The sequence below is a fragment of the Ylistrum balloti genome, unplaced genomic scaffold (genome assembly GCF_031769215.1).
Source record: "Ylistrum balloti isolate Yb309-2 unplaced genomic scaffold, AGI_CSIRO_Ybal_v1 Utg369636, whole genome shotgun sequence".
Taxonomy (NCBI): domain Eukaryota; kingdom Metazoa; phylum Mollusca; class Bivalvia; order Pectinida; family Pectinidae; genus Ylistrum; species Ylistrum balloti.
Window position 1 is genome coordinate 493,917 of NW_026781899.1, and position 64,609 is coordinate 558,525.

Here is a 64,609-nt window from a genome sequence, read left to right on the forward strand (position 1 = left end):
CTAACTCCATGGCAATGTAATTTATAAAGCTATTGTATGTAGTGAAGGACTGTATACCTGTGTCATGTGACCAGCTAGGATTAGAGCACAGGTATATACATACAGAACGACTCAACACTGATGACGGTCTCGGGTACGCGGATGCCTTTATATCCGTGTTATTGTGTTGCGTGACGGGGAGTAATATTTTTGTCAGTGACCCCAAAACAAGATGAAATTAGGGAGTCTCTAATTCACCTGATTCCTGCTTGAAGGAGGCATGCTACTGAGGTACCACGGAGACTGTGTAGACGTTCATTAGATCCTTGGGTATGGCCACGGAAGAAATGAGGTCCGAATCAGAACTAGAAATGTAAGTAATTATCCTTATTTCATAAATTTGTTTCAAATCAATTTCCTCAGATACTGAATGAATTTAAAATCTGATCTGTTGTTCAGTTGCATTTGCCTGTATCAGCTTGAAGATTTATTTTGGACATGATTTGTGATATATGAACACTGCACGATGTCTGTAGCAACACTTTGTGTATTTTACTTAAATTCATACAGAATAATGAGAGTGTCTTGTAACCAACTTGTGACAACTAAAAATAGTTTTTTAAATTTTTAAATATTTTGGTGAACCAATTCATAATTGCTGACATTTATTAAATCTTTTAAAATAATCTCTTAATTTTATGTTATTGTGTTTTACCACAAATAATTACCCTTGCACATTTTTTTTGTTATTAGGGGTGGGGTGTGCTTGGTTAGGGTAGAGTGTGTGTACTTAAAATCAAGACACCCACCCCCACCCCCACCCCCACCCCCACCCCCCCCCCCTGTGAACAGTAGGGGTCATTTTAAGGCAAAATTTAATCTCCTTGTAGTAGTTGGTGGCCTCCTCACTGAACAACATAGGAAAGGCCCATCATATCATGTATTCTTCTTTCATGTAAATAGTCATATAAGAAAATAAGAAGTGCAAGACAAATTGAATATTAAGGTACTGTATTAATATATATATATATATATATATATATCAAAGTCAAAGTAATATTCTAGTGTCTTACGGAGTGGTTGTATATTTATCGCAATTCAAAAGTAAAAAGCGATTTTAGAAGTAGTCAAATTTAACATGTAGACAAGAAGATATTTCTACTGCGCACAATCTTATTGTCATTTGAGAACTTCCTCTACGCATTGTTGCGTTAGAAAGTGTATACAATGTTTGTCAATTTTATGCATGGCTGATTTAAAAATTCACAGCTGTTTTTACATCAGTGCATAATGGCTAGCATAGCGTATACATGTATTATGGTAATTATATGTATTCAGCTATCTCCAAATGAGATATTATGATGTTTGTTTGTATAAGAAGACATACATTTGCTTTTAAAACTATTGTTCAGAATTTTGATAAGTGGGCTCCACAGACCTGTAATTATCACATTAAGATTCTGCACCTGTAGCAGTCAAACAAAACCGTTTTTAGATTGTACACAGTTACTTGATTTTATCATTTAGTTCCCTAACACATGTTATTTTCCCATGGCCAGGAAGTTACATTCTCTCAATCTTGAAAATGTATTGAAATTAGAATCTTCCTGTACAATAATGGAAACCTCCCTCATTTCTCACAAAGTTCATCACTATGTAGTATATTACTTATGTTGTATTATTGTTAGTTATCATAACTTTCATCCTTTGATGAGTCAGGGGGACCAACACATTGGCGAGGGTGGGCTTAATGCAAGAAAATGAAAAGAATGAAATATTTGCCTATAATGTTACATATTGTACAGTTTTTGGTTTATTTCCATTATAAACAGAAATATTTAAATGTGGGCTTATTACTAGGCATAGGCTTATAAATGGATAATTAAGAGATGTTGTATTATCCAAGTTTTGTCTTAAGTGTCTGTAGTATTTATCATAATTTAGATTGTAATAAGCCCAGGAAGCCAATACATAATGCCTTAATCAGGAGGTAAACCTGTTTGTGAAAGAATATGATTTGTTGGTATTTTGATTCATACTTCTGAACTGTGAAAAGATATGTGTGGGCTTATTACCAGACATGAGCTTATTACTGGGCATGGGCCTGTTACGGGGCTTGAGCTTGTTATCGGGCATGGGCTTATTACCAGACATGAACTTTATACCCAGTATGGACTTATTACCAGACATGGCTTATTAACTGGCATGGGCTTATTAACAGACATGGACTTATTACCAGACATGAACTTAATACCCAGTATGGACTTATTACCAAGTATGAGCTTATTACTTTGCACGGGCCTGTTACTGAACATGAGCTTATTAAAGAGTATGGGCTTATCACCAGGCATGAGCTTTTTACTGGACATGGGCTTATTGCCAGGCAGGGGCTTATTAGCGGATGTAGTGTTATATCTTAGGTTATACAGTAGGGCTATGTTAATGAGCTGAAGTGTTAACTAGTTCGTGGGATCTTGCCAGTGTAGGAGACATAACTCCATTATTATCCATCATATATCTACCTTACAATGGACCTCTGATATGTATCAAATTTTCTCACACAACTTCAAACCCGCTTTATAATGACAGGATATGGAAATCTTGTTGAAGTTGACCGTCCTTGATGTTGGTTTAGTGTATTCATTATTGTTTTCTTAAAAACACCTGCACGGCAAAATCTTTAAAGACTTTGGGACGAGGAAATGTTTGGTACAGTGTAATGCACCAGTTATATCTACATGACCTTCTCTAGTAAGATAACCATCGAACAGTCAAGAAATGTAAATTTTATCTTTTTACTTTGGTCCTGAATTTTACAGAAATATTTGTCATGTAATATGCTGTGAAATTAAATGAAGCTGCAAATACAAAAACCGTATACATTTAAAATTATCAGAAGATATTTGAATGTAAAAGTTAAGTGTTGGTAGATATCATCAATATGTAAAATTTACCTGTCTGTAGAGGTTTACTGTATGATGAAGTTACCTGTCTGTAGTGGTTAACTGCATGATGAAGTTACCTGTATGTGCAGGTTAACTGTATGATGAAGTTACCTGTCTGTAGAGGTTTACTGTATGATGAAGTTACCTGTCTGTAGTGGTTAACTGTATGATGAAGTTACCTGTCTGTGCAGGTTAACTGTATGATGAAGTTACCTGTCTGTAGAGGTTTACTGTATGATGAAGTTACCTGTCTGTAGTGGTTAACTGTATGATGAAGTTACCTGTCTGTAGTGGTTAACTGTATGATGAAGTTACCTGTCTGTAGTGGTTAACTGTATGATGAAGTAACCTGTCTTTAGGGGTTAACTGTATGATGAAGTTACCTGTCTGTAGAGGTTAACTGTATGATGAAGTTACCTGTCTGTAGGGGTTAACTGTATGGTGAAGTTACCTGTCTGTAGTGGTTAACTGTATGATGAAGTTACCTGTCTGTAGTGGTTAACTGTATGATGAAGTAACCTGTCTTTAGGGGTTAACTGTATGATGAAGTTACCTGTCTGTAGAGGTTAACTGTATGATGAAGTAACCTGTCTTTAGGGGTTAACTGTATGACTGTTTGTTAACTGTAGGGGCAGTTGGGGTGAATGGGTGTGGATTCTGAAATTAGTATGTCTGGCATGGTAAACATGTTTCCTTGAACTGTTTTCAAATTTTGAATGAAGCTTTAAATTAACATAAAATGTGCTAAAATAAATTGCGAAAAAAAACCTCTTGGACAAAGTAAGATTTATGTGAAAACTGGAGATAAGGAGTAAGATATCTTTCACTTGGAAATTATTGAGAAATGGGAGGGGGGTGTTGAAAAAGAATAAATAAAGATTCTGACATCCATTGCATAATGGAGAGTACTTGACACCTAATTAATGTTCGTACTTGAATATTTACTTGTTTGACAGAATAATGAAAAATTAGATTTCCAAAGTGGTATTAAAGAAGTAGACTTTAATTTACCTACCTGATGTTTGGTTAGGAATTTCACGTTATTACACCTACATAATACATACAGTGAGGAATTTTCTACTTTTGTTTTGAGTTGATCTCGGGTCATGGTTGTAATTTTACTGATAAGATTCAAGTCTTTGGTGGCCGCCCGGTATAGTCTGTGGTATTGGTCGCGACAGAAAGCCTGTTATGATTTGACACAGTAGATGTGATAATTGGTGTTGAAGATTACACCGGTTTGCGTGATTAACATCTTGGTATTTAGTAAAAGTTTGCCATGGACTTACCTGTCAAGAGCAGGTGTGATCTTTATGCGTATGTTATGGATAGTCCGATGTTTATCTTACACAGTAGTTTTAGTAATTGTACACGATTGAAGGTTGTGCAAAAACAAACAAGTAAACAACACCCTTCAATACAAATTTAGAGTTAAGAATGAAAAGGGAGATCCAACATTCCTGATGTCAAAATGTGGTAGTTTTCAAATGACAGCACCAGAGCAGATTCACTTGAGATCATTTAAGGAGAAACCTACAGAAAAATAAAAGGTAACTTCTCTTCCAATGGAACAGCTTTGTTTTTACTTGATAATACAACGCCATTTTAAAAGTATCAAGTGTCTTTCATTTTTGTTTAAATTTAGAAACAGCAGAATCAAATAATGAATTAAACTGCATCATACAGCTGTTTCATCCTTCTAGGACTTGTAAGTAATGCTTAGGACCTCATTTTTGAGAGCCAAGAGCAAATAAAGCAATTATGCAGCTGTGTCTAGCCAGCTCAGATTTAACACCATATTTATCTGGTAATGTCTGGTAATAAGCCCGCCCATATTTATTGAGATTTCAGTAGAAAATGCCAACAAATATGAAGTTACAACATGCTGTCCTGAATCCAGTTTGTTTACTTTGTGTCCTTACACTCTGAGCTTATTTAAAAATAAATATTCTGACGATGATGCTTTTTAAAGCTGCTATGAGTAATGCAAAGTTCCATAGGAATATGTTGTAATGCTCTTTCATGTTCCAGAATGGTTTAATAATGTACAAACACTGACTGAGATCTGTTTATATGTGAACTTGTGTCCTCACACAAGTAGCCAAGGTCTCATTAAGATGGTGTCTAAGGATAAAAGGGACATTCGAGAGCCACTTTAAAGTGTCATTCTGGTGAAATGTCATTGTGTTTTGGACACAGTATAAACTGACAACAGACATAAACACAAGTTCTTCAATGCTGATCCATTAAATGTATTAAGTGCCAGGTCACAGAATTAAAACCCTCTATTTCCCAGTGCTTTAAGAAATGCTCAGCACATAAATATTGTTTGTTTGCAGAGTTTGTCACCTTATGAACAGCATGGATAATTTTAAATTTGGGTACTTCAAGCTTGAAGAAGATGGTTCTTACCTTAATGAACAACATATGGGAGGCCTACTGTATGTTTAATCAAGAAAAATTGGAGGTAAAATGTCTTGTCCAAGGAACCAACTAATGCAGGACAGACTGATCTGCCTCTCAGCTCCCGGAGAAAATATAAACTGCCCGGTGTAGCTATCGTTGTACCATAGCCTTAACAGCACATCTCTGATCTTAGTTCATGACAGAACAGAGGTAGTTAAGTTAATTGGCAAGACACTGGAATACCCCAGTTCCTTTGAATGACATGTGATGGGCCTTCCATATGTTGTTCAATGAGGTAGTCACCAGCTAATTTTGAACACTCTCTGCCTCAAAAAGACCAGGCAAAATTCCAGCAATAGTGAAAAAATCATAAGATTAGAGTTTGAACTCAGAACTTCTAACATTGAGATTGAATCTCTTATAAGCTGCTGTCCTATCATTAGTGGTGTTGTATGGGTCCAGGTGTTTGCAAACACTTTAAAAGTAGATTACATTTATCATGAACTTTGTAAAAATGTTGTCAAATAGGGGTGTCATGCCCCTTTTCATGTGAAAAAAGGGTGACATGACATATGGTATTTTTTATCAACGTAAATACGTCACAATCACTATAGAGATGGAGAAAATTCAATAAATTTTAGGAAATTTTGATTCGTCATTTTAAGGTTAAAAACTGCGGTTTGATTGAAATGTTATGTTCCTAAATCAGTACGAAATGCATTTATAGGTCAATGAATACACCCGGAGATTGAATTAAACACTTTTAACGGTATGATTTATAGGCAAGATCAAACACTAAAGCTTTCACTTGATAGTAGATAGTCACAGTTGGATTTAGAAGTTTGCCTAGAAATTGATTTTCGGTAAAATTAAGATAGGAAATCACAAAATGAAGTCCTGCTGGGCCATTAGTGGTATTTATATATGACGCAGGCATCACATGATCCAGTGATATTTTTTATTTATCGTAAATAAATTATTTGACATTTAATTTCAGTTACTGAAATGTAATTTCACATCGATGTGATTGATGCATCATGTCAGATAGAAACACATGCATCCCCTAGGACATGTCACCTCTATGTTTGTGTAAAGTAACACCATGTTACATATTGTAGGCATAGAATCCCTTAGGGCTTGACCAAAGTACAACAAAAACAGACATAGAATGTATAGGCAGAGAGCTTGAAAGATTCAAATTCCTGGCCCACTGTGAAATCTTTTGCTCGTTGAAGCATATAATTTAATTTTTGTCTTCAATTGTTAGAAAGATCAACAGGGCAGTTGTTAATAAGATCAAGGGAGATTACTCAACAAGCCCCGAAAACTCCCAGAGGGTCTAAAAGTGTATCAGTAAACAATGGTGATAGGTCAATCTCTTCATCTGTAAGGTTGTATTGGTGTGTGGGTACAGTTTTAGCTCCATTGTAACTGTAGAAGGTTTACAAACTTGGTGAAACAAGATGAGAAACAGGTGGTAAGTTCATTTGTCAATTTCAAGATCAAATTTCACTTTATGAAACTGATTTAGCTAAACATTTGAATTATTTTTGTGAGAAAAAGTCCCCAGATGTACTTATAGAACTTTGTAATTTGTGGGTATTATTTGATGGTAAAAGGTGTGAATCGTTTAGGACGGCTCTTCACACTTGAAAATGTCAATATTAAAACACATGTATTATAGATTAATTTCTACCCTTTTATGAACATTTTTTAAAAACTCTACTTGCTGGTTCAGCATAAATTTACTCTTTTTTTTGTTATTCCTAGAACTTTGCTCAACTTGGGTTTAAATTGAAATAAAAAAAAAATGTTGGTCATTTTGAGGTAGGCTTCGTTATGATTTGAAATATTATATTGTAAGGAAATTTGTGTTTTTCTGGTTTTTTTTTAATTTACCACCTTTGTTCTAGGTTCTGTGAGGACAAAATGGTCGAAATTCTGTATATGGTGTAGTTTTAAATCATTTTAGTATGATAGCTGTATCTGTCAATAAGTAATTAGATAAATTATTGTAGAAATAAAATACCTGGCAATGTCCATTAAATGTCAGATGTTAACATTTTACATATTTATTTACCTGACAGGTCTATAATGGATCACAGTTCATGTATTCAACAAGGTTAATTAAGCAATTAAATGATACTGAAAAAATATTCCCCCTCAAAGAAAATTTCATTAGCAACTGTCAGCAGAGATTTGCCATCTCAATATGTTTTGTATGGAAGTTGAGATGCTTAAATTGACTTAAAATCACTTTGATTAACCATAACATGTGCTTTTATTAGTAGAATGTATCAATTTTCATCATCTGATTAAAAGTATCACTTAAGAATGTATATTACCTCCAGCACATTTTTTGTATACATTAAAAAAAAAAATCTAGAGGCAGCCACTGTTTGGGCTTATGGAAGGAGAGAAGCTAGATTGATTGCTGTGGTATGTAAAAGAGAGGTGAAGTTTGCTATAAGAGTTTATCAAATTTAATGATGAGAAATACTGGAATGTTTGTTCTTTAAAAGTTTGTTGTTCAAATATGTAAGAAAAATATAAGCAGAGTGTGATTATGTTTGCTGAGAATATTTGCTTATTTGCTTATGAATCATTTTTATAAAAAAAATCCATTTCTGTTTGACAGCTTTTGAATAAATCGCCATCAATCAAAAATGTTTATTGAACCAACTGGTAACACATTTCATATATATATATATATATATATATATATATATATGTATTTATCATCAGAATTGATTGAAATGCAATTTGCTAATTGTTCTTTGAAAAAATCCTTACTATACACAAATGCTATAGAAGTTTAATAACATAATTTTTTTTTGTAGACTTTTAAATCTTTTTTTTTTAAAGTTTTTAATTTGATGTCAATCTGATAAATGTAAATTGTATACAAATCACACAATATACATACATGTGAATATTGTCAACGATACATGTTTGTAACCAACAAGTATATGTAGAGGTTGTTTATAGATATGTATGATAAAACTCACACAAAGTGTCAGCTTAAAGGTTCAGATAACCTGTTACAACGGAAACAATGAAACCGTGGTAGGGTGTACACTGACAGCTATAGACGCTGGTTTGACATGGCGTGAATATCGGCCATTTCATGTATCAGAGATTTTGTCAGGAGTACATTAATTCTTCATTTGATTCCGTGAAGAGACGTTTATTTGTTATGAAGCATGCTTGAGATCCAGTATTTGTATTTAAAGTCTCGTGAACTTTAGGGTGATATCGTTTTAACCTGTTTAAAAAAATATCATTACAGTATTAAAGGGACAAAGACAGATTTTTACATTTTGTTTGGAACATTGAATGGTGATGATACTTAATAAATTATGGTATTGCTAAAAAAATTGATTTTGAAATTGATTATAAGACGAAAGAAACGAGTACAACAAATCACATGTATGGTTCAATTCGCACTTCATGATCAATTTTGTTTAAATCGTTTCAAAAACTCTTTAATAAGACGCTGTCAGTATATAATTTTCCTTCTTTTATCAAAATTCTCTTGATCTTGTTGCAATGTTTTCAATACCACTAAAAGTATATATGATATGTATTTGGTTTTGAAAGGTATATTAAGTTTTAATTTGGGTCACATCCAAAATCTGTAGAATAGATTTATTGTTAAACTTGCTATATTGTAACCTAAAAATCATTGTGGTGTTTCAAGACTCTAAAACACATTGTATTTTCTGAAGATTATGTAGACATTTTTCACAACATCCCTATGAAAATAAAATATATTAGTTTTTATGATAAATTAGTCTTTCTTTTGGGAGATTTTCGGGTACAAAAAGTTAAGCCAGGTCTTTTATCCATACGTCTTAAAAATTACCCTGGGAAAAATGCATCCTACCCTTTTAGTTATACAAAGAATGTAAGAATATACTGATAGTTTCTGTATAATTGTGTACAGGATTTTTATATGACTTACGACCTATCATTTTATATCCCGCAAATTCAACATGTAGGTATGTGTTTATATTTATGTTTTGATGACAAGACAGAGATAACATTCTCGTCATCGAAGGATTGCCTTGAGTAAATAAATAAATTCTGTCTTTTGGAGTGATATCAGAACATCTCTGAAATGGACCCATTGTTCTGTGGCTTAACAGCTTCAAAATATTTTTCTAAATCCTATGACATCTCTTTGAAAGAAAAACATTGATCGATTTGCAGATTATATTTTAAAGATATTGTAACTATTTTTAAGACTAATTTACAAATCAGTTGAAATTTTTCAATGAAAAAAATAGAAGAAAAAAAATGTAAAGAAAATATTCCAGTGTTGTATAGCTTAAGCTGACAATGCTTTGCAAAGTTGAGGAGGTCGTAGTTGATTTAGTCAGATAAAAATCTCTTCTCTCAGACAAATGTTTGTCATCTTTACATTTCATTGCATGTATGTATTGTAGACCTGATTGTTATCTATGTGATGTAACCTCTCACTTCTGTAAGTACACCCCTACATACATGTATAGGTACCAGGTATAGGCCGGAGGAATGTAATGGAATTTGTTTCCTGTCAGTATAAGTAAACCCATTTCAACCTTGACATAATTTGGAACAGAACTTTTGAGGTCTGTATATATGAAAGTCTCATTTTGATATGAAAACATCTAGCGATATGCCCATGCTTTCTAATAAGCCCATGTTTTTTTCTAATAAGCCCATGCTTTCTAATAAGCCCATGCTTCCCAATATCCATGTTTATTAACATTAATTTATTAATACACAAATTTATGAAATACTATTTCTGTAAGTCCTCTTTCTAAATTTGATGTAATGCCTTGTAGCTCATTGGAAACAACTTCATATGAATGATTTATGAAAATTCATAAATCAATAAAAAAAATTCAAGAATAAATTTCACGAATGTTCTTGACTTGTTAATGAATGTTTTGTCAGAACATCTAAGACTTTAAAACTTCAGGAATAATCCTGAGTAAGATATTTCAAGAACTTTCATGAACTCCATTCGTAAAAAAATCAATATTGCAGGAGAGCTACAGTACACATATAGATTTCTATATTAGAATAACTTCATAGAATGTTGAAAGTCTCAGATTTTGGAAGGTTTGTTGGAAAACTTGGAATTGTTGCATCAACATTTTCTCAGTTTGGCTGTGAGAGATGTCATTTCCTGTTGAGATATAAAATTAAGTATTCATCTTTTTTCATTCTTTTTTTTTTCACTGGAAAAAACAACAACGTAAATTATTTAACATATTTATAAATGAACTGGGATTTCAGACCAGTAGTTCCTGAAATATATGAGCCTAAATTTGGCTTTAACTGACCAGTATACTAGGTTTAAAAGGAGTGTGTCATTGCTGCTTGTACATAATGTGGTTAGTTGGTATACAGTCGACTGTCGTACTGGGGATCTGGGTTTGATTCCAGTCAAGATGCCAACAACAAAAATGTGATTTTCCTTGTTCTTTCCCAATGAAGGGTACTGTATCAATCTATATACGTTTTGTTTATATATTTCAAGTCAAGATGTGTACATTGAAATGCCATATAGATATAATAGAAGGTGGCAAACATTCTGTTAGTTTTAAACTGTATTTTCTGTATGAAGCTTTTGTAGGGTTTCATTTCATCATCAGAACAATATACATAATTATTTTTAAGCCGAATTCCTACAAATTTTCTTACCAATTCTACAGTTTTCCTTTCAATGGTTTGAATGTACAAGCTGACGAGTATGCTACTTTGGCTCAGTTTTGTAGAGCAGGTCGATTATTACACCAAAGACCTGGGTTCGATTCCTAGCCAGGGCACTTCACAGGAATGTGTATTTTTCTGGTTCCTTCACATGTTTTTGCGACAAGAGAAGCATCACTGAAAGATGAAATTCTCATAAGTCATTATTGACGAGACGATATTAGTTGGGGTATAACTTGTTGGAGAAATTTTGATGGCTAGCTGACAAATGAGGTTATTATTCACTTCAACGGTACATTAAGATATTACAAAGTAAAAATCACATAAGTGTAAGTGAAGACATTATTCTGAAAGGCTGTTAAATGATCCATGGTACTGTGTAGACATGGAGGATGAGTCAGACACTACATGTAGGATGATACAGGGAAATTTGTGTGGGTTGCAGAGACATGCTGGGATGTCTGTGTGTTAGAGGGGTGTTACAGACAGTTATAAGTATTACTATCAGGGTGGAATGACAAGACGCTATTATGTTACATATGGGTATACAATAAGTGTAATGAATATCTATTTATAGCTTATGGTGATTCAACATTGTGTAATTTTCACATCATTGGAGGTCTTATGACACTTTGTACTATATTTGAGGTCAAAAGTCAAAGGTCAAAGTTTTCACAATATTTCCAGGTTACTTGGGCAATTGTGCAATTGACCAAAAAAAGTCACGTTTTGCTCAGATATCATTATGTCATTGCATGTTTTTATTTTTCAAACGTAAAATTTTGTTTATCTCTCATAATTCACCAAGAGTTGGAATCTCCAGTTCTACATGACATATGAGAATAGTAATTTATGATAAATCACACATCAATATATTGTATTACAGTGTAATTCATACATTGTAATACAATGTATTTCCTTGGATTGCTACCTTTAAGAGTAGAAAAACTTCTGATACTTTATTCTAGTCTGATTGTGAGATTTGAGAGACCATTAAAATCATCTTTGTTAAAAAGCTTTGAAGTATGATATGGTAAATTTTCTGAATTTTAAACTTGAAATTAAGTTAGAAAATGTTAAATAAAAGGTAAAGATAATGTTATCAAAATTATGAACTGTGCTTAAGATACATTAGATGTTGACACCTACTTAATGGAAAGGTTATGAGTTGTCTCCCTTCGTTAGAAGAATTCGTCCATAATGTTGTAAAGTGATATTTAAAAAATAAAATACAGTAAAATTGTTTTTTGTTTTTTTTTTTCAAGTTGTTACTTGTTTACAAACTAACTGCCTGGTCTGTTTTATCAGAGTTGTCTGGCTATTTATTGGATAATAGCAAGATTATATAGGACTTCAAAAATAAACAGGTTTAACCAGGTAACTTTTAGTAAGAAAAATGAAAAAAATACTGAAATTTTAAGATACTGCAGTACACAAACATTGTGAAATAGGATAGCTTCCAATAAATAAATCAAACATCATCAAAAAAGAAAATATTCTAACTTTTTCTATGTATATGTATACTTTGAAATATATTTTTTAATTAGTATATTTTCCTTAGTGATTAATGCATTTCTGGAATTTGAATTCAGCGTCAACATCATTTCACCTTTACATTGGGATGAACATGTAAGTCTGTACTGATTTCCTAAGGTAAATAGATATTGAGGAATGGGGGGCACTGTTTGATCCCTTCCGACTCTGTGATAAAGAAATAGGGTAACCATATAGACTTTAAAGATTCTTCTCCGCCCAGGCTGTGAGTTATATACTGTTGGATGAAAGGATGATGGTAAACAAATTTACAGAGAACAGAGATTTGTTACAAAAGATTTTGATTCAGTTTTAAGTGTGTTTGATTTCTTTTTAGTTTTTCTAAGTAACAGTAAAATTATTGAACTTTTCAAGATTAAAATTACACATTAAATTTTTTAAATTGCTGGTACAAAACAACAATTTGCATGATTTTGAAAAAAAAAATTTTTTTCACACTAGTCGCTAAAATACCACACTCTGTAATTATAATTGGACATTTTTACTTGTTTTAAACTATAGCATATTGCTTTCCTACTTTTAATTTTTACAAATAGAACTATGATAAATCAAATTTATTTAAATGTACAGTTCTTATAATCTGATGGCTAAGAAAAGAGTATATTATGAATGAAACTACTAATTGAAGGAAGCACTTCAGTGACAATCCTTTGTAATGCCAATTAAAATTTTGGCTTCGTTTTTCACCTTATATTTTTTCAGAAAATTAATTTACATACTATTCTGTGTGGTCAAATTAGTTTGTCAATTGAAATTTTGAGTTGTATAGTTTACCTACCTACTGACCTGGAAATAGAGGCAGCTTTTGGCTTTAAGGAATGTATTTTAAATATAATTAAGCTAGTGACAGCTCATTTTACGCTGAAAATGAAATCCTGGATCTTATCTCTGTGTGTCATTGGATCATTGAATCTTGGTACCATCGGAGGAGCTGGAAGAAGAGCTCACTTAATCACGGTACTATAAAAAAGCTAAATATATTTTTTTGAAAAAGGGCATAAAAGATTTATTTTTTTCATTATCTACACGTATATATACGTCAGTTTCCTGAAGATATTTTCATTCTTTTTGTGAACTGTAACATGAATCATACCTTAGTAGAATGCTATTAAAAAAAACCACAAGTCATGATGTCACACATTTCACTAATGGAAACAGCTGTTCTGTACAATATAGACTTCGATTAAATATCTAATGCTGCGAAATAGAGTGAATTTATTTATATTGACAAATCGAGGGATATTGACATTTTTATACCTCAGTAGATTTGTGACATAAATGATGTGTGATAAACGAGGTTCTTAAGTATATTTCTTTGAAGGTGCTGAATCACATAATTTTCATCCAACGATATTTTCAGTTGTTAAATGTATTGAGAAATGACATGAGGTGTGGGATGGCACTTCTGCCAACTTAAAAAAAAATTTATGAAGGATACTGTTCGGTGAGTCTCAGACATGTGCATGGATCTTCTTTTGACAAGCTTGTATAAATATCAGTTTTTTTTACTACTCTTTATTTGTGGATAAGAAGAAACAGATAATTTGTTTCTACACCTGAAGTAAAACAAATTATAATCTCACCCTTGATATGAACTTGGAAAGTACAGAACTGTCTCACTGTGATATGTACCAGTTTTGTTATGTTCCGATGTCGTGATCCGTGGTTTAAAAGTAATTAAGGATTACAAGAGGTGTGTTAGTATCACACTCAGGGTCAGGTATGTCATTCTGCACTGGTCGTTGTGATATTTTCCAAATCATTTTGACATGGAACACTTGCACTGAAAAGATTCATGGTGTAATTTTTAAAAAAAAGTTATTTTTGTGGGTCAATGCGGTCAGTGGCTTATTGGTCAAACCAATAGGACAATGGATGAAGAATGCTCACAAGCAACTATGGAGTAGTTTATAGAAAAATGAATTTTCTGGTTGGATGGTTCAAAGTTGCCTCCCTTTATGTATAAGACTTACTCACTGCCTGATATAATGAAGGGCTCAGGCTGATCTGGAATATGGTCCAAAGTCCTGAAATTTAAAATTCCTTTTGAAAATGATTTTTATCAAGCGTCTGTTATTGCAGTAATTACCTATTATAAGTATATGCATCGTTGAGGTCACTTTATTTAATTGACGATTGCTCAACACTACGTGAAAATAATTACAGATCTGTTGAAATAAAACTTAGTGGGAGTGGTCGTTATTTATGTAATATTGTTATGAGTTTAATCTATTATGTCAAGAGTACTAAAGAAAATTCTTTGTTGAAAATGTATCGTAAATGATGAATTCAGTTTAAAGTCTTCAAACAAAGATTATCTTTTAAATCTTTTTGAAAACTTGTCTTATTTTTCTCGTGTGAATCGTGGCTATTGGCTGTTGATACTCTAGAAACCTGAAGTCGTGATGGGCGTTATAATCTTAGTGACTGTTTACAGTGTCTGACATGATATTACACTTATAATACATACAAAGTCTGTATCCTTGATCAGGTGGTTGACTCGACACAAATTGGTTACTTATGGTATACAACAATCTCTTTGATATCCAGACCTGATTTTTACTGGTGTATGATTCCGTTCTGCGATTGAAAAGTGTTTGAAATTATATACATATTCTGTGGAAATTAGGATATGCAGGTTTGTATCAGACTTTTTAAGCTTTAGAGGACCCTCAACCCAAAATCTGGGAATTTCTTTCAGATATATATTTAATCCATTTGGAATACACCTCCTTCTGAAACTGACTTTCTGGATCAACAACTGTTAATAACGTTTTTATTTAGAAATATACACAAGGGATTTATTTGGCAGGAAAACATTTTGCTGTTCAGTTCATGAAATTGTTGCAGAACTGGATTGTATGGGTCGCTGTCGACCAGGTAGCTCATCTGGTATAGTGTGAATCAAGAGTTTAGGCGATGTGGAGTTCAAACCCAGGTCAAGCAGTGCATTATTCTGATATGACAAATACACATAAATGCATGTTAAGTTATTTTTACAAATGTTTTTAAATTGTATATAACTCCATGTGAAACTGAAGTTTGGCACTGCCAGTGTTGACCTCAGGTAAACTTACAGAAGGGAATTCTGTAATTGTTAAAAATATGTCAAAGTTGAAAATTAGCTGATGATTTGAAAACTGTAATGCATAATCATGGCTGCCTGAGACTGGCGCCACATTGTGGTTTGCTATCTGATAGCAGAAAACAAACTATTTCCAATTTGCTGTCACAGACATGAATGAAAAAAATATTGTATATAAATCTTATGCTTGTTTGTATCAATTTCCTCATCAAATTGATTACGTAGTGCTCAAGGAATTTTATTGTTCTAATTGTGAAAGGTATGACTTTCACAAAAATGTTTTTTTCTTTAAAGAGCATTGAATTACAGTTGTTTTGAATTACATAATGATTGTCTATCTATGACGGTCATCGGTACAGCAGGAAAAAGTGAGAAAATATTGCACGCAACAATCTTAGGAAAATGTCGGAATGATAAGGCCTTAAGTACAACAACCTGAGAACTGGATATTGTTTCAAACTTAGTCCTGATAAAAATCCAGTTTTGTTAAAAGTTTGTCAGATTTTCAGATATGCCGAAACTGATACAGTTTCCTACACAAAATATCTCCATATATTCCTGTCCATTTTCTTTTTATTTGTATCTTTACGACTTAGATAAAGCCACTTTCTCTCTTAATCCAGGTATGCCTTAAATAGTTAGGGTGTAATATTATAATTAGTAAGTTTTCATAAAAGTTATGACAGCTTTCTGTTTTCAAAGTGAGAAACTAAATATGATATGTAAGTTTCTGTTCCGTGGTCGCCTACTCCACTGTTAAAAATAATGAAAGATAAAAAAGCAATAAATTATCACTTTCCAGTGAATTGACATTCAGATGGTGAAGTTTATGACAAAGTGTTTTCAGAGAAAAAAGTTTAAAAACGATATTCAAGATTTTTTTACCTGATTATGATACAATACCTGTAATTAGTGTCATGTGACTTCTCCCACAATGCACTGACCCATTGACCTACCAGCTTTTTCATTTCTCAGTGTTTTAATCACAGGATCATTATATTTCAGGAGATATATATGAACAGGTAACTAAGTAAAATTACAACAGATTTGCAGAATTACACATTGGATGACTAATCTGTTAGATTTGAATCCCATAATGCATTGTACTTTCATTTCCTCTTGTTTTTATAAATAACAATGACCTGTAATTGTTTTCATTTTGAATGCTAAAAATAGCCAGACATTTAAGACATTGGAATTAAATGAAACTATGTACACTCCTTAAAATTTTTCAGAATTCAGAAATACATTGTGATGTATACCGGGTATGTTACATATCCAAATATTTAACAGTTGTGTCACATATTTTCAGCTTAGCATATCTGACTGGTTTTGTAAAGTACTTCAAGATTTATACACAATGAACACCTGTAAGTTGACAAATTGGGTAATCTAAAAGTCGTTAACATATATACAACATATGAAAGATGCGAAACACATATTAAATCGACATTCGATATATTCCTGAAGTCAACATCTCTGTTAAACCTGAAAAACACCCAGCCTTCAAAAAGCATCACAGCCTTCACAGACAGCTGATTGTAATTAAAGGTTTATTTCAAAATCATTCATGTATATATTAGTTTAAGCTTTTAAGTTTTTGGAACAAATACACAACCAATAGTTTGGTTGTAAAACTGCAATGAAATATACATCACAATTTTGTTGGAGACACCGATTATGAAATGTTTATTATTCATAATTCTGTTTCAATTTTTAATGATATTCAATTTTAAATTCAGTGGTTGTTAAAGAAGTGTAACCTGGATTTAAATACTTACTGTACATGGAATTATATACTATAATACGCTATTTTTAGCATATGTTCATTATTCTAGAGGGCATGGTAAATTACAGAGGTGGAATTGGCGTCAAGCAGACATTCTAAAAGAATCTAAGTTTGTCCCTACCTATGGAGGTGTGCATTTCTCAGGAAGATAAGAAACAGACCAGTCTGTGCTGGCATTGCACTGTCCTTGGGCAAGTCTCTTTACCCTAATTGCTCCTGACACCATGTGACGAACCTCCTGTATGTTGTTCAGTGAGGTAGCCATCAGCTGCTACAAAAAGACCCTCAAAATTTCTGTTTACAAGGTGATAAAGCTAGTAAACAATCAAAAGTTTGTGGCATTTACGACTCTATAATTTGCCTTCAGAATCGTAGTCTTGTGTGAAAGTCTAATGAACCTTGTAGCTCATAAAACTGGCACTTGTTATAGCAGATAATTTCTGAATCATGTGAATGGCTGAAAGCAAGTACATGAATCATCTTTGAAGGTTAACTGAGTAGGACATTCTGGTACCCATTTACGCAGCTAGGTGGGCTAGCTCCAATGTAAAAATACTGTTGCTAGCTTATGTCATATACAGATTCAAATAACCTGAAGATTAACAGTGAGATTCCATAGATCAAGGTCAGGTCTCTGCTTGAATCAGACTTTATATTTATCTGAAATAAATCAGTAATATTATTCATTTCTTTCCAAAAGTGAAAGAATGAGAAATACAGGTAATTTGATTTCAAGGAATATTGAATGTTGAGTTAAATTGTTAATGTTTTAAGCAGTAAGTGGTTATTTACCTGACAAATACATGTATACCTGTACTTAATTATCTGCATGATTGATTCAGGTAACACACCAAGACAGATTCAATGGCTAGAATATGCTCCTTGTGACAATGAGATTGCAAAACTAAGGCCTGCAACAATTTAATATTTAGAAAACCAGAAATATTGCTATAATGATGTAATTCAGGACTCATTTAATTGTTGTTTTGCAAGTTTATTGTTGATTGTGAAAGATAATGGTAGAATTCTATACTAACTTTGACAGGTGACCCTTGACCTTAATGATAGTCTCTGTAAGGGTATATTAACGTATTCAGTGGGTGATCTTGCCCTTGAACGAACACGATGGGATTATGCTATAGATTACAAAACTTACGATTTCTAAACACCTCCGATAAAAGCGCAGCCAGTATTATTAAAATGTGACATTTGAACTGAATTGGTGACAACTTACTTAATGTTTAGTGTAAGGATTATTTGTATATTTCACACTTTCTACACGAAACACCTGAACACATTCCCACGACATTGAAATTATAACTCTCTATGCTCCATTTCACTTTTGATAAATATACCTTAAGAAGTTATTTTTTGTAAGAAGGTGCACTAGCTTAGTCTAGAAGTATGATGGATAGGGATATTTAGATTTCTAAAAAAAACACCAAGTCATACAAGATATATTGTTTAATTCAGCATGTATGTGATTTATATAGACAATAATGTTACAATGTAACTTTTTGTTCACTATTGTGTTAACTGAAGTGAATCCATGCTTTACTGTATATGTTCAGCAATAAACCTGTGTCTGTATGTCTGGTAATAAGCCCATCTTTACTTAAGAATGAATAATTTTCAGTTCTACAGAGATATGCTGGTTCATGAAATGTCCATTTATATAATAAGCCTACTCAATTTTTTTAAGACAGACATTATGTGTAAACTGTCTGTCTGAAATATTATTCTATTTGGTTCATAGTAATAAGTGTTCAAATTGGTTCAGAGGTTTAACATTGATGTAATAGGAAAGATGGGAATTAACTGATAAATTTCCGTATTTAAGAATGTTGTTTAAAACTGTTTTGCATGTCTCCCAATGCTAATGCATCTCCTCTTCAGTATCAAAACCATTTGTTACGGAGTTCAAGGTCACTTTTAAGGTCGATGAATACCACTGATCTTGACCTCTGATTGACCTCTGGGGTACTTTTTTTTCTGTCATTCAGCAAATTTTTCTGATTTATTACCTCAATTATTCAATTTTTGCATAAAAAGAAATCATGATAAATTACTTCTGTTGAACTGATATAAGCTATTTCTATGTAGAATATTTATATGGAACTGTTAACTCCGATATAAGTATATATATATTAAAAACTTTTATGGTAGTTTTGTGATGGATTAAAACTTTTATGGTAGTTTTGTGATTGAGTTGCCATTTTGATTTGTAGTATGTGAGTGTAGTTTATATAAAATAGTTACAAAATAACAGATTGTCAGTCATATACAAAGATAAAGATCAGAGAATTTCTATAATGAGGTTTAAAGTTACTTTATAAGAGCATGTCTTAATTCAATGACACTGAAAGCCTTTTATTTTGATTATTTTGAATGCTGGAGGAGTGATGTCTGATAATATTAAATATCCAGTCACCTTATAGCACCTGTTTACTAACTCAGGGGCCGGTCAAAAACATCATCGATCAAATATTCTTAGGTAGTTTGAATTTGTAGCTATTTTATTTTTATGGATGACAAAATCGTGAACATTCAGACTTCAGTATAACTGAACACAAAGGCATGAGAGTTACCTGGCCACCGTAAATTGAGACATTGAGTTGTATTTACTTTACTGGTAACTACTTCGACCAGTGGAGAGAGAACTGCCCTTCACCCAAAGTGTCGTCCGATCTGATAACAGGTTTTTAAATGACTTCTTAGAGGCTATGGCTGTCCAGTTTGTATTGATAAGGAGAAAAACGTCTGCAAGTAATGCAAACGTGACCGTGTACTTTATAGGTTTGTTGATTACCTACATACACGGCAATATATGTACCTGTATGTAAAACGGAATTCCAAGGATAACATATCGGAAGGGATCAATTTCACCTGTAGATAAATCATAGCGGAAGGCCATCCATTACCTGAAGGCATTTAACGTAGAAGTTGTTATGACTAGTCCAGGGGATTTGTTTATCTGTAAAAACAAAGTCTGTTGCTTGTGATTTTTACCTGTATCCCGTCGTCTGGAAAGGTGAGATTTAATTAATGTGTTACATAATTGATGATTTTTTTAAGATGTGTCTAGTCTGTAATATTACATAATATATTCCAAATGAATTTATTTCCATATCTCATTAACAATTAGTCTAGACCAGTTTTAATATTATGCAGTGTTGAAAATATGAATTTTATTGTCTAGCTTTCATGGATCTATTGAGCTAAAGTTTGTTCATTTTATTAGAAAAAAAGAAAATATTTCACTGCAGTCTGTGCTTGAATAATGTTTGAAAATTAGTCTAGAGTGACGGCCCACAATAACATCATACTGTTCTGTTATTATTAGTTTGTTTGAAGCATTTGAAAGATTATGTCAGAACCCAGAATTATAAAATTACTTTAATTTGAACTCCAACTTAAAGTTAAAGTACAGTGAGAGTGTGTCTTTAGCTTTAGGTAGTTCAAAAGTTTACATCTTCTGGTAGATATGGTTTTAGCAGGTCCTAGATATAATTGATCTCTTGTTTTAGCAAATATATGTTTTTCTTAACATGATTAAGTAAACAGTCTTATTCTATGATATATAGAATGATCATCTTTATTTACATGACAGAAAATAAAAACAAAATACAAAAAAATACAAATTTTGTTGATAATTAGTGTTCGGCCCAGCAGGTGCCTCGTATCATTTCCATAACGTTGTTAAAAAAAATGTTGAATAAATGCATGATCACATGTATTTACGGAAGAAAAAAATAAATGACTCGCTGTTCTGATAAAGAGCAGTGTTTATACTCACAGGAATTTTTATGAGTGACAGATGTTCTATTTATGCTAATATGACATAAGATATGTTTCTTCACGATAGTTATTTGATCTGATTTTTAATAAGACTAGGTTTACAATTGGATAGCAGATACACCATTGCTAAAACATTTTTCTAATTTATAGGGGAAAAACTTTTTAGTCTCATATTCTTATACACATGTATCTACAGAAGTGTGACCTGGCCATGTACCTCTGTGGCCTGTTCAGGTGCAAAATACAGGTGAGGTGTCCTATTGTAGGGAGCAGTGGGAGGCCGTCCAGGTCTTTAGGGCTGAAGGGGATGACCATTACTGTCCCTACAATTACAAACTGCTGTCTTGTCGACAACCATTCTTCAGAATGACTTACCATCTCATTATCACAGAGGAGAGTTGCTCCATATCCTCGAGCTGTCCTCACCCTTACTCTGTCGTTTGTCAACATTATAATATCATTTCTAAAAATTGGGAGACTGGTTCTTTTTCCCCCATTTCAACAAAGTTAAGTCTTATTCTGACCTTGAACAGATTTTTCTTTTCATTTATTTTTTTTATTTGCAGATAAACTATCCACTATATTTAACTTGCCATTAAGCTCACTTACATGACAGCTTCCAACTAAAAAGTCAGGGGGTGGGCTTATTATAGGATAATGATATAGTACTTGCTGATATTTCTACTGAATTCAGTATATATTTATCAGTGGGCTTATCATGAAGTTTGGACTTATTACAGCTAAAGGACTTTGAAATGTTAAAATTTCACAGCAATATTTCCAATGATGTTTTTTATTGAAACTGCTAGTTTAACCTTAAGAAGTCAAAAATTGATGAAAGTCACCAAGGATTTAAGTTCTGAAACTTTTTATATAAAAGTATTAAATTTACAATATCAGACAGCTTAAAGAAGGTTATGATATACTGTGAAATCATTTAATTTCAAGGTTATGATATACTGTGAAATCATTTAATTTCAAGGAGTTTTTATTTTTGTTCATATTATGGATGTACTCATAATTAATGTATTCAGATATTTCGACAAAATGCTAAAGTTGGTATATGTAAGTAGATTGATTGAGCTATATCTATCCACCAAATTAACTGTACACAAAGATGATTATTGTTTGAAAAACTGCTAAAATTGAACCCCACAAAAATATTGATTTTACAGTACCTGATGTTCCTGTTCTTTTTGATGTACATGATCATAATCAAAATCAAGTATTCATTTAACATTATCAATTACTCAGAAGTTACCGTTTATGAAGCTAGACAGTTATGAAATAAAGTTTTGAGATCATAGTATCATATTTTATAAATTGATAAGACCTCCACAAGCCTTTGTTAAGGGGTGATGGATGACGTCTTTAAGCGGTCAGTTATCCAACTTTGTTTACTTTCTAGGCGGTACATTTGACTCTGTATTACTGGTCAACTAGTCATGATGATGAGGTTTTGTAGTTAGAAATCAGGTGACTATGGAATTTCCTGTTTTTTAGGCGGTCCATTTGTCTCTGTATTACTGGTCACTCATGTCTCAGATACTGAGGTACAGGTCATGATGATTAGGTTTTGTGTAGTTAGAAATCAGATAACTTTGGAATTTACTGTTTTCTAGGCGGTCCATTTGTGTATTACTGGTCACTCATGTCGCAGATACTGAGCTACAGGTCATGATGATGAGTTTTGTAGTTAGAAATCATTTGACTTTGGAATTTTCTGCTTTCTAGGCGGTTCATTTGACTCTGTATTACTGGTCACTCATGTCTCAGATACTGAGCTACAGGTCATGATGATTAGGTTTTGTAGTTAGAAATCAGGTGACTTTGGAATTTCCTGTTTTCTAGGCGGTCCATTTGACTCTGTATTACTGGTTACTAAATAAAGCCCAATTACAGAGCTACAGGTCAAAACGATGAGGTTTTACAATCAAAAAGAACAGTGGAATGGGGTGTTTCCCTGTCGTGGACAATATGGCTACTTGGAGTGTTTGCAATGCTGACTGTGACAAGTTAAAAAGACAGAGAAAGGATATTGACATTAATATCAAACATATTGTTATCTGTTACTTTGTCTGCCAGTAGAGCCCAATATACTGTTGATAAATATTAACTTTTGTTAAAGTCAGCTTTCAATCATCTTAAACTCTCCTGGTCAAAAGGTTGTAACAAATTTTAGAGGCCACATGCAACAGAGGGAAAATTGTAACCATTCTGACGGTCCACATGTGGCACAGGAAAAGGAGTAACAGTTAATGTTAAAAGTAACCATTTTAAAGGGCCATACATTCAGAGAAAAAGTTGTAAACATTCTAAGGTGCAGCGTGTGAACAGGAAAATTGATAATTATTCTAAGGGGCCACATGTGGCACAGGATCGAGAATTGTTGTAATTATTCTAAATGTTGAGCATTTGCAGGTATCTATCTCATTTTTCTGAAATCTATTCTTTCTCTCCTTCTGTTTGTGTTTGTCTTATTAGTGATTTCTTAAAGGCCGCAACACAATGCATATAAAAATTTTACTTCATTAAAGCAGGATTTGATAAGAGTTTTACATCCTGTTGATGTCAAGGTTACCTAAAATACTGTAGTTCTTAATCCGAAGGTTAAACGGTTCCACCCTATCCCATTACTTAAGATCTATATCATTAAATTGGCTTAATTCGACTTTTTGAATTGAGAAATGTAAATGTTTGCCTTGTCCAAAGCTGTTTAGTGAGACCTAGATGCCCTCTTTGTGAGATTATAAGTGATGTGTATCTATGAGATGTACTGTTAAATGAAAGGTCCGCAGTGCATTTCTCCAAAGCTTATGAAGAGACCCTATTGTGAGACACTGTGTCAATATGGGCGTCTCTCGGAATTCAATCCACCCTGTGGAATTATTTTGGCTTTTTCCAAACAAAGGAGATTTTCTTCTAAATTGATGATTAGGAACTAACTGCTTTCCATGAAAGAAACGGCAAATGGTATTCTAACCAATGATCTTGAGGTGGAACAAGGTCAAATTCTTTAAGGGTAATATGTTTTCAGAAATTGATTTTGCACTAGGATTTTTTTCGACTCAGAATACATTTAATTCTTCTTAAATTGATTTTCTTGAGGGTTTTTTAAGAGCTTCTCGATTTGTTTGCATTTGATAAGGAAAAGAAGATGTCTTATTTCATTTATCTATACAAGAATATTATTTAAATTTTTTACATCAAAAATTCTTTCAAGAATTGCATGGTAATCTATAAATCAGTAAAACTTTTTTTTATTAATAATCTCTGAAGTTCTTGAAAAATGTACAGGGAACATCTTAAAATAAAATGTAAAAACAAATTATTGGCAGAGTTTGAAATTAGTCTTAAATTAACATTTAATTGCATTAGGGAAATTTCGTAGAAAAATATGTAAAAACATGATGTTATACAATTATCAACCTGTTTGTAGATGAATATGATAATTTATCAATCTGAAAAAGTGATTATTCCTGAGGCCGAAGGCAATTTTTGAGAGTTGATAATTCTCATTTTACTCACCTTAAAACAGGTTGAAACTCTTTTATTTTTTCCACTGAAGTTCCACTAAACATGTACATGAGGTTGTACAACACCGTTTCATTTACCATTCTTGCATCAGCTTAGAATTTCAAGAGCAATCTACAGCTATCTCCTATTCATCATTTGAAATTTTCTTGCAAATGGTTTGCTTGATTTTTTTTTCCAATAAATATAACAGAAAAATCTTCACTGCTATGATTGTTACCTCTCTGATTTTTGGAAGTCAGGAAAAAGCACAGTCATATGGTAATTGTGATTTAAGAGACAAAAATAGTATAAAAATGTCCTCTGAAATCTGTGTGTTGAGTTTATCGCCCTGTGAACAGCTAGGGTCATTTTGTGGCAGGGTCTCCTTGTAGTAGACGGGGACTACCTCACTGAACAACATACAGGAGGCCCTCAGAAAACAGATTTGATAAAAAAATACTCTCTAAAGACAAATGTGGATTGAAGAACATGATTAAAACCAAAAATAGGACATTATGTGGTACAGGAGGTATATAACATTTGGGTCTCTGAGAATAAATTAGGTATACAGTATAGCATTGTGGTGTTAAGAGACTTTTTTATTACACAATAACAGGAAGGCATCTCAAAGTATAGGGTTCCTAATAGGCATCTTGGTTTTCTTAAATGTACCCAAAAGATGGTTATCATGTGTTAGTTTTCAGTCCTTAAGTTGAACATTCTAAAAAGACAAAAGTTCTCAAATGACAAGTTTGGTCATAAAACATGTTATCAGAAAAAAATCGCTCTATTTTATATTTTTTAGACAAGTTTAAGGAATTATTTGTGAAACTGGAGGTCTCGATAAAAGGCTGTAAGTTAAAAAACAGGCATTTCATGAGCAAGGTATTCACAAAAAATGTGGTATTTAACATTTAATGGTTGTTCGTGTTTTGCATAAAAGGTAATTTCAAAAAGATAAGATATTTCCTAAAAGTGATTTGCTACAAAAATGGTATTCTCCAAAAGGCATTAGTTTCAGGTGTAACCTGCTGAGGATATACTCCAGTAGTTGTCATAAGGAACAGATTTCCATTGAAGACAGGTAGCCAAAGAGCATGGCTGCTTTGTGAAAGAGTATTTCTCTTTCAAAAAGTCTTGGAAGCCAAGACGTTTCCTTTTCTTCAAAGTCAGGGGTGGGCTTATTACAGGGCAATGAAATAAGAATTGTTGTTAATTCTGTTTATTGACCAGCTATATATGTGTGGGCTTATTCCACGACATTGATATAAAATTTGTTGTCAATTCTGTGTACTCAGATCAATAATAAATGGGTGGGCTTATTAAAAGACACAATCCATTACCAGTCAAATAGGTATTTAATGTAAACAGTTGTACCTTTCACCAGATTCAATAGGATAATAATCGAAATATAGGACTGTGTTTAAATTATACAACATTGTAAAAATTTGTATTCAAATTGAAAACACAGATTTCATGTCAACCTTTTAGACATGCATGCTTATGAATCTTCAGTAATTTCTGAAGTAATGTGTCTCTGATAAGAAGGACTAGAACTGACAGACAAATGTTTGTAATACGTCAACAGACAGCCAATGCTGGGCTATAACACAGTATATATTTACAAATCCTTCAGATAGCTCTGTATAGAGAATGCGGATGTATTCATTATTCATGAAATAGAAGGTATATCACAGACTGGTATTGAGTTACATCATTCTGTGAGAAATTTGGCAGGTCTACTTGTCAAACAAACCATTCATCCACTCAAATTATGTGTCCTTTCCCTACAGCTCTAGGTTTCTCATCTTTTACAAGCAAGATTTATTCAATGGAATTTTAAAAGACGTAAAATGCTTTTCAGATCTCTCCAATGAGCTGTGAATGAGTTCCCAGTTCAGAAGTTATGAATTTAATATGCTTTGAGTGAAATAAATGTTGGGAAGTTACCTTGTTAAACATAAATGTTTGTTAAGGTAGCAAGGATCTGACAGATCACATGAAATAAAGGCTACAGATTAAGGGTTAGAAACTTGTATTCAATTCTTTAATTCTCAGTAGTCTTAAGTTATCATGAAAGCTATCATGAAAGCTTAATTGTAAAGAAAATCTGAGTGTATAAATTTTCAGTTATATTAACAATTTTACAATTGTGAAAAGAAAGACCCTAATCCCCTATTGTAGGATCTTCAGGTTTCAGGACAAAAAAAAATTAATTGTCTGATAGTCTTTTGATAATGGTTCAAATAAACTGATGTTAAGCACTCAGGTCACCTAAAAAAAGAGAGAAAAATCCATTATATTGCAAGGTTTTTATACAACTGGTGGATGAAAATATATTATTAAAAAAGACATGATATTAAATGGAAATTGTCATTAGGTGTCATGATTTTAAGCAGATAGTGCCATTAAGTGACCAAAATTTTTAAGCAGAGAATGTGCCATTAAGTGACCAGGATTTTTGAGCACATTGTGCCATTAGGTGACATGATAGTAGGAGGCAGCCTTTCAGTTGAATTATATTAAGCAAATTATGTCCTTATGTGGCCTGATGTTATAAGCAACATGTGCCAATAAGTAACATAATAATAAGTGGAATGTGTCTCCAGATATCATTACACAAGTCAATTACTGGCAAGGAGGATGGATATGATAATAATGTATATCCCTATATGGATGATATATCTGTTAGGTCAGGACTGGGTATATATATCGCTGTAATATATTACCTGTGCTGTTCAAACGATCAGTTTACCATTACCGCCATCTGTCAATGTACTAGACATGGGTCTGAGGCCATTGTCATTGTGTACCTCATTTGTGTATTTAGTGACACAATACAAACAGGTTTTCTCTTTCTTAAAAGCTTTTCTTTGGTCGATAAAGTGACCACTTTTGAATGGATACACTCTCTAATTGACTATAGACTGGTAGGTTTAAGGTTTTACAAAGACAGCGAGTGGGTCAAAAGACTTTCAATGTTTGGTCATGCCACACTATCACCGACATAAGTATCGACAAATTTTAAAGTAAACATGCGTCTGACTGTTGATTGTTTAATTACATAAGTTTTCAATTTAGCTGTTCAAGTTTTATGATTGCTTGGTTTGAAATATATATTTAAAAGGCCATAGCATGCAAGTAGTTTATTTTAATTTGCCTGGCGTGTTATATTAAAACTGGGAATGTGATCCCGCTTTGAGTATTTTTATCGGGAAAGGAGAAGGAAGATTTTTGGGATAGCTGCTGTGTATTGTGTGATCGCTGAAGCGTGACAGGCTGTTTTGTTGTGAGAGAGTAGTAGGTAGACTTACAATGGATGTTGAATCAAACTACTTTACCTACACACCTTGGACCTGTGAGTAAAAACAGCGAGAAAACTATCAAAAATACGTCACAAATGTACGGAGGTGTTCGATTAATCAGCTGTCAGACATGGAGCAAAGTTTTTATCTTTGCGATAAATGTACATGTCAGTTATATTATTATTCGTGATAAGTGTACTGAGTGACGTTTCCTCATTTGACACGGTGAACACATAACGTTGTCTCTAATATGTTCACTGACTGAAACGTCTGGTTACTTCATTGACCAGTGTTGGGAGATATACTGGATAGTGTCACCTTCAATCTGATTGGAGTATACAAAACGTTTATTACGAGCAGTTTCTCGCATGTCCAAGTTTCTACAGTTTAAAAAACATGTGGAGAAAGCCTTTGGAATTTGAATTTATTAATCATTCGTGTGATTGGTAAAGCTTTTATGCAGCATTTTGTATTCTAAAGAATAGAATTAAGTCTAATAGATTACTGTACAAAACCTGTTGAGAGGTCGCTGAGGAGTTTTAAAAAGACGAACGATACACCCTGATTACTTGTGTGGACTTGGTGTAAGGAGGAGAAGGGCCATGCTCTGGTAACTTACAAACAAAACGTGGGATGTTTATCTCTCCTGTGATCACCTTACGGAATCTTGGCAATGTTTACACTGTACGGGACCCAACTTTTTAATTTCATTTTCATCAGTGCTGTGACATCGCTCTGTAGGCCCTTAACGCTGTATATGGACATACCAGGCAGTTGGAGCCAGGATAATCATTGAATTCAATAGTGGTCTCTATAACCTTGTCGAAGCTGGTGATCTTTTGTTCAAGAATACTGGACACTCAGGTTATGTTATTGTGAGAATGACAATTGACGGTGGAAGGTCAGCGATAACTTCTATACACCTCATGTGGTGTCAGTACGGTACCCAAAGTATTGTGGCCACATTTTAACTCACCTGGTTTTCTTTAGGTTCAAAAATTACTTGTCTTTGTGCACAAATATATTTTTCAAGGAGAATGTGTGTTAGAGGATGACTTAATAGTGTAACGGGAAATTTCAATTAGCTTTAATAATTGATATTGTGAAGACAGGATGATCATAGCATTGTCCATTGTGAGTGACAATTAGTGTAGTACTTGGTCAGGTCAAGGACTGGACAACAATTCAGTGTTGTACCTGATGACTATGCCCTGAGTCCCCAATAGATCATTGTTAAAACTGGTGAGGATTTATCTTGATATTTAATCATAATGGATATTGGTGTGGTTTAGATCGACTTAATGGATGACAATGAGATGTGGATACATAGTTTCTAAGTTCGTGTGCCTCGAGGAATTTACAGCCAACCTGAACAACGATCTGTTTTTAACACAATTTCAGAAACTGATCTTTGTAATGACATTGGTGACACTCACCAAGTGACCCCTGCAAATAGTCACGGGGGAAGATGTCAGATTATTTTACTGTTTATGGAAGATAGAAATCAAAAACCACTAGTGGAATTTGTACAAGGCACAGAAAAAGTTTTTAGCAGAAGACACTGAGAGGATGTAACAGTAGTGTTCTTGGAGGAGATAATGTTTGACAAATAAAATTGGAAAAAATCTACCATGGAGATTGAGTCCGAGGATACAGTGTCTCCGCTTCCGTCCCTGCCTGGAAGGTCCTATTCCTACAAACATGTCATTCTTCCCTTTAACCGGCGGTAAGGTTTCAGGTTTGGTTTGTGTTCAATCGTTGAAAGATTAGAAATTATGCTAACAACATTGTTTTAGTGTGTAAAATGTTCTCTTGTACTCAGTAGGCGACATTTGTATTTTTGTTTCTGAAATGTTCAAATGTTAATTGTACTAGAAAGATGTCAGTTTTAGCATGTGAAAATGATTGTGCTCTGCCTCCCAATCAAATCAAATTTTCATGACATCATTCAGGATTAATGTATGATATATTGGTTTACTCATTCACCTCTCACGTTGAGGACCAGCGTTTGATTCCTTCATACATGTCATGAAAAAGATGCATGGAGAACTGTTTGATTTAAGGTAGAGTTTTCCCAAGTGACTGGTTTCTACCATTCCCTAGCAAGACCACCCTGAAACTTGCTTGCTTTCGTTTGGATCAGCAGGGTTAATTATCGAATGTCAAGTCTATAGAAATTGTTTCACAATTACTACAAGAAAAAAAGAAATTTTGAAAATATTTTCATTTGAATATATTCCTAAGTGGATGTGTTTGTATTTAGGATCTAAGAGAGACGTCCACATACCTAAAAATGAACGAGAAGGAGAAATGTTTGGAGAGAAGGAATTTTATTTTTAACTTAAAAACTAGAATGTTTTTAAGTCATACCTGAAGTAAAGAAATCAAGTATTAATTTGTGCTACTGGGCAACAAGAAACTTAATATTTCTTTCACAAAGAGTAGATGTGACTCTGGGGACAGCTGTATGTGCCTACTATTTAAGGTGTTGATTAAAACATTTTTGTGGCTACATAATCCCCCAGTACCTTGTTGTCACTATTACTTAACAAGGTTGTCCAGAAATCCATGTATAAGGTTATTACCAGTTGTAAATATTTAATGTCATTTTCTGGTCTGGATGCATATGTTCTCAATCTCTCCCACAAATACCACATTTCTTGAAAAACTCAAAATCATAAGATTCATTCATGGAATTCTTCACCCAGAATGTGAGCAAAAAAAAAAAAAGCTTGGTAGCAAAGATCAGCATCAGACGTTGATATATTATGTTAGTATTCTTATCAACTATGAAAACCTCATACATCAGCATTGTCATTCATACTGCTATGAATGCAGTGTTATTTGATGCTTTCATAGAAAGTGCATTCTGTTCTTTATATAGCATCTTAAAATTCTTTCTTGAAAAAACTTTTTTGTGGGGAAAAAAATCTTAACATTTCATATCAATTTCCCAGTTGAAAAATATGCGTGAGATTAAAGACATGTTCTATAGTTCAAAGGTCAAGGCTATTTATATGGAAAATATCTTTGCAATGATAGAAATTTTTAATCCTTGAGATAATATTTTTCTTCTACTACACTGAAAATATTGATATGTGTGACTCAATATTGAAGTGTTGGTACACCTTCACTTATTGTAAAGGTATAAGTATTTGGGAATATAATGAACTTGCATATTATTGTATTGAAAAGGAATATGAGACAGCATTTCTGTTAAATTAAAGTTGTATGAATCAGAGGGCAGTTCCAATATTTTATGACCTTTTTGTAAAGATTTTATGCAGAAAAGAAAAGTGACTTTTAACTTGAAGAGAATTTCATTATATTCATCTGTTGAATATTTTGATTGTTGTGTCTTAATAACACAGGTGGAGTAATTTTAGTCGATAAAAATGTTCAAAACAAAATTTTAAGGTATATAATTGCACGCTGCAGTCAGGTAGAAACCTGTTATGGTTGTAGGGAGTTTTAGGGAACAATGTAAAATCTTTAACATTGTTATATTTTTTTTCTTGAGATTTATGCAAAAATATTTAGAGTAATTCAAGGTACAACAATATAAATTGTATGTAAATATTAAAATTAGGACATTTTTCAAAGTTATGTTTTGCACCTGTCAGATTTATTACAATTGGTGAGATGCAAGTTTTAATGCATTTGAAAATGAAAAGAAAGTGGGGGGGGGGGGAGGAAAACAAGAAATTGGTATTTGATATTAGATTTTTTTGGGTCATTCTGAAGAAAATGTCGCCATTATAAAATAAACTTCTTTATATTGGATTCAGTGTAAATATAAGATAGTTTAGAACTTTACAGATTTTTTAATCTCGGACATTTTCACTAGTTGACCACATTGATTCTGAAAGTTTTAGTTAATATATCATACCTGACATAAGACCACCAGATATTATAAAGAAAACATCATTATTTTTAGAGTTATGGCCCTTTATTTTCCTTGCCTGTCAAGAGGCCTTGGACTCTGTGCAGACTCTGAGGAAGACCTCAATATCTAACATATTAATTGTTAAAACATGAAAGGTTGACATTAATCCAACACTTCTTACTCTTTTTTTCATGCATTTCTGTGATTCTGAGTTTTCTTTAAGTGCGGAGAATAACTTTTTGTAAGTTTCATCAGGGTATGAAACATTTTTTTTCAAAGTTTATAAATCCACACATAATTGATTTTTTTCAAATGAATATCGGTTCATAAGTAATCATTTCATCCAACACTTTTGTTAAATTAGAAATAGGGAGACATTAACTTCGATTCAGGGAGACTTCAGCAAACATGTACAGTAAATATTGTAAGGGTATTATATAGGAAGGGTATTTTTAACCTCTGGATTAAAATTCTACTTTAAATAATCACAAAGCTTTAAATGGTACAATGCCTGTAGCTCCTTCAGGACACAGACGGTGACACATCAGGGTGTGTGGGTGAACTGGTTGGAGTAGAAGTAGTGTAGTCATTGTCGCCTTGTTCATTTCAATGTTACGCGGACATCTCTAGTGTTACCATATATACCTGGTGTATCATTTCATCCCATTGAATCATCCCTAGACTACCTCTATAGTGGCCTGCTGTTTTACCGTCAAAAACGTAAGTAATTCCCAAATCTTTAAGAAATGACCCAAATGAGTCATCCTTGTGTTACTTAAGTCTGCATGCTTAGGCATGGGTTGCATCTGGTATCAAAATTCATCAGATTCTTCAGAATGTTATTATTTAAAATTCTGATATACCTGTTCTAAAACCCTTGGTACTTATTAATAAGTTCATGTTAGCTCATCTTAAAAGTTCAATAAATCTTTATTTTTCTTGATAATAAAAATATCTACCGATTTACGTCAAGTTCAATTTTGTTTTTTTCGGGACCTAACCTATATATGTCTTAATTGAAATGGATGTAGAAGTGTTCCCATAAAACTGTATTTTTGTCTATTCAAAAAATATATATCTTTCAATATTTTCAAGTAGTTTTGATGAGTAAATCTTTTATTATAGCATCTCATGCTGTGATTCTAATTGAAAGCTTTTCAAGGATGACTGAAGATGATGTAAAACTGAGCATATTTGTGTGATGATTCGGTGTCACGTATTCATTTATTGGTGTCAGAATTCGGGGATTATGCTGATACATTGAAATCTTAACAAATATCATTGAATTTCAAGAACTGGAAAAACCTAATGCTGAATGATTTATTGGGTCAAACATTAAAAATTTGCCTTGGGTAAAAACAGAAATGACTTTGAAGGTTTGTGTGGATATTTGATGTGAGGTGTTAAGGTACACTAAGATTATGTATTAGATATATACATATTTCATGTGTTCCTGTAGTAACTTAATCTATAGGATTAGTACAGTAAGTTGAAGTGACCAGAATAGCTCTGTCAATTAAAACATCAACCATTATGCAAACTCAGTTGAAGATTCTAGGTGTGTGTGTGTCAGTCCCTCTCATGTGGGGGGTTGGGGGGGGGGTTCTCAGGAAGCTGAGAAATGGACAGTCATGTGCTGTCTGGTTGTGTCCTTGGGCAAGACCAATTACTCCAATTGATGTTGTTAATATATGGTGGGCCTTCCATATGTTGTTCAGTGAGGGACTTGCTACTACAAGGATTGGTGTCTGCCTCATAATGACCGTGGCTGCATGGTTGGCCAATAAACATTGCAAACATAAAAACAAATTGAGTTGTATATTTTTGAGTATGTTTAAATCATTGCTAGAAGTACAGATATAGAAGGAAGATCTCTGGTGATATGTTCCACACAAGTATTAATCTGTTACAAACAAAAGTAGATTTGTATGTCTTAATATACATACAACAGGTGAACACACAGACAGCCTATTCAAAACAGGAAGTGTATACTATTAAAGTTTGTCCTTGACCTAAAGGTGGGATGGGATAAGTTTTTCTTTGTATTAATTTTAAAAGTGTTCTTTAGATCAAGAGTATACAGGTCTACCCATCACTTCAGGTGACAGCTGGAAATATGTACGTATTGGTAGAAATATGAAGATCATTGTCTTGTTCAATTAATGATTCTTTGTGATTGATGATCTTTTGTGTTTGTATGTTGTAGGACTAATGTGACATTAGACATGCCACGGGGCAGTGATAGCTCCCTCAGCCAGGTCAGCATTGGCAGCCATGGTAGTTCCCAAGGGAGCTATGCTAGCCACGGTACAACGCGAAGCCGCAACGAGGACACACACAACTTCAGCGCCCCCTATCAGGGTGCAGAGGCATGGTGGAGTGTAGGGGGGTTCTTAGAACAGGGTCTCACTCACCAGAGTGTGGGTCTTTCTCTCCATAAACATGGCGATGAAGATACTTGGGATTTATCAGACTCACTGGCTGATCTCTACCATGAGGTCAATAAACGGGACAAGGAATCACTTGACCAATCAAATGAGGAGGAAGAAGAACCGGAAAATAACAACAAAGCATACAGTATTGACAAACAATGGATAGATCAGGATACCAGCAATGGATTTATACGAGTGTTCGATTCTAATTCTGAATCTTCAAAACTCTTCCCATCAACATTGTCCACGACGGCACAGAAAATATGTTTTCAGTGCGGGAGACCGCCAAACTCCCTTCATATTCAATTCAATGGGGACATCATTAAAAGGCTGGAGCCGTTTGATTGTCCCCTGGCACTACAGAATGAATACTTACAGAAAATTGGTTATAGGGATATTCATAAAATACAGGAAATGGGATCTAACGACAGTATACCATGGCTTGTCAAATTCTATGCAGGTAAGAATTGAGCAGATCAAGAAACCCTTTTGCTTGGTCGATGCATTTTCAAACCAAAATTGTTCATTGATTAACTTTAAACCATAAGCAGGTTTCATTATGATAGCTTTCTGTTTAAAAGTAAAAAGATGTTTTTGAAATTTGTGAAGGTTTTGAAATCACAACCTACAAGTATCCATTCATGGCTATTGAAATACAATAACCAGAGCTAAATGCATTTGATTTGATTAAAAGCCAGTCACCTTGAATCTGTTCCTGTCAGAATATTATAAATTTTAAATCTTCCCTCAAGTTAAAAATTGAAATTGAATTTAGAATTTATAAGATTTCAAGTTTTTCTGGTAACTTAAAATTTATCTTTTAAACTCAAAAGTTTATAAAATTAATAAAAAAGTAGAAAAGTTTACATTCTAAGGTCCAGCATGGTGATATTTAACATAGATCAAGTGTGTGGTCAGATGTTAGAGTTGTATGATTTTAAATGAATCATTAAAAAAGAAAGAGAAAGATTTCAAGAAATAGAACCCCACCCACCCCATAAAAAAATTAAAAAAACAAAAATAATGATGAAAGGAAACAAATGTAAAACGAAACTCGAAAAAGAAACAGTTTATTTATGTTACATGTGAGGTTGCTTATGCAAAGTGCTTATTTTTTGTGAGAATCTTGTTTAAAATATTTCAAAACTGTTTCATGCAGATGGCAATTTGAAAACTTGATACTTTGCTGGACTATGATATCATGTCTGTGGGAAACATACATTTAGAATGTTTCTGTATATACTGTAAAAACATTAATTTTTGTGGAATTTTTATCTTCAATTGAATTCATGGTACAGTAATTTACATGGATTGTAATACTAGAGGATTTTAGGAGTAAGTAAGTACCAACAAAAATGCAATTTTTTGCAAAACCACAAAATTGGAGCTTAATGAAAATAAATACTTCTACAAAGGGCTGATTTTTCATATCTACTTTACCCAAGTCTTAAAAAGATATTTTTCATCGTGATTCATTTGTGTGAAAATGTCTTGGGCGTATAAAAGCAGTGTGGTTTGAGGCTGGGAAATTCCATCATCATTATCTTAACCAGTCTGGGATGAAATATCTTTCGCTCATGTTCAAGGAAAATTCATTTGAGAAAATCATTTATAAGTATTTCGTACTTATTGTAAATAAACATGTTGTTGGTCTTATAGGTAAACAAGTTGTCAAGGAGAATAAGGACAGAAATTGAATATTTTACTCTAATGGTGTTTTACCTCAGGGGGGGATATGTGTGTGGCATACAATTTAGACCTACAGATCTATTACGATCAGCAATCAGTGATGAATAAAATACTTCTGTTTTTGAGGTGGAAGATAATTTCTTGATGCTCGTAAATTTGCATGTTATACTTAGTTTCATTTTCTACTGCATCAAATCACGTCCATATAAAGTATTAGTACAGTGTGCAAGGTTCTGAGTTATGGAAAACGACATTTGAGGCGATTCAGACGTGTATAATAGTAACAGTTTAGATACGGAAGATTGGATTTATTGTTCAAAGCCGCAGGAAATAAGGAAATATTTTACACATATATTTAACATTATCAGTGCTAGGATCTGTCCCAACTAAAGTGTTGTTATCAGTACAGTGTGTATGTATTAACCCAATATTAGCAAACCCAAAGATTGAAGCCTGTGTATTCCGTCTTGTGACCTCGACCAATATTTAACCTGTAGGTTATTATTTTGATTCTGTGAAATTACCTTCTGGTTTTGGGTTAGAGAAATAGCATATAGCTCAAGCAATTTTATTATTTGGGTTAAAAGGTTTAACATGTATCTAGAATGCCTCAGATTCACTTGTTTCAAAATCAATTAGCTATTGGTTTGTCACTGTTTCTTGTAAAAGAATCAATCATTTTATTACTCTCAATTGATCTAGAGACTGTTTATTCATTCAAAGATTTTTGATGATATTTCTTATGAAAGTTAAGTACATATATATAAATGACAAAACTTTGTTCCCTTTTCAAAGGTCAAGGTCAAGGTCACGATTGCTTTTGGGAGGTCATCGCTCTAGCTAATTTATTTACTTCTTCTTGATCGTAAATATCTGACTATTGCCCTCTTGTAGAGGTTCAAGGTCAAGGTCACCATTACTATTTACAGAAATTTATCAAATTTTGTAAGTTATATATAGATATGGGAGTGGGGTTATTCATGTTTTAAAGTTTTTTTTTTATTTTCCCTAAAACGGTCATCATCAGCCTTAATGCAACTATAACCTTTTCATTGTCATCAGGGTCATGCATAAAATTGAGTGCATCCCTGATGACCTTCACCTCATAATTGTTGCAAGAAGATGTTGAACATACTCGGTGGCACCAATCATATTTAAGTAACATTACCAATGGGTGATGGGAGAGTGATATTGAAACACACATAAAATACAAAAATACAAATTTGAAACAAGAAACAGTGGAGCCAAATAATAAACATAATTGCATTATACAGCTGTTTTATCCTAGGATTTGCCAGTAATGCTAAGGGCCTCAATTTTGAAACCTCGTAGACTACTGAAGACAATCCAAAATGATCGAAAGAAAGGTCAAAATCTATAGGGAAAGGTGCTCTAGCACCATAATTTCAATACATTTCATAATTATCATACATGTTGTGTTTATATATCTTCAAAATTTCAGAAAAAGGTTAAGTAGTGCATATTATGTAGCCCCAGAAAACTTTTGAGTGAAACAAGACCACGTGTGGGGAATTTTACATAAGAAATATCTACATAATAAAGTTTAAAAAAACAAGTTTTAAAAGTTCAAAGTATTGTGACTCAAGCAGTTTATGGAATTTAAAAACATATATGGAAGAAAAGCTTCTCTGCCACTCATCTAACAAGGTTTAAAAGTTTATGAAGAACTGATCTTGATAAGTTTATTGACCACAGTTTTATTAGTAACAGGTGAGCTAATAATATTGGCATATTGTCAAACATCTGAGTTTTGAATGTAACCCACACAATATTTGTTATAATGATGATCAGATCTGTTGTAGAACTTAGTCTTAATTCCTGTAGAAATGGTAGGCTTGTAAGTCTAAGTGCATTGAACCTTAGCTGTAAAAATGAATAAATCATTCAACCGAAAAACTGAAATCATACACTAGTATTTATACTAGTATTCCATTATGTAATATACTTTATTCCCCGATCTTATGTTTTTAGTGCTGTTATGATAAACAGCTCTTAAATTTATTCACAAATGTCAACGGAACAAATTTTTTTCCTAAATTCATTCTTTTGGTGTAGAATTAATTTTGTATTTACTCGAATAACACTTTAATCTTTATTTAAATTTTGTCTTAAAGAATTTAAGAATTTAAAATTTAGTTGAAAATGAAATATTGAAACTACATTAATTTTCTAGCAGATTAAATATTACTGTATAAAATTGCTAATTCTGACATTTGATATTGAATTATTACTGTGGAAAATAAATTATAATTTGAATTTCCACCTCTCCATATATCATTATAATTGATAAATTTGTACCCATTTTAATTTCCTGTAAAGAAATTATAATGATAAATTAAATCCGCTGCTTTGTATATGAACATGGTTAAAATTGATATGCCACCAAAGAATCAAGTTAGACCTGTTTTGATATAATAAAGTCGCAGTTTGAGACATTTATCAAAAAGTCCATATTCATATTGTTGAGATTTTGTCCTGAAGAAATATCTACCATTTTATCCATATTAACTAGTTATAGTGATTTAGAACTTCCTGTTACTGAATGCCTTGAAGGTCATAACGCATCACGTACGAGTAACATAAATGAAATGAAAGACACATTTTTTCAACAATTTTAATGTAATTTGATAGAAAAAATATTCATTTGAACACCTTAAAAATATAATAGGCCTTCATGGTGTACATATACAAGTTTAAAAAGTCCTATTACAAAATTCGTCAATAGTATTTTTAAGAAAGTTTTGGTAAATAAATGCAGAAATATATATGTTTTGAAATAAAATATGAGTTATGAGTGATTAAACACCTTATTACGTATTCCAGGTGTACACATCGTTAACTGTAAATCTTTGTAGATCTACGAGCTTTAAATGTCGACAAGTGTACATGTCAGTGACTAATTTGATTGTGTAATGATTATTGCTAGACAAGTTTGTGATTAATGTGTCTTGTGAGTACGATCGCCTCAGAATGACAGATCTGGCACATATGACGTAGTTTAGTGTAGAATATATCATCAGTCATTAGATTTAATCTGAGGGAATGTTTCACTGGTAAATACAAAAACAGTGTGGCATTTATCTGGCAATAAATGCAATTGGAGGTTGGAGTTAAGAGGTTGCCAATAGGACAAAGGTCATGCAGACAGAAGTTCTTGCTCAAAGACATTGGTATAAAGCCTATTGCGGTTAGGCCATTGGAAAAATGTTTTGGAATCTTAGTGAATTATATGACAAAGCTGGGCTTATATACAGGCAATGGGGTCAATTGAAGTAGAATTACGGTAAATCGTTTGAATCTGAGGTTGCAAATTTAGAATTTCGAAGTTTGAAAGCCTTAGAAACCTCCGCTATATTACTGAAGGATATGTTTATAAATAAGAAATGTTTAGGCTTTTCAGCACAAAAGAGTTAAAATTTTCAATCCATAATTACTTGAATCTGGCAAAAAGCCCAAGCTTGTTGATATGCTCTTCCCTTTTAGACATTTTGTGAATGCATTAGAAATTTCAACAATTTAATGCCACATCATCTTCTTGTGTAATAAGCCCAACCACCCATATCTCCTTTAAATCTGGGCTATGATAATCTAATGGCTGGAAATTAATCAGTGAAACATCAGTTAAAATATATATATATATAAAACTGGACCACTTTACCATGGGAGGGTAGGGAGGGTTCATTTCACCATAATAAACCGTGGTTTACTTATCATTATAGTTTCTTGGCCAGGGCCGGTTCATTTCATCATGCTTCACAACACCATGCTACTGTGGGGTTGCGCTTGTTGTGGGATAAATCTGGTAGTTATTTAGAAGGAAATCCTGTGGACAGTCTTAAATCATTATCACCTACCCAGCTGTTGGTCACCAGGCAACCAGCACTGTAAGACATCAAATATTCAAATAAATCTATAGTTAATGGATAGAAGTCTGAAATTTTAATGTTTTGGCGTTATACTAATGGACGTTTTGTAACCACATTTCGGCACAAGTTTTCTGTCAATGCCTAATTGACATTGAAGCATTTGTGTGAACTATTGAAATATCAGTTAAAACTTCATTCTGAAATTGAAGGAAGCAAAATTTTAATGCCCGAAAAATAGATTTGAATAAAACTTTCAATAAAGATTGAGCAAAATCTTGAGCTGATAGAATTAATTGTATTATGCCGGTCTGTAAAGGTGGGGCCATGTCATCGTAACCCTCATGCATGGTTTAATTCTCATTCCGTGAGTTTGACAAAGGTCAGAAGTATTGTATACATACAGCACATGTTCAGTCCTTTTACTGATGTTTAATATTACCCTTTGCTAGCCCTATAACTGGTGAAACATGCTTTGTTGCTGGCATTTATGATGTACTTTAAACTATTTGACTGTATAAGTTGAAAATAGACAGGTATTCCAGAGCTAAGGGTGGAGGATGAGAGTGGGGCAATCTAGCTGGAGGATAGGACTAACCTTTCTGTCATCTGAAAGGGAGGGGGTTCAGTTTATCAAGGTTTATTAAGGGATAACTGAAATCTTCCTTCAATACAAGAGATGGATGGGGGAGGGTGAGGGAGACGGGGGGGGGGCGATGGGAAAGCTTTTGTGTGAGAAGTTATTAATTGAAGGAACTATCGTATGCTTATTCTACAGGTATGGATGTACCTCAGCAGGTTTTTATATTGTGGGTAATTAAGGACCTTATCTACCGATAACAGCTTGTAAACAATATGACAAAATCGCTCTTTAAAAAAATTTCAATTACAAATTTATCGTTTTCAAACAACAAACTTGATTTGTAGATAAATCAAACCACAAATTTTGTATACATGACCATGCTCAGTCAGACCAACAGTGTCGAGCGTGGATATAAAGTCGTTTTTAAAATCCATGTATGTAGCAATTAACTTCGTATAAAATCCCGACATTATCTTTAACACTTGTATATCATGTAATTACTTGGCAGTTACTAGAGCTTTGACGACCATGCAGTGTCCTGTATTTTAATAGCTCAAAATGTTTTATTTACCAAATGAAAATCTACTTCAATGTGGGTGGATCTCTTCGGCAGGTCTAATGGAGCGAGAAAATTACCTAAGTGTGTGATTATAAATGAGAGGGTTCAAACTTGTGAAAAGTGACCCGTGTTGACTTATGGGAACTGGAAAAGTCAAGATTTTATATCAGAAAAAAGAAATAGAATGTGATCAGTGAGGAAAGATATTATTGTTATACTGATGGTTAAAACTGGTGTTGTTCATGTACCAGTGAACTCTTTATGGATCAAAGAATTCTGACTTCATCACAAAGATGTGATTTCTTTTGGACTTGTTTATTGAAGATTTTATCACGAGATCAGTGATCTGATGTGGAGATTAAAATTTAAATTGTATTTGATTCGCTAAAATAAAATGTTTGTCATTTATTGAACAAGTACACTGTGTTCAGGTTTCTTTTTGGTTTCTTTCATCTATGTTACTACATGCAAACAAAATCTTGAAAAGATAAATCAAGCTTTTTAAAGGCATTGTTTGTATCTTAAATTCATATGCCCAATATATGTATATTTCATAGCAGAAAATATTAGTAAGAAATTCAAATTTGCAGCAAATTTTACTCTTAAATTTTTGTTTTCCGTTATCCTTCCTGTCCTTATATTTTGTGCCATCACTTAACTTTTTATGGCAATTTTCAGAGAGGTCCAGTTAAAGTCAAGATGTCTCTCCTATATAAACTGTCTTGAATTATTTATAAAAATGTTTGGCCTTTGATCTTACCTATATGTTACAGGAAACACATGTATTTTTTGTTTGGCCAAAGTAAATTTCATGATGACAGAAGTGTCATCATTTGTCAATGATTGCCGTCCATGCTACAATTGTAAATGAAATTTGGCGTACAGTGTATCATGGCCATACTGTCTCTATTATATTCTTAGACTAATTAACGGTCATGTTTCATCTTCAATTAATTAATAAGGCTGGTTTGTTTTTTTTGTTTGTTTTTGTTTTGATTTTTTGAAAATGTTATTTGATGTAGCTTGCAAATCTTACTACAGATTATCTGAAGCAAAAAATGTATTACCATGCTGTACTTAAGATGCCTGTGATGGTTTTCCTACAAGGATTTTTCAATTTTAACAAAATTTTTTCTATTAAACAGGGAAACCAATTTCGGACAGCACATACTCCCGAAATCAGTTGTCAGCATATGCCATGGTCAGGAAAGGGAAACTACTCCATCAGTGGGTGCGAAGGCTGTGTGTGGTGTCTGGAACTCGACTTCAAATATACAGAGGTTAGTGTATGTCAGATTCAACCTTGATACTCAAGGGGTTACGATCACTTTTGTTCCTTATGCCCCTGGAACATTTTATGGCAAAATTGAAAGCATTAGCAATTAATAATTTGATTGGTCTAGAGAGGGTTTCAGGAGAAAAATAACCTGACCAATCAAAGACTGAAATGCGCCTTAGATGATTACAAAGTGGCCACACCCAACATTAAGCCAGCAAAAAATACTGTTATGCGACCTCAAGATTCTTTTGATGTGGATCAGTCTAGTCTTATCGTCTTATCCACAAAGTGTGGTACATGGAATCTTCAATTTTGCCCTGAAAACTTTCGACTGCTAGGCTGCCATCATCAGAACCAAATCTTAGCACTGACTGTCTACTGGTCAGTGGTCAATCAGTGACTTAATGGACAGTCTTAATACCATCCTTTGTTCTTACATTTGAGACAGTTAGAAATGTTTTCAAAAGTGACGTTAATGTAAATTATTTTCCACTGTTTCATACAACATTTAATATCAGAGTATACGATGTACCGATTGTGTTTTGATTTTTAATTGACTTCATATTCCCATTAGTGTCTTTAAAGGATAATTAAAAACACTTAAGTCTTAAATATTTCAACACCATAATCATTTAAAAATTTTAATCAAGTGTGATTTTGTTTGATCGCAAGATTAAACAATTCAAAGGGTATCCCTGCAGCCTTTATTTACACAAATACCCGTCTTAGAAGTCAACAAACTTACAAACATAGGGTAAGTAATCTCCGTTCTCTCCATACACAGAAATCACAGAGGCCACACGTAGGTGTTATCTGAAATACATATATACACATTCCACTCGGAAATTTTCTCACACTAGAGTCATGAAATTTAATGAGGTTATAAGTTTGATATCAGTGTCGAAGCCATTGTCCCATTTGTTCTGATCGTGTTTGCCCTGACCCAGGGGTCGGTGAAAATAACCTTCTTCTCTTTTCATGCTTCAGTCTCTTTTGACTCTTAAAGGATTAAATGAAAATATGATGTATCCGTTCCTGTGTTTTTTCTCATCAGTTTGCCTGATTTGTAAATACCTGTGCTAGTAGGGGACGTTCACCTTGTGTTCTTTCTAGATTCTTGATATTGAAAAAAAGAAATTCTGAAAAGTAATTCAAGTTATAAAGACCTTCAAAGGGTCAAGTGAATTCCTTTGCTAAATTTTTTGGTGGGAATTAAAATAAAATGTTTAATAGAGATATTTATGTATGTACATTTTATTCCCCTCTAAAAATTGAAATAATATCAAAATTCAACATTGAGGTTTGTTTTTTTAATCTTGCATGCTCTGTAGCGATGGAATTGGGAAAGTGAGTGTTATTACAGGGTTTATCAAGTAATAAGCCCGGGGAGCAATGTATATATATATATATATGGGTGATTGGGTGATAACACACTTGCCTTTCACCTAGATATCCTGGTTCCATTCCTTGAATTGACATGAAAATGGGGTCACCTTCAAGACCACATGAGTTTTCCCTATGTGTAGTTCAATTACCTCTTACAGTGATTGATATAAGTTGGAAAAAACTTATTTTTGTAAAATAATTAAAGTTTATTGTTCTGTTAGACTACGTGAATTTTCACCATTGCTGGGACCTGTGATTTCCACATATTTGCAATATCTCAATACAATGTCAATTTGCAAGTGTTATTAGACAAGCAGATTGAAAAAAATTATCAAATTCACCAAAATATAAGACTTGTTTTCTTGTTTTTTTTTTTAGATAAAAACAAGAACTCAAAACCAACTGTTGTACAATTGGCTAAGGGGTCTGTGGAAGAGGTGCAGGTCAAAGGTCATGAACTCTGCTTGAAATTGACATCCACTCTTCAAGGTGACAGATCAGTGTATCTGGCATTTTCTGATGAAAACACTTATTCAAAATTCATCAGGAAAACGAAAAAGGTAAAGTTTGCATCCAGGAAATATTTGTTCTCTATGACAAGCTGAAAGTAATAAACTTGTATATAATTATCCATTGAATTTTATATAAATATTGGTAATCCCAAAGTTGTCAGGATATCAATGGATGATTTTTTATTGTTTTTTTTTATAATTCTGATGTCAATTCCTGGTTTTGTTTCTAGGCGACAGCAAAGCTTCCATCAAAGGCAGACTTGTCTAACTGCCACTTAGAGTTCCTACCCGAGACTGTGTTCATAAACGAAGATCTACGTATCCTCAATCTCCGCCATAATGCCCTTAAAGAGAGGCCAATTGAGGAAGATATATACACCATTGGCTGGCTAGATGACCTGCCCAGGTATTCCTCCTTCACATCCTAGAAAAGATGAAGCAGCATTGAAAAAGCTTATGTATTTTTATGTAATCTTGAGGTTGCAATCATGGCAATTCTGTTATCTGGTTTTACATAGCTGGTGGTGTTTACTTTTCAATATAATTCTCCTTGAAATTTTTAGAAGACATTTGAAATTTCAAATCTATTCTTTTATTTTTTTTAAACAATTGCATATATAAAACATATTTTTTTCTTAATAATTGATGGATTTGCTAAAAATCCAAGAAGTTGACATATAACAGGCAATGAAATATAGCATGTATTTGCATTTCTGCAGAACTGAAAAAGATATGGGTGGGCTTATTACCAGACATGGCCTAAGTATCATAATCACTATTTCCTCTTCTGTCTCTAGGTTCAGCAACCTTCGAAGTCTGAACTTGGCTGACAATGATCTCCAGTGTTTTCCCATTGCCGTTTGCAAGATGAGGACTCTAACAGAACTCAACGTGGCGAGTAACAAAATCACAGAAATTCCATCAGAAATATCCGATCTTTCCAAGTAAGTAAAATTCAGCTAAACCTTGTATCTACCATTATAAATTGTTAAGAGATATTTGACAAAGTGGAAGGAGGTTTTTTTATTGAGAAGTAATAATAAAAAAAAACCAAAAATAGCAGGAAAAATAAACTAAAAACAAAAAAAAAAGCAGAAAATGAGAATAGATTGTTCTTGCCATCAATCAGACACAGCTTCAAGTTTTTAGTTTAAAAGTGATCAAGAATTTGTTACAATCAGTCAATGTTTTTCTTAAAGTCGAAATGTATTAATGTAGATTAACTCTATGAGATACTGTTATTGAAGGCAAGCTTCAAAATTAAAAAAAAAAACTTAAAAAAATGGATGGGATTTTAAAATTCCCAGAAAGAGAAGTGAAGAATTTGTCAAAGTTGTTATCATCTAGAATATTGCAATTGTGCCTGCTTTCTTGAGGGTAGAGCGTTTGACTAAAGATACACATTAATCTTTAACCCAAATATGAGAAAATACCCATGATGTCAGATATACATTTAAATGTCTTGTATTTGTAGTTTACAGATGCTGCATGCTCATAATAACCATCTGACATTCCTACCTGAAAGCATGGGTGAAATGAGGTCACTTAAGGTCATCGTTCTTGCTTTCAACCACTTTACCACAGTCCCAGATATCCTGTTGGATTCCCATCAGGCTTTTTTCCATCAGCACCTAGACAGTGTTATCATGGCTGGAAACCGTGTGGAAAGACTGCCTCACGAAATTCTCAGTAAAATGAGACATGTGAAAAAAATAGACCTGCGGATGAATTGCCTTACATTGCTCCCAAGTGAAACTGCCAAATTTCATATGTTGGAAAATGTGACACATCTAGATGTGCGAGACAATCATATTCCTGATTTGGATGTGCGATCACTGAAAGCTTTGGAATATTTAAATTGTGAAAGAAATGCAATGCACACACTTCAGATCAATGGAATGTCTTTGAAAAATCTTTTTGCATCAAAAAATGGTAAGTGGTGAAATAATGCCAGCAGTTTAAGGCTTAATTGATTTACCCAGAATGTTATCATATGAATTATACATTCAGCTCATACTTATACATTTGTGTATATATAATATATACATATATAATTCATTAATATCATATATATTTTGATTATGATATTTATGATGCTTTGCCCCACAGCAATTAGAGGACAATGATAGGACCAGCTTTGTTGTAGTTGAATTAACTTTAAACTGTTGCACAAAAAACTTAATCAAAACTTTTCATGGATTGAATAGATACTTACCAAAAGGTATTTGGTTGTACTATCATGACTTTGTATATAGTGCAAATATGGTAGTCAACTATAAAATTCATTAGGAAGGGCGATGTGGAATTGAATATATCATTGTATCATTAATGCCGATTATCTGTAATCAGGGAAAATATGATAACAACCATGATAGAATTTTCACAGAAACTGGGCAATAATTGCGATACAGTATTCACAGAACATATGACTTGATTTGTATTGTAGAAATAGAGGCTTGTAAATAATGTTCTTTTTTCTTCTGTCATGGGTATGAAGGGTCACATGAGATGCATACAGTCAAAGACAGCTCGTAGCTTTGTTTACAAACATTTTAGAACACTTTTTCGTAAGTTTTCATCAGTACTATTGTGTAACTGAAGAACTTTATGGTGTCTTCATCTGATTGAGAGTGTTTATCTCTGTGTTGGACTATTTTGTTCTCTGAGGAGACAAGCTGTGTTGGTAGAGCATAACACTAACAAAACCTCATTACATGTTGTTGGTGAATTTGATCTTGTCGGCAAGATGTTCTCCATGTTGGATAAACAAAACAGACACTAATAAGTGTAAAAATATATCTGTTTCAATACGTAAAGATTTCAGGGAAAGCATTAGGGAACTGACAAGGTATTACATATATATAATAATAATATGAATTTCTGTCTTTTAGAACTGCAGACTTTTTCCATCAATCCAAAACCAGAATGGCTAGTCAATTTAGAAATAGCTCGGTAAGTGTTTGAACAGAGTTTTCTTTCCAAATATATTGTTGTAGCAAATGACAAAAGAGGAGACTGCTGTGCCGGCTGGATTGTGTTTAGATTCCACTCAAAAGTCTGTCTGGGGTTTCGTTCTAAGATAACGATTCATCGGGGATGTAGGGCCTCTATTGGATAGTTTTGATAATTGCGTATTATTGATTTTTTATGCTGTCTTTAACTGACATATGTTTTTTGTGAAATATCTGAATTCCTTATCGTTTGTATTTGCAATGGAAATGAAAAAAATCATATCTGAGAATTTAAACTTATAACCTCCAAAATATGGGCCAACACTACTCCCTATCCCCAGAAGTGCTAGATCAGTTACTGATCAATTGTATTACAATTCCTGTATAGGTCTGATATGCCAGTAAAGTTACAATTGTTTCATAGGGCTCATACCCTGTTCAAGAATTATTATGAATTTTCTTTTAAATGTATGTATGATAAATTCAAATTCAATAACCTGGTATTGATGTTCCTGTTTCTTTTCAGCAATAAACTAATGGTCCTACCTCCCTGGGTGTCGGAGTGCTTTTTTCTGGTAAAGCTAGACGCCAGTCACAACAAGCTGCAAAAACTCCCAAATAAGTAAGTTTTGGTTTTCAAAAAATATGATAAAACAGTATGATGTTTGCGTGAGGGATTGAATGAAGGAAATTCTTGGAAAAGTGAACATATGCTGTTGAGAAATCCAAGATATACTATTATGTTCCTGGATCAAATGTATGGAATTTATTTCAACATCAGATCAAAGTAGTCTTTGAATTTGACCTTTTTATTTGAAGGTTAAAGATAAAGTTCGTGAGGTTCATTCTTTGCGATTTTTCATGTGATCATTTTATTGTGACGAGACTTAAATCTTTGTTGAAAGTAAATATTATTGTACATTGATAATTGATGGTGTGTTTTTTGTCTCAGGCTGTTTGTGAACGCCCAGAAGTTAAAGATACTGATGCTGGGACATAACTGTTTATCCGAACTGCCATTAGAGATGGAGTCTACAGCAATAGAAGAGCTCCACCTACAGTGCAATGACCTTGCGGTTCTTCCTCAACAACTCCTCTGTCGCGCGTCCAGGTAGAGTACACAAAACAATAGGCCATCATCACTTCAGGCTATCGTAAAACACAAAGATTTTTTCTTCTCTTTCGTTTTTTTTATATTTCACATCTAGAGATTAATAAAGGAATTAACACATTTATTTAATTCCAATACTTGTATCTTAATTTGAAAAAGCAAAAGGGGAGTGATGGGTCTTGGCTTTCTTGGATGGTAGATTGAGAGTTGTAATAGGATGTTACTTGTCAAGCAGTTTTTCCAAAAGAGGAACAAATCAGTCCGTGCTTTCATGGTTGTGTCCTTGGGCAAGTACTTTGAATGTGATGGGCCTCCAGTATGTTGTTCAGTGGTACTACATGCAGAGTCTCAAAATGTAAACCTTGATAACAAACATATGGAAAATGGTACTTTTGAATATATGAATGCAAAGACTGAAGGAGTTGGAGATCTTTATGTGACAGATTCCCAAAATAATGGTAGATAAGTATTGTTTAAGTATTCACCTTCCAGGACTAGAATAGTGGTTTACTTATTGTGATGTGTTCCCAGATTGCGGTACCTGAATGTGACGATGAACCAGCTGGAGGATATGCCACCCTTTCCCCACACTGATGGCGTAAACAGGATGCAGGAGCTGTTTATGTCGGGAAATAACTTGGGAAATGCAGCACTCCCCTTTGCATGTACATTTCCTCGACTCAAGGTGCTGCATATTGCCCACAATAACATCACTGACCTCCATAGCAGGTAATCTCCTGGTTTTGTGATACCTTGCATTTACAAAATGATTTTGTTCAATATTTGCAAAAGCCATTAATTTCTTTTATATACCCCATAAAATTGCAAGGAGCCTATTAAATTGTATCATTACCACCCAAAGTAATAATGGCCATGACTTTAAACACCTAACTTAATGATCCTACACTACCTATTTAATTATGCAAAGTTTTACTGCATTAAAATAATTCATGAAGAGATATGAGGTTTAGTATTGTCATTATTAAAGCACATCAGATTACTGATTACCATTTTGTTGAGAGTTTTGCATTTTCAAAGTCATTGTTGATGTTTTAATGACTAGTTTTAACAATGTAACTACAGCTTTTGTAAATGTAATTGATTTTACCATTTTGATCGTTTTTGAAGGAGTTATGCCCCTTTACCTATATCTGTTGAAAGACAATTTTTCATTTGAGTTTTATATAATTTTGACAAAGTATGACTCAAATTTTAAAAAAGTGAATTATTTTGACTAGAAATACTTTTGTTTCTATAAATTGCCTGCTGAATTCTCTGAAGTATTTATTAATTTTGAGATTTTCATTAAGACATGAGACGTTTTGATATTTCTTCACTTAGAATAGATTTCAGTTAGGAAAATTATGTTTTCTGGTATGTTAATTTCAAAATTGTTCTTATTACAGAGACATTAACAGACTGGAGGTGCTGCAGGAACTTAACATATCCGGGAACCTATTACGTTCCCTTCCTTCTGCACTGTGTAAACATCCCAAGCTTCAGTGTCTCCGAGTGAATGCCAACCTCCTCAAGGAAATACCTGACTTCAAAAAGTCACCCAGCCTCAAGGTATAATGATAAGTTCATGGAGCTGACTGGGCATATTATGTTAAGAAAACTAATCTCATGTAGACATGGTCTTAATTTAAGGAATAACTTAGCATCAGGGCTGTGCGTAATTTTTACTTAAGAATTTAATGATTATAGAATTGTTTTGAGGGGGGAAAAGAGACAGGTTTTAATTGACAGCCATTAAGATTTTGTTTGTTTTAAGGGGGAAAGAGACAAATTTTAATTGACAGCCATTAAAATATTGTTAATTTTAAGGGGGGAAACAGACAGGTTTTAATTGACAGTCATGAAAATATATTTTGTTTTAAGGGGAAACATATACTGGAAACTTTCATTGATTTTTTTGTATCATCAACCAGATGCAAACACATTATCTGGTACTAGGAGTATAGGTGTAAGGTAATGAATAGCACTGCTGAAGCTTTTGTTTGTTCTCTTCAACAATCAGTATAGGTATGGGTGGGCTTATTAACAGACATGAGCGTATTAGTGAATAAATATTATGTTTGGATATGTTGTACAGATACTGGACGTAGGATCAAATCGTCTGTCAGAGTTACCTGTCAGTAAACTGATGGGATCTCAGGTACACCTACTGGATATCTCTGGTAACCCGAACTTGATGGTGGACAGCGGAGAGCTCAAGGGTATCAGGTAAGTGTGGTAAACATGTCGGAGAAAAAGAGAAAAAACGTTACCTGGATATTGTCTTAGGACAAGTACCTTGAAATGAGTTCTATGTATTAGAAGTTTTGGGGTGCTGGGAATGGGAGCCAATCTTTTTATAAATTCCTATGTCAAAAATAGGACAAAAGAATCTGGAATGGAGGGGTAGGGTCATGTTTTAAAAGTTCTAGGGCATTGCTGTATGGGCAATAATACTGTAGGGCTGAAATATCAATGTGTGTTTAAATTATTGAACGATGGTTCAAGATTTCTTGATGAAGCAGAGTGTGTTGGGGAGATGGTTGAACATGCAGTCCCATCAGGTTATACTTGCAGTGGAGTGTGATCTTGATGTGATAGAAACATCATTTTTTGTTTTATAGAAATATTATTAAACAGTTCAAGAAAACTGTGTCAGATCCTACAGCCTTTGTGCTATGTTATCTGTGGGTTTTAAATGAGGTGCCGATTATCAGCAAGTTGATGATATTTCTCAGCAGAAAACATAACAAAGCTGACTAGGTACTAACTGAAGTAAATTGTTACGATGTAAAAACAAAGTTTACTTACTCTTCAAAGAACCTACCATCTTCTAACGACCCATTTTCTGTTCCAGCAACTGGAAGAAGATCAGTATGGTAGACATGAGGGGACAGAACCGATCTCTCCTGGATCTGAGACAAGCTCCATTTGATGATGTAAACCAGCCCTGGCAGTCGGGATTGTCTCAGACTTCTGGCATGAGAAACAAGTGAGAAATTAGTAGACAAATTTACATGAGATACAAATATACAGAAAATTTCTAAATATCAAAAGTTTGACTTTATAGGTTGAATTCTCAAACTCCAGACGTTTAGTAAATTTGTTAAAATGTATATTCAAGTATTCATTTTTGCATGTTTTTTTTTGTTTGTTTATAAATTATGTTGAATCCTGACAATGTGGATTCAAACAAATATGAAACATATGCATTTTCATTGCATCCAGAAAAATGTGGAAGTAATGAATATGTAATCATGGTTGTGTTTTGTTTTTTAGGCTATCTGTGGCCATTGTGAACAAACCAAAGTTCACCAACGAAGTGGAGGGGTTGTTCGGGATGTTTGATGGGGGTCGAAACGATGAGGTGACCAAGATTTTAGGTGACATCATATGTGATACCCTGCTAGCCGAGTCCAAGACGATCTCCTCACAGAAACTCTGCATGAAGTACACCATGCTGGCAGCTCATACGTACGTCTTCTATACCCTTGTTGTAAAAAGATATTCCAATGGTTACGCTTCTGTTTCTATAGTGTTTTTCATGTTAAAAGTCCAGATGGCAAATAATTGGAAATTTTTGGTTTAAGTGGGGAGGTGAGTTTATTACAAAAAATGATATATAGGATTACTGATAAATATATATTTTTGTTCAGTAATAAGCCCACCTTCTGACCATGAAAAGTGCTTATCAATAATTTGAAATGCTTATTGCTAAATACATGCTGTCTTATTTCCTTTTTGGAAATATGATGTATATTTAAATAAAAGATTTAGATCTGATCTTAGTTTTGTATCATAGGTAGCTAGGTTAGTCAGATTTTTAAAAAACATGGAAGTGATTAATATCATACAGACGGAGACTTGAAAAAAGGTTCTTGGAAAAAGGACTTTCAAAATTGTATTAGCAATAGATTAAGTAGTAAGCAAAAAAAAGAAAACATTTGTTTTTCTGTTATTAATTTGATTGTAGCCTTTGGGAGCAAATAACATTATTATGTAATTTTGATTGTAGTTTTAAAGACAGGGTGACTTCATGAATATTTTTGATATTCACTTCAAATGATTTTTTAATTTAACAGGAAGCTCAAGAGTACAGGTCAGAAGGTAGGAGCAGCTGCTGCTCTTTGTCACATCAAGAAGGTCACAGAGGGGACTAACACACATCACCTGCTTAATGTGGCTAATGTAGGCGACACAGAGGTGGTCATCAGTCGTAGTGGTGAGGCAGTGACTCTGTCACGTCTCTTTCTGATCCAGTCAGACACGGAGGAGAGCCAGCGGATCTGTAGATCCGACGGCATCATCACAGAGGTACTGGGATGTTATAGATCTGGCTGGAATTGAGGATAACTTACTTTATAGAATATTGGCTATTAATGATAACTATTTTTGACCATGATGGAAGCTGTTGTTGGGGGTCCTGTCATGAGCGGACCATCCAGGGAAAACAGATTAGGTTAGGTAGATGGCCCTGTACCTTTCCACATCTAATCGGAAAATTAAAAATTTTGAAAAGAGTATTTCTGTATTTACTTGGCAACGTGTCTTTACAACTGTAGTGCTGTTCAGTAGATTTATTAACCATTTTTCTTTTGTTATGGTCCTGTAATACGCCCACCCCTGACTAAGTAAGATTGTAACATGTTGGGCCCTGGGCTTATTGCAGGATAAATAAGGGCGATGTTCACTGGTACTGCATAATTATTAAGGGTCAATAAATATGAAAGATATATAGTTTTATGTGTTTGATTTCCTATTTGTACATTTTGCATCATAGTTTGGTAGGATTTGACGAGTTAGAACAATTACATGAGATAAAAACTAGGATGAATGTCCATGATTCGTTCTATATCAGTTCTCTTTTGTTTTATGCAGGATGGCAGAGTAAGTGGAGTGACGTTCAATACACGACTACTCGGTTGTAGCTATTTATACCCACAAGTTCTTCCAGACCCTCACATCACCTGTGTCAACCTCAGACAAGACGACCAGCTCATCATCATCGCCAACAATGGTCTCTGGAAGTACATGTCATACCAGGAAGCTGTTGATGAAATCATAGATATTCCTGACCCTGTTCGGGCGGCAAAACGCCTCCAGGATTTAGCTCAGGGATATGGTTCCAAGGAAAGTATTGGAGTCCTTGTTGTTCGGCTGTTTTTGTCGGATGCTGAACGCCTCAGGATGAAAGACATCCTCGAGGAACAATTCAAATATGAACAAGAACTTTTAAGTGAGATTGCTAAAAGAGATGCCGCTCGGGATGAAGAGAGGCGAAGGAGAAAAGCACGAAAAGCTCAAGAGGAAGATGCTGTACCAATGGACATATTGAAGCTACGAGAGGCAAAACGGCAACAGAGGAAACAAGTCACAGAGGTGTTTAATGTAGAGGAAGGTGCTGAGGAAAGTGGAGAATATGTTAGTCTAAAAAGCATGAGCTCAGATTCTAATAGTGGTTCTGTGAATTCCACGAATTGGGAATCGCTTCTACAGCAGCGGCTGACAAGTGAAGTTAAAGACAAGGAGATAGAGATGGTGCTCGGGGAGGATTTGGATGCTGAGTTTGGTCCAGCTGTGGACCAGGTTGATTCTAATTGGGTACAGCAAGGAGGTAAATACCTGGGTGACAATGCCTACCATTTGGGTAGAGAAATCGTGAAACCTCCATCTCCATGTGTTGATACTGGACCCAAGTATGAACCTTTCATGGGTCCTGTATCAAGACCAGTCTCAACAGAATCCATTGAGTTTCAAAAAGAATATAACCAGCCATTTGACATAGACAGAGATGCCATTTTGTTTCATCAGATGCAGCTAGCGCGATCAAAGAGTCGAGGAGCTAGTATTGACAGTATGGACTCAACTCAGTCTGTCCCTGTGAGTGGTTCGATCCGACAGTTTGAGCCTCAAGCTAAGACATCGTCACATAGCATTGAGGTTCTCATTCATAGAACGGCATCCTTACCAAAGAAAGCAGAATTTGGAGTGTCTGTTCCTGATGCACGGAGGTCAAAAGGTCAAAAACACAGAGCAGATAGTGACAATGAAGGTTCTGATGAAGACCTGGAGCCTGCAGGAGAGGGACGACTTGATGAAAGAGTGTCATTATCTGATGGAACCATCAGAAGAGGGTCATCGAAAAAGAATAAACCTATTCCATCAAAAAGATTGTCACAAGAAAGGACAAGGAGGGAAGAAAAAGATCATTTGGATGTAAACATGTCAAAAATATCATCAACTGGACAAAAGGATTACAAGTCTGTAGAAGAAGACCAGCATGTTGTAACAGAATCTATGGAGCAAGTGTTCAATTTCACAAACTCTGAAGAAAGTGTGAAATTTCCTGATATAAGAGAAATTGGAAGATTTTCTCGGTCAGAAGACTCTGAAGGTGGAATGGCATTTACAGAAGAAATAATTGAAGTTTCAGATGTAGAGCAATGTGTGAAATATGACAATGGAGAAGAAATAATTGTCATAGACACATACGACCTTTCTGGTAATGAACAAATTGATCTAAGGGACACAACCAAACTTGAATCTGAAAATACAGAAATGTATGACCTTCCGATGTACCTGGGAGGTAGCACGGATAGTGACCCTGCTGTACATGTGTTCAAATCTGAAGTTCCTGTTCCGGACGTACAAGAGGAAGATTTATCTGTTGTCAGTGGTTACAAAGGAACAAAAAAGGAACCAAAAAAGCATCCAGCACCTGCACCCCCTAAACCCTACCTACCCCCAAGAACAGTCCCATCCAAATTTCAAAAGAATGAGATTTTGATAGACTGGAGAGCTTACAAACCCAGGAAGTCGAGGAAAGCACCATCACCACCGTTACCTTCTCAGAGACCTTCGTCTCCCCCAATTCCAGAAAGAGCAACATCCCCAACCCCTCATGTTAATAGATTAGCCCCTTCACCCCCTCCTCATGAGGCCTTTGTCCCTCCAGTTAAAACAAGTAAGAAGATTCCCCCACCCAGACCACCTTTGCCATCAGACCATAACCCAAGTGTTCCCAACAAGAACTCAAGTATACAGGTGAATGGCCAAAGGGGAAAGGTTGTTCCAACTAGACCTCCCCCTCCACACCCTCCAAATAGAAACTCTAGTCTTGTTAGCAATGGTCACCACACTGTGATGGCTATTGAGGATCTTTATGCGAAGGTTGAGCAGCGCAAGAGTCCTCCAGAATCCTTGAAACTAGCTCAGGAATCCAACTCCCTCACTAGTCTCAAAGAACTTTATGAGATGATGGAAGAGGATGATGAGGCAGATGTCACTATTCAAGACTGGGGTCAAAGGTCAAGAAGGGGTGTGGCTAATCAAGGAAGTCAAAATTCAAAAGGAACTGATGTTGATGATAAAGGTCAGATAGACAATAAGGTGAAACAGAGTGACTTAAACTACCAACATAAGATGCCAAAAACTGTTTCTTGGGATTTATTAACTTCTTCCGGTACTCAGTTGAACAGGTCTTTATCAGAGCAGAGCTTGATTATTACATACCTGTAACACTGGATAAGTCTGTGTTAGAGCAGAGCTTGACTGTAACCTACCTGTGACACTGACAAGACTGTGCTAAAACAAAGCTTCATTTTCACCAACTTGTGATATTGGCTAGTACATGTTAGAACCAAGCTTGACTGTTACCTACATGTGACACTTGATAGTCTGTGTTAAAACAGAGCTTGACTAGCCTACATGTGACACTGGCTCTTTGTAAGGACAAAGCTTATAAGTCTTAATATGCCTGTGACACTACATAATCTGTGTTAAAGCAGAGGTTGATTGTAATGTACCTGTGACTCTGGCAAGTCTGTGTTAGAACAAAGCTTGAAAATGGCATTGTGTGTGGGTAACTCTGTATCGCCAGAAAGCATAGTATTTTGGATTGTTTAAAGAACCATGCCCAGTGATGAGTTAGAGGAATGCTTGTAATCAATGATCAAGATCATTGACACTCAAATGAGTCTCTGTAATAACAGAGCTTATCAGCAACATACCATGGTGCTGTTGGAGTCTGTGTAAGAAGAAAGCTTGACAGTCAGTTTAAACAGCACTGATTATGATACAAGTTTCTATGAGAGGAAAGCTTAATCAAGTATAAAATGACCATGGTCAAGTGTGATGCTGAAGGCTGTTAAACTACAAAGCTTAGTTAGTTACCTCCCTTTGACAGTGGGTTATTCATGGAAAATGACTGCAAAATCTACACTTACAAATATGGATTGACGGAAAAGAAAATAATTGCAGAATTTTGTCACAAAATAATGGTGCTCAAAATGTTTACTTTTTATGTGATTGTAGCATTCTAAGAATGCAGATGTTTCGTGTTTTGTGAAGATGATTTATATATTTCTATGTCATTTGATGTTGCAGAACTGCTAAGATATTCGGCAAAGTAAGTTATATACAGTATATGTGCATAATGTAATCATTGTATTATTACATGGGGAACAGACTTGTATATAAGCCCTGTTGTAAATCTGTTATGGTGTTGTGTTGATCTGTAGCATTCATATCGCTGTGAAATGTATTTGATCTCTACAAATTTCTTGTGCTATTTAAGCATCTCTTATTTTCATCAGTATAATGAAAACGTCCCATTCCCATCATCGTGTTTAAATAAAATATTGCAGATATTTAAGTGCTTAAAAAGGTTTTTTACAGAATTGTAAGAAGCCTTTTAATTGGTTGAATCCACAATTTTTTCAGTGACCATGTATGTACTTGATTTAAAAAAACCGGATTGACTTTCCCTAATGTCAGCAAAAAGAGGATAACAAACATTGTTAATACTGCAGAAATTTGTAATTGAAATTTCAGATCAAGTTGTACTCTGGTGGTTTGCAAAAAGTATTTATACATAGATGCAAAAAAAATAATATAATTCTAAATAATGAATCACATTCTTTACTTAATAAGTCAACTTTTAAAAGAAAATAATTCAATTATTTTATTTTTAAAATTCTTGTTTTGTCATGGTGCTTTTCTTCAAAAGATGACTTGTATATTTTTAATTAAACAATTAATGAATGTGTATTTTTCAGAACTGAAATTTTATTTGATGTGTTGATATTGAAATGTGTATAATTGATCAAATTGTTTCAACATGATGTGCAATACTCTATTTATCCAGAAATATACTTCATTGTTAACATAGAAATACTAATGATGATGATCGAGATAGAAGTTTGCTAGCAAAACAGATTTTGTTCTGGGCTTATAGCTTCTACACATCTTTTTGTTCTAAACATACAGGGTAACATAATGTCATGTGTGAGGATTTGAAATAAACAAATAATGAATACATTATTCTTTGTGTCGTGTTATATCTGTATATATTGAAGTATTTTTATGTATATATCAAATTATATGTTTTAGAGAAAATTTGTGTAGCTCGTCACTAAATATGAAATATAGGAATAAGACATTTACTGTACAGAATGGTTTATGAATAGATTTGACCAAATACATGTACCTTAAAAAGGAATTCACCAGGTAAAGGCTATAGCCCATTTCAGAAATAGAAATTTGGGTAATTTATAAATTTTTATTTTAGTCCTTTGTACTCTAAGTTAAGACACTAGCTCGTCAACTGAAAATAAATGCGATTTTGTTGAGGAAGGGGAGGTAACCTGTATTTTAAAATCTATAGTCTTTTGACACAATCTGATTGACTAACTGAAAAAAAAACAATTCAAATACCATGTGTTTGTTTAAGTTATGCTTATATCTGAGTTTGAATGGGTCTAGATTATCAGGCAAAATTGATTGTATTCTGAACACTTCATTAATACTTCTGGAAGAAAAAAAGTTGTGTGCATGTAGTTAACTACCACTAGTTAGCTACACATTAAATTTATAATATGCATATACTAATGTACGACCCCCAGCCTTCTATATAACATTAATTGTTACCTGCCGTTTTTGTTTAACAATAGATAAATAATAAATAAATAAATAAATAAATAAATAATGTTTGGTCGGAGTTCATGTATATGCATTTTGAAGTGATTAGTTATTGCTGGCAAAACAAATAAGTAGATAAATATTATTGTAAAATAATTTCAAAAGAAAGAACACGAAAAAAGTATATGGAAAATAACACCAGGTGTTGCGGAAGAGTAGGCGTTTTCTGCTTCATCGGCGACACCCGTCATGTGAATTTTAGTCAAACCAAGTAAGCCGTGGTCAACCCAATTAATGTCAGGATCTAAAATTAGAACCAGATTTATATATATAGGAAAGATTTAAACTGTTACCTCCTGAAAAATACAAGAGAAAAGACCAGGTGTTCCAGGAGAGTAGGTGTCTTCTTCTTCATCGACGACAATAGCCATGTAAATCTTGGTCAATTGATGCAAGTAATGTCACGTTCCTAAACGAGAACAAGATATAGAACAGCGGAACCAACTGGTAAACTAACGAGCATCAAAAACGTCCAGCTTTATATCACAAAAAGAAATGTAATATTTTTGATGAGATCACTATGAAGACCGTAAAACATTTCCATTTTCTTCATAAACCTGCATCTCTTGAAAACCTGTGTTGTTTTTCCGACGGCACCTAACACCACAAACGTCGCTACTTCGGGAACAAGCCGGAATGGATTATTGAATTTACATCGATGCACACACACCAGGATACATAATATTTTGTATTCTCCCTTTAAATGATTTTAAACGGCCCAGAAGCCAGCATGAATTACTACTATGATACAAAAATAGCATCTTTGAGTTAAATCGATATTTGGTTATATGTTTCATTACGTTTCAGTGAAAAAAAGGGTTAATATCATTGATAAATAACACTGAAGACTTAACCATATAGACGGGACGTGTTACCTTAATTTAAACCAGCCATTGATGTGGAACGTGTAGCTATAACATCAGACATGCACGTATGTTTTATCGTTTACCAAGCAATATCGACTGAATTCCATTCAAATGCCGACACTTTTCACATTTCTTTATACAAGCGACAGGATATGTAGTAGACCAAGCGAACTCCTTACTGTATAGTCCGCTTAACGGTCGCTATTTTCTCTTCTGCGGTTAACAAGCATTTACTTCATATACTAATTGAATTCTCAACATTGAACATGTAAAAAAAATCCTTGGAACAATGCATCAAACCATATGTCCCTCCCCCCTCCCCCTCCACCTGTCAACCCCTCAAATAAGATGATACACAAAAACAATCAAATTTATTTAATATGGTAGCATTTCTCCGCGCGTGCCTCGCAATGCTTTGTTCTTTTCAATTGTTTTGTAACTAGGTAGTAGTTATGTTTCTCCCATTTTTCAATTGTATGCGGAATATAGGAACTAGAATTTCATGGTATTAGGGGACGAATTTTCCAACTGTGGTTAAGCTGTCATGGATGTTGCTGAAAATCTAGTATTTACACGTACCGATCTAGCTCCAATGTTTAATTTCAATGTTGGTCGTGTGCCCAAATTGTAATTCAAACAGTTCAATACATTGACTTAGATAAGTTTGGTCTGCATAAATGGTGAGTTTACTTACTGACTGTACCTGCCGTGTCTAACTCAGCAAAGGATTCTTGGTCCACTAGATTATAGAAATATGTTTCTTCATGAGGTTTATCAATAACTTTTCAAATGGATACAAGGAAAAGTGGTTCGCATCTGCATTTTAAATCATTTTTTTTAATTTTCAAACTTTGACATTGAATTTTTACAGGATTAATCTACAACAGGTGATATTCATCCTTTGGCAACGACTCTCACTACAGATAAAATGTAGACGATTTGGAAAGGCGACACTACTATTTATCCCACGGGCTTCACCAAGTATATCACCTATTGCTCAACTGTGATTTTAGAGAAATGGATTTACCAGCGAACTACGAAAAACATGTCATTGTTTGCCAATTGTGTGATAAAGTGCTTGTGAAACCGAAGACGCTCCAGTGCATGCACTCATTTTGTTCAACATGCCTCCTGGCCTTCTTCAAGAGTATTCCAGCGGACGAACAGACATATTGTTTCTTCCATTGTCCGTCTTGTCGGACTACGACGAAACTTCCAGTTTCAGATATTCCGGTTGACTCTTGGCTACCACTGATTCCAAACAGCATTCTGCTGATGACACTCATAGAACGTGTTTCTCTAGCGGAGGTAAAAAACTGCGTTCCTTGTGCGCGAGGAGATGCTGTCACGACCGCATTGTCATGGTGTTACGATTGTGGTGAAGCTCTGTGTGAACAATGTGTCATCTATCATCAACGAATGAAAGTGTTGATGGACCATACTGTTCTTAATTTAGATGACATCAGGAACAAACCGTCAAAGATGGCGGAGACTGGAGAGCTTTGCCAGACCCACGCTGGGAAAATTGTGGAGGCTTTCTGCCAGGACCATGACTGCCTGTGTTGTTTGGATTGCGTCACACACGAGCACAAGAAATGTCCGAAGGTTAGGTCGCTGGGTGAGATCTCCGCGGGAATCAGAGACAGTGGCGTCATCAAGGCAGTGGCTGATCAATTAAAATGGGTGGAAAATCATGCTCTTGCAGTCATCAACAGTCGGTCAAGCACAGTTGAAGAACTTGATCGTAAAAGGGAGACCATTTTATCAGACGTCGCATCTTTACGAGATGAAATCGAATCACTTCTTCAACAGATGGAAACAAAACTGAATGAAGAATTATCAAAAATGCACGGAGCAGTTGTTGAAAAGCTAAACCTCCAAAGCAAGGACTTTGAATATGTATACAAAGCAGCCGACAACGGGAAGAAAGTTCTTGCTGTATCTAAAGCTATGGGCACGGATAGTGAGGTTTATGTCTCCACACAAAAACTCCGGAAAAGATGCGAAGAGCATGAGGAGTTCGTGAAATCCGAGAGCAGCAAGGTTTTTAACTACAACTATGAATTTGTGGTTAATGACGTCATCAATGAGTTCACTAAAAACGTTCTCTCTATCGGAAGAATAAACATCCTGAGAGCACCAAATAACATACTTCCGGCTTATATGAAAGACATGCGCATTGACAAGATTTTAGAAATAAACGGGAAGTGTCCAATGGACTCAAACCACTGTTGGTTTACTGGAGGACTGTTTACATCTACAGGGTTTCTCGTCTTGGCAGACTACAGAAACCGAAAAATAAAATGTTTCAATGAATCCGGTAGCATGGTGTCATCACTGGAGCTTCGTAGTCAGCCTTGGGATATTTGTGAGCTTCAAAGTGGAGAATTAGCAGTTACCGTCCCAGAGGAGTCTACCATCAATCTTTTGACGTTGAATCATGAAGGAGATGTTGCTTTCAGTGGTCAAACGATGGAGGTAGGAACAGGATGTCACGGTATTCAACTAGTGGAAGAAACATTATTGACTGCATGTTCTAACGAAATACGCGTGCTTGACACGTGTGGAAAGGTACAGAGCACTCATCCGTTGGGGGAACGTGGTACGAGATATGTTGTGACTGACTGCAAAAACATCATTTTTACAGACAAAGTCGGTACAACATCAAGAAGCTTGTCCGGAACAAACGTTTTCAAGTATCGGGACCCCGATTTACGCTCTCCGCGTGGAATTGCACGCGATCACGAGAACAATTTGTATGTATGTGGGATGGATTCAAATAATGTCCACCAACTCACAAAGGACGGTAAACTCAACAAGGTACTATTGAGTGCCAAAGACGGCATAAGGAACCCTTACGCTATTGGATTTCAGCGAGAGACGACTAAACTTTTCCTGACACAGATGGACTGTGACGTTGTTCTCCTGTACAACCTGGTGACAAGGTGGTAATATGTTGTGATGTTGAGACTAGGAGATGAGTGTACAGACATGGGACAATGTGAATCACATTTATGTGAATTATCTCAGTAAAATTTCAAAATGTTATTTAATCAACTTTTGTAAAAAAAATACGCGTGGTTTGTATTTAAATAAAAAAGGTATTGTAGATAATTTCTATTGTTAATCAGATCATTAAAATTACTTATTATATGGTTTGTATTGTTAATCACTTGATTTATGTCGTCAATTACGTGACTCATTTTGTCGATTACGTAGTTGTTAAGCATTAAGGATTAATGTAATAACGTGACTGATTTGTCTATTGTTATTCATAGGCGGATTTAGAGTAGGCTTTGGGATGGGGTTTTCAAGGAAGTCTGAATTCCCCTTTCCAGACTTACAAAATTAATAATACCAAGCGAAAATAGGTTTATGCAATGACCAAAACGCAATGAGAAAATGCAAAGATGCGTAGATTAGTTTATACATCCAGCAAACGTTGTGTGAAGAATGTCAAAAGGACATTTTGATGTGTTTATACGAACGTGGGCAGATAAAATTACTGTGGACAACATTTTCTTTGTGAATTGCTACGTCACAGGCATCATACCAGAGTAGGGTATACATCAAGGTACTATGGGGAAACATGTTGTCAACCCTAGAGTAGGGTATACATCAAGATACTATGGAAACATGTTGTCAACCCTAGAGTAGGGTATACATCAAGGTACCTATGGGGGTATACATCAAGGTACTATGGGAAACACTATAGAGTAGGGTATACATCAAGGTACTATGGAAACATGTTGTCAACTCTAGAATAGGGTATACATCAAGGTACTATGGAAACATGTTGTCAACCCTAGAGTAGGGTATACATCAAGGTACTATGGAAACATGTTGTCAACCCTAGAGTAGGGTATACATCAAGGTACTATGGGAAACATGTTGTCAACCCTAGAGTAGGATATACATCAAGGTACTATGGGAAACATGTTGTCAACCCTAGAGTAGGGTATACATCAAGGTACTATGGAAACATGTTGTCAACTCTAGAATAGGGTATACATCAAGGTAATATGGGAAACATGTTGTCAACCCTAGAGTAGGGTATACACCAAGGTAATATGGGAAACATTTTGACAACCCTAGAGTAGGGAATACACAAAGGTAATATGGGAAACATGTTGACAACCCTAGAGTAGGGAATACACAAAGGTAATATGGGAAACATGTTGACAACCCTAGAGTAGGGAATACACAAAGGTAATATGGGAAACATTTTGACAACCCTAGAGTAGGGTATACACCAAGGTACTATGGGAAACATGTTGACAACCCTAGAGTAGGGTATACACCAAGGTACTATGGGAAACATGTTGACAACCCTAGAGTAGGGTATACACCAAGGTAATATGGGAAACATTTTGACAACCCTAGAGTAGGGTATACACCAAGGTACTATGGGAAACATGTTGACAACCCATGTTGAAACATGTTGTCAACCCTAGAGTAGGGTATACACCAAGGTACTATGGGAAACATGATGTCAACTCTAGAGTAGGGTATACATTAAGGTACAATTGGAAACATGTTGTCAACCCTAGAGTAGGGTATACATTAAGGTACTATGGGAAACATGTTGACAACCCTAGAGTAGAATATACACCAAGGTACGATGGGAAACATGTTGACAACCCTAGAGTAGGGTATACACCAAGGTACGATGGGAAACATGTTGACAACCCTAGAGTAGAATATACGTCAAGGAACAATGGCCGTTATAATTGATTAAATAACAACGCTAGTAATTTGAAGTTTCTTTCCTCGCTTTTCAAAGGTGTTGGACAATTACTTACCCAGTATTGTTATTGACACTATGTCTGAAAAAAACACTCAAAATTAAGCAAACATTTCCAAAACAATCTACGTTCGTCATCGAGATCTCATTGAGAAATATTCTATTTCTTGGTGCGATTTGAAGCTGGGCGTGTTTGATGCTCGTTTATTTGGTTGTTAGTTCCGTCGTTCTACACCATTCTCTCATTAACAATATTTCATCACTTGCTTGGATTGACCAAGATCACATGGCGATGAAGCCGAATAAGCTTATTCTTCCGGAACTCGTGGTTTCTTATTTTCTGTCTTTTTCATGCATCTTCGTGTTAATCTTTTTCTTTTAGATTAGTTTCGGTATTTGCGGGTGACTTCCATCTGTTTTCCTTTTGTTTTGAATTCTTGTAATGTTATGCTTTGACTGATTGTAATGGGGAGAAAGTTTAACTGTATGATGGTGAATGGAAAACAGGAGTTGACTGTTGATGACTGGATTTGTATGTAGTTGTAGTGGTTGTCCGTGTCGTGTACCATGGGTTAGAGGGATAAGGATATCACTGTTTAGAGCTACATGCAGGTGTATAAATTTGTAGAGGAATACGAGAGGCTTTACTTGTATGGAGGGATGGGCATGTTG

At 34.3% G+C, this 64,609-nt stretch overlaps 2 protein-coding genes across 2 annotated transcripts; both read left to right on the top strand.

The window, feature by feature from the left end:
* The first annotated feature begins 29,711 nt into the window (after positions 1-29,711).
* Positions 29,712-55,867, top strand: LOC132553520 (PH domain leucine-rich repeat-containing protein phosphatase 2-like). The gene is made up of 17 exons (XM_060217771.1): positions 29,712-29,806; positions 34,173-34,858; positions 42,259-42,393; positions 44,157-44,338; positions 44,521-44,696; positions 45,088-45,234; positions 45,765-46,222; positions 47,182-47,242; positions 47,768-47,863; positions 48,194-48,352; positions 48,884-49,081; positions 49,759-49,921; positions 50,448-50,578; positions 51,207-51,341; positions 51,629-51,823; positions 52,432-52,663; positions 53,228-55,867. Exons 1-17 carry the CDS (start codon positions 29,712-29,714, stop codon positions 55,865-55,867), a joined length of 5,889 nt encoding a protein of 1,962 aa, XP_060073754.1.
* Positions 55,868-60,210: 4,343 nt separating this feature from the next.
* On the top strand, positions 60,211-62,145 carry LOC132553016 (E3 ubiquitin-protein ligase TRIM8-like). Its single transcript, XM_060217223.1, has one exon. The coding sequence runs from the start codon at positions 60,211-60,213 to the stop codon at positions 62,143-62,145; it is 1,935 nt and encodes a 644-aa protein (XP_060073206.1).
* Positions 62,146-64,609: the final 2,464 nt, after the last annotated feature.

Excerpts from the sequence above, each read along its gene's own strand:
- LOC132553520 (XM_060217771.1), top strand. The coding sequence starts at position 29,712 with ATGGAGATTGAGTCCGAGGATACAGTGTCTCCGCTTCCGTCCCTGCCT. Across the intron at positions 47,864-48,193 it reads CTGCAAAAACTCCCAAATAA|GCTGTTTGTGAACGCCCAGA; the intron begins GTAAGTTTTGGT and ends TTTTTGTCTCAG. Across the intron at positions 48,353-48,883 it reads CTCCTCTGTCGCGCGTCCAG|ATTGCGGTACCTGAATGTGA; the intron begins GTAGAGTACACA and ends ATGTGTTCCCAG.
- LOC132553016 (XM_060217223.1), top strand. The coding sequence starts at position 60,211 with ATGGATTTACCAGCGAACTACGAAAAACATGTCATTGTTTGCCAATTG.